General features: G+C 39.9%; 1 long non-coding RNA gene across 1 annotated transcript; it reads left to right on the top strand.

The window, feature by feature from the left end:
* The first annotated feature begins 22,335 nt into the window (after positions 1–22,335).
* On the top strand, positions 22,336–66,961 carry LOC126260947 (uncharacterized). The gene is made up of 3 exons (XR_007546672.1): positions 22,336–22,451; positions 51,689–51,882; positions 66,838–66,961. It is a non-coding gene; the product is annotated as an uncharacterized LOC126260947 (long non-coding RNA).
* The last annotated feature ends 5,128 nt before the right edge of the window (positions 66,962–72,089 follow it).

The raw sequence follows: 72,089 nt of genomic DNA, 5'->3' as shown, positions 1-72,089 counted from the left end.
TAACTGATGGAAAGTCGTAAAGTAAAACAGGACTGATATCTGGCTTTCCCCGAGGACAGGTTATAGGCCCTCTGCTATTCCTAATCTATATAAATGAGTTAGAAAACAGTCTGAGCAGATCCCTTAGATTGTTTGCAGATAATATTGTCATTTACAGTCCAGTGAAGTCATCATAAGCTCAAAACCAATTGCAAAATGATTCAGACATATCTGCATAGTGTGGAAAGTGGTAAATTGACTCTAAACAATGAAAACTGTGACGTTATCCACACAAGCACTAAAACATATCTGTTACATTTCCATTAAATGGTAAATCACACATATCTAAAGGCTATCAATACAAATAAATAACTAGGATTTACAATTAGGAATAATTTAAATTGGAACAATCACATAAATAATATTGTGGGTAAGGTAAACAAAAGAGTGCAGTTTATTGGCAAAACTCTTAGAAGATATAAGAGGTCTGATAAAGAGACTTTCTATAATACACTTGTCGATCCTATTCTCTAGTACTGGTGTGCAGTATGGGATCCGTACCAGATTAAGACTGGTGGAGGACATCGAAAAAACTCAGAGAAGAGTGGCTCATTTTGTATTCATGTGAAATAGAGGAGAGAGTTCCAGGGATATGGTACATGAGTTGGGGTGGCTGTCATTAAAACGAAGGCATTTTTTCATTGTGATGATATCTTTTCTTGAAATTTCGAATGTGAAAATATTTTGTTGACATCCACATACATAGGGAGAAATGACCAGTCTAATAAAATAATAGAAATCAGAGCTTGCACAGAAAGATTTAAGTGTTTGTTTTTCCCATGTGCTGCTCCAGAGTGAACGTTAGAGAAATACAGCATGATTATAATTAAAGTTAAACTTTCAAAATGCTGTAGAAATAACACCACTGGTCAGAATGATGTCAAACTGCAATGGAATATTATCGAAGGGGGAAAACATATGGCAGAAGTAAAAAAATTGTGTGAAAATTAATCAATAGATGGTGCTGTGTGTGTCATGCACACTGTTATATCCTAGCCAGTAATGCCAACCAAGCCCGCTGCCAAAAGGTTGGCAGCATCAAAGTCCGGACGCCGTCCGCATAAGCAGCGCCAGCGATACAGGAAATCGCCGCAAGTCTGCGCGCGCCACCGCTGGCTTCTGGCTTCTTAAGCGCTGGAGTCGCGAGCGCTAGGACACTTCTGGATTCGCCGTTCAGTTGTATACTCACCACCGAATTGTGTACCTGCTAGTCAGTTGTGTGTTCATCGCAGCAGAGTTGTTGTTTGTCGTCAGCCGACGCTGACCAAGCCGCTCCGACTCGAACTAGACAGATTTCTGTAGACCATGTTCACCACTGTGTTCTGTATCGTCGTTAATAAAGATAAGTACCGACTTTCATTTAATCCGAGTGTTTGGGTTTTCATCTTTCTGTTCACTGTTCCAGCGGACCGGTCGGCCCGCTATTAAAAGTGTGGCGGTGACTTCGTAGGCCGTTTCTACAGCGAAGTGTTGTCGCTACGAAGGCCGTCACAAAACTGGCGACGAGGACTTCCGAACTCGTGTGCAGGGCTGGTTTAACTTGTTTCTTGAGACAGAATTTTGGGGGCTGGTTTAATTTGTGTTCACTATGTCTGCCGAATTACAACAGTTGATCTTGTTACAGAGTCAGCAAATACAAAGTCTGGTGGAAGCAATCGCCAAACAAACGGCTAATCCACCACCACACAAGGAACAAGCACAGGCAGCACCGCCTTTTCGTGCTTTTGAGGCATCACGAGAAGAATGGCAAGAATATTTCGCGCAGTTGCAGGCGCACATGACAGTCTACAAAATCACAGGTAATGAGCGGCAGCTTTATTTAATTTCCACTGCAGGCGTGGAAGTCTATAGACTACTTTGTAAGTTGTTCCCGGAATCCAAGCCAGAAGCTTTAGACTATGACGTTGTTGTTACCAAGCTTGCTGAGTATTTCGAGTCGCGAGTTCATGTGGCAGCGGCCAGATTCAAGTTCTTCAGATTAAAGAAACTGCCACATCAATCTAATAAACAGTGGTTAACAGATTTACGAGGCCTCACCCGTCAGTGCCGATTTAATTGTGTGTGTGGAGCTTCCTACAGTGATGTCATGTTACGAGACGCTATTACTCAAAACATTGCAGATTCTCGTATTCGTGCTGCTATCTTAAAGTTGCCTGACCCGTCATTAGAGACTGTGATGAACATTATTGAAGCCCAAGATACTTTCGACTCTGCTGAGTGTGAGTTAGATCAGCCATGTATTTCTCAAATTGCCTGTGCTAAGCAAGTTATGTCACGCCCGCGGCCCCACCGGCAGAGTCAGACTGTAAACACTAGCCGGCCGCGTCATGTTAAACACATTCGTCAGCCGCGTGTGCAAAATGATAGACTTAAGTCTTGCCCTAAGTGTGTTCTTGCTCATCCTCGTGAACGTTGCCCGTTACGAAACGCGGTTTGTCACTTTTGTCAAAGGAAAGGACACATCCAGACTGTTTGTTTGCGTAAACGCAAGAACGATTCTAGTGCTGCCCAGCCCAGGGATATTCATGTTCTTCAAAGCCAGCCCGCCCAGAAGGTCGCGTTTAAAGACTCTTCCACGGTTCGTGTGGGTAATAAACTTGTTCGCAATCAGCCACCCACCCAGCCCTCTGCTATGCGACCCAAGCGTAATTCAAACTCTGTAAAAAGTAATGTACAGACTGCAAGTGAAGCGGGAGTTGTTGTTCCACCTGCCCAACCCAAGAGTTGTCGTAAGCAGCGAACACGCGCTAAACGCGCTGATTTTGTGTCTTCCGCCTCCACTGCACCGATCCAGAGACAGTGTAATAAACTCTTTGTGAAGCTACGCATCCAGGATAAGACCTTCAATTTTCAATTAGACACTGGTGCGTCTGTGACTCTCATAAATAGTGCTACGTATGCGGCTATCGGCCGCCCTAAACTTTCAGCGGCAAAACATTCTTTGGCTACTTATAGTGGAGAACACATTCCCGTGTTAGGTGTATGTAGCGTGACAGCCACATTCCGGGGCAACACAAAAACAGTTTCATTCACAGTGCTCCGCGCTACAGACAGTGTAAACATTTTCGGATTAGACTGTTTTGACTTGTTTGGCCTGTCTATCCAAGACAATGTGTTGCAACTTAATTCTGTTGTTGTTCCTCAAGACAGCATAACCGATTTGTGTAAACGATACAGTGACATATTTAAAGACGAACTCGGTTGTGCTGCGAACTTTGCCGCTCATATTACGTTAAAAGATAATGCTCAGCCTCGATTTTTTCGTGCTCGTCCAGTGCCTCACGACCTCCGGGCACCTGTAGAAGATGAACTTCGTCGTTGGCAAAACGACGGTGTTATTCAACCCGTTTCAGCGAGCCAGTGGGCTTCTCCCTTAGTTATTATAAAGAAACCGTCTGGCAAGTTACGTTTGTGTGCTGATTTTAAGTCGACAGTTAATCCTCAGACTGTCATTGATTCTTTTCCCTTACCTAGTCCGGACGAGCTGATGGATAAGTTAGGGGAAGCTCGTTTCTTTTCCAAAATTGATCTCCGTGAAGCATATTTGCAATTGCCCCTCGACGAGCAATCACAACAGTATTTTGTCGTAAACACGTCGTTGGGGTTGTTCCGTTTTCTGCGTTTGCCTTTTGGTTGTGCGTCAGCTCCAGCTGTTTTTCAGCGTTTTTTGTCCCAACTTTTGGCTAATGTGCCATCGTGTTGCAACTATTTAGACGACATTGTTGTGTCCGGTCGGACGCCTGCTGAACATTTCCGTAATTTGGAGTGTTTGTTTACAGTGTTGTCTCAGGCAGGCCTACGTTGCAACATCGATAAATGTTCATTTTTCCTTACGGAGTTGGAGTATCTGGGACATGTTATTAATGCTCAAGGCATTCATCCCTCCCAGTCACATTTAGCAGCTATTCGTGATTTGCCCGCCTCTCGCAATCTGCATGAATTGCAAGCAGTTCTTGGCAAATTGACATATTATATTAGGTTTATACCTAATGCATCACAGATTGCTGCACCGTTGCATCGTCACCGCCTTTGTAGCTGATGGACGTCGACCCCTCAGCCAGGCCGCCTTCCCAAGCGGTGGCTGTGCAGCCTGTACTGCAGCCGCTTTCCTTGGGCACCCCCAAGGAGTCTGACACCGCAGCGCCTTGTCCGGCGCCCACTCAGCAGCCGTCGACGCAGCGTCAGGAGACGCTGCCTCTCTTAGTGGGTCCCGACGCCCCGTCGCGTCCAGTACCAGAAGCTGCGCCCGTGGTCACAGGCGTGCACCCTGACCTCGGTTTTCAGTCGGTGTTTCCCGAGGCCCCGCGCAGCCAATGCTGGGGTGCGGACCGGGGACTGCCACCGACAAGTCTCCGCCCCGGTCTCTTCTGCTACGTCTGCGGCCAGACCCCTCCCCCGCCGTCGACGCTCGCCACGTCATTATTCAACGACGGTGCGGCGATTTGGGGGGGAGGAGTGTTATATCCTAGCCAGTAATGCCAACCGAGCCCGCTGCCAAAAGGTTGGCAGCATCAAAGTCCGGACGCCGTCCGCATAAGCAGCGCCAGCGATACAGGAAATCACCGCAAGTCTGCGCGCGCCACCGCTGGCTTCTGGCTTCTTAAGCGCTGGAGTCGCGAGCGCTAGGACAGTTCTGGATTCGCCGCTCAGTTGTATACTCACCACCGAATTGTGTACCTGCTAGTCAGTTGTGTGTTCATCGCAGCAGAGTTGTTGTTTGTCGTCAGCTGACGCTGACCAAGCCGCTCCGACTCGAACTAGACAGATTTCTGTAGACCATGTTCACCACTGTGTTCTGTATCGTCATTAATAAAGATAAGTACTGACTTTCATTTAATCCGAGTGTTTGGGTTTTCATCTTTCTGTTCACTGTTCCAGCGGACCGGTCGGCCCGCTATTAAAAGTGTGGCGGTGACTTCGTAGGCCGTTTCTACAGCGAAGTGTTGTCGCTACAAAGGCCGTCACAAAACACACAACCCACTGAAGTTGATATAAACGTGCCAGGTACAAGGCTTTTCCTCCTTTTGCATTTGCAACATTCACCATGACAGTCTCAATGCAGGATCACACTCTGCTTGTAAAGCTGTATTACAAGAATGAATACTGTGCACATGTTACTCTGCAGAAGTTCTGGACACTGATGGGTTTGAAAAAAGGTGTTGGTCCGATGGTGCCATGGGTCTGGAGAAAATGATTCAGAAATTTGAAAAGATGGTTCTTTTGGTGTGAAACCTGGTAGAGGGAGGAAATGAATTGATTCAATGTCAGTGGAAGCAGTGGCCACAGTAATGCAGGAGGAGATGAGTGGTAGTGTGCATACATGTAGTGCATGGAAAATTGCCCGAACATTGGACATACCCATGAGCACGGTCATAAAATCCTACGAAACATCCTTCTTTGCCATCCATTCTAAATTACCCATGAGCCCGAGTTGCTTCCTGTTGACCTGCCAGCAAGAGAGACATTTGCTTTAGAATTTCTTGCTCACGTGGAAATGGACAATGATTTGCCATGGAAGATTTTGTGGACAGACGAAGCCCACTTCCACCTGACAGGATATGTCAAGACATAGAGTTGTCAGATATGGGCAATGGAAAACCCACACACAAATCAACCAGTACCACTTCATTCTGAAGAGGTCACTGTGTAGTGCGGGTTTATGGCATCATTTACCTTAGGTCCATATTTTTTCAAAGAGAAAGATGCTTCCTGTCCCGTTACCTGTGCCGCCACTGGTAAGCGCTATGAGTGTTTTCTGCACAACCACATCATTCCAACTCTCCAACAGTGTGGATGTATGGATGGGATCATTTGTATGCAAGATGGCACACCTCTGCACATTGCAAATCCAGTTAAGCATTTCCCTATAGCCTGGCCATCCCGATCACCTAATCTTAATCTGCGTGACTTCTGGCTGTGGGGTTATCTGAAAGGTGTTGTGTTCAGTGTTCCAATTGCAAACATAGGTGCATTGAAGGCATGCATTGCACAACACTTTGATCAGTTGTGGAACTTACTGTTTCTCGATTTCAACTTGTTGGACAGCATATTGAACATGTTTTGTGCCAGATTTTGATTGATGCTTTTTATTCAGTTTTTGGCCTCAAGATAAATAAAAACTGATTTTTCCTATCTGATCTAATATGACCTTGCCGTGGTGGATGGGCTTACATAACTAACAGTAGCACACCTGTATACCCACGCACAATGAGTAGTACCATTTGTTTAATATCAAACGTACCCCTTAGGCAATGTTGTATGATTCATTTATCATTTGTAGTCAACCACTATTAAATTATGATGCTTACAGTGCCATCTATTGCTACATTTTGTAATTATTTATTTTTCTTCTGCCATACGTTTTCCCCTCCTCCAATAATATTCCATTGCGATTTGACGTCATTCTGACCAGTGGTGTTATTTCTATAGCAGTTTGAAAGTTTAACTTTAATTATAATCGCCCTGTAGTTTGAAAGTGGTTCAATGAAACCTCTGCCAGGCACCTGAGTGTGAATTGCAGAGTAGTTCTGTAGATGTAGATATAGATGAAGCTCCTACAAATTACTGTTCAGAGAAATACATAATTTGAAATGCATTTGTACAAACATTTGAGAATTACATCTCTCATGCAGCTGTTTTAAGAACCATAAAAGCAACAAATTCTCACTACTTCAACAATAATTTACATGACAAAAAAACTGAAGTGGACACTGGCAGTTACCAGTATTCATTTACCACCCTGACCGTGAATACAATTTGAAGACTATGCCTATGTGTGTAAATGGGAGAATTCTATTGCCTACATTTAGCAAAGTTACTGTTTCTGTTATTCATTTTTTGTGGACATGTTTTCCCCTTCTGTCTTGGCTCACTCAGCTTTCTGCCATTTGATGGTTTTGCTCTGTGGGCTCATGAAGTGTGTGGAATTTTTTGTATGCAGCCCATGTGGTAAACTTGTGGATGGGCAGCTTTATTTGGCTAGAATATTCTCTGCTGTCCTTCAGGTCACAAGAGCATCCATTTGAGCTAGTAACTGAAAAATATCATGTGTCCAACTCAGCTTGTAATTCTATAGAATCCCTGCCAATTTAGAGACCCAAAATTTATATTCTACTTTATTTTCTGAAAGTTGTCTGGAATATTTAGAAATGGACATGTGTAATATAAATTCATTGTATGTGTAGTAAGCCAAAGTGCAGCTGCTCAAATACTTTTTTTTTTAAGCTTTCCTTTTCTAGTGCTACTTTTTATTAAACTTTCCTTTTCTAGTGCTATAAGTCTATTTCAGCTCCCTGTCCATTATCAAGCTGTCTGCAAACATATGGAGTTGTTAGTGCATATATCTATGTCTATTTGTAACTAATAATAGTTCTGTCATAGTACCTACTTCCATAACACATTGTTAATGCTGTCACTGTCTAATACCTTGTATAGCTGCTTATCATAGATGTAGCACAGACAGAATTGTTCTTCAGTAGATATGTAATGTCTCGGCAGTGGAATTTGTTGCTGAGCAATATTTGGTAGGACCTATTCAATGTTAGTCGGATGTTTGACAGCTCAATTGACAGCTTAGTCAATTATGTTATATCACTGCATTGTTGGCTTATTCATATTTGGAGGTGTGTGTGAGACAAGTAAATTCTTTGCTAATATTCACAGCTGTTGTCTTTGCCTGTAAATTTGTTTTATCCATTATCATGCTTTAAAATTTCAATAAATTTTTCAATATAATTTTTATGTTTAAGGTGGTTTGTTCATTAATAATTTTGTCTGGATATTTGTGTGTGTATGTGTGTGTGTGTGTGTGTGTGTGTGTGTGTGTGTGTGTGTGTGTGTATTCATCATTTCTGGTATGTTCTTGGTATCTGATTTTGAAATGTAAGTAAACACACGCAAATGTGTATACAATATTCTTAACAAACAAACCAACTTAAAACAACTTATATAGACAACTTTATTGAAATTTCAGAATACAATAATGAATTAAACAAATTTACAGGCAAAGACAACAGCTGTGAATATTAGCAAAGAATTGACTACCACCAGACAAAACTCCATAGATGAATAATCCAACAATGTAATGATATAACATCATTGACTTAGTTGTCAAGTGAGCTGTCAAATTTATGACTAACATTAAATAAGTTCAAGCAAAAATTGCTCAGCATATAATTCCACTGCTGAGACATTACATATCTAGAGAAGAAAAGTTTCATCTGTGCTACACCTGTGACACAGAGCTATACAAGGTATAAGACAGTGACAGTGTTAATGATGTGTTATGGAAATAGGTACTATGACAGACATACACAGAACTGTTATTAGTTACATACAGATATAGATACACACAAACAACTCCATATGTTTGTAGATAGTTTGATAATGGCCATGAAGACATACAAGCTTAAGACACTAGAAAAGAAAATCTTAATAAAATGTCTTTGAACAGCAGTGTTTTGGCTTACCATATATATAATGTCCTTACAAGACATCTATAATGCTGCATGCCCAGAAGGATTAAAAAAATAATACAAATCCTTTTAGTAAAAAGTTGTTTGTGGGTGTTCATGACCCTCCATAACTCCCCCCTCCCCACTCCCACCCCCCTACTGACCTCATCCCCTGGACCTGCACCTGACAAGAGTCTCTCGATCTTTGCTTAACTACTGTAGCCAACATAATTTGAAACAGCTTGTTATATTTCAGCCTTGGTCATCTTTCACATTTTTTACACCTCCACATTCCACCATTAATAAATCAACTATTCCATGACCTTAGGATGTGTCCTGTCAAGCAATCCCCTCTTTCAGTGCCATAAGCACTTTTCTTCTCAACTTTATTCTGTACCTCATAGGTGGTTAGATCACCTAATCATTTAATCTTTGGCATTCCTATGTAATGCCACATTTCAAAAACTTCTGCTCTTTTCTTGTTTGTAATGCTTACCATCATCTCATTTCCATATTAAGCTACATTCCAGACAAATACTTTCAGAAAAGATTTCCTAACATTTAATTTTATATTTGATGTTAACATGTGTCTCTTTCAGAGAAATGTTTCTTGCTAACATGAGTGTGTATTTTATATCTTCTTTACTTCTGTCATCTTCAGTTAATTTGCTTCCCAAACAGCAAAACATAACTATTAATTTTAGCATCTCATTTCTTAATCCAATTTCTTGGAATTGCATGACTTATTCAGCTGCAGTCCATCACCCTTGATTATTTTAATGATGCACAAATTATAACATCTTTTAAAGACAACATCCAACCTGTTCAAATGATCTTCCAAGTTCTTTGCTGTCTGTGACAGAATATCACCCACAAGCCTTAAAGTTTTTATTATTTCTCTCTGAACTTTCTTCCTCTAAATTTCTTGTTAGTTTCCTTTAATGCTTGCTCTGTATATAAACTGAATAAAATAGAGGTAGGCTACAACCTTATACTCCTTTCTCAATGATTGGCTCTATTTCATGTCCTTTGACTTGTATAACTGCAGTCTTGTTTCTTCACAAGTTACAGATATTGTTTCTTTTCCTGTATTTCATCCTCTGTAACTTCAAAATTACAAAGAATATATTTTGGTTTACAGTGTCAAGATCTTTTTATATATCTATGAATGGTATAAATGTGGGCTTACCTCCTTTCACCATACATTCTAAGCTGAGTTGTAAGATTAGTATTGCTTTGAGTGTTCCTAAATTTCTCCTGAAATGAAACTGTTATTTCTACAGGATGGTTTCTACCACTCATTCTATTCTTTTGTCAATAACAAATATTGGATATTCCTGCAACAGGGAGGATAACATGCCTCAGTGTAATAGATAATTGAAACAAAAGTGCAACCACATTGGTATGGAATCTGTGCAGAAGCTAGACCAACATATGCTTCTTGAAGAGGGCCTACAACCTTTTCAATAGTTAGGCTAATAGTCTGCATATTTTACAGATCTGGCCTTGTAAAATTAGCTGGCATATTTGTGCTGTGATGACCCTGCAACATGGCTGACATAAGGGGAAACCACAGCTATTTTATTTCTTGAGAAACTACAACATAATTTGATGACAATTACATCCTCTCGAATAAAATATTCCCGATCTAAAACAGTCCCCCATTTTGATTTCAAGTCAGAGACTAGTTAAAGGAATGTTGCCAGCAGAAAAAAAGAAACAATCCAAACATTCTCAGGGGATCTATAGTTTGGAGTATGGAATGTCATTAGATTTCTATATTGTCTTTGATAGATTAGAAAGCTATAAAAGAGGAATGGATTGGTTGAAGTTAGGTATAATAAGAGCTGATGAAGTACAATAGACAGAAGAACAGGATTTTGGTCAAATGAGTATGCTGTTACCAACACAAAGTCATATAGGAGTAATGCAGGAGTTGGTCTAACAATGAACAAGAAGACATGGATCCAGATGAACTACTATTAACAACATAATTAATAGATTACCATAGGCAATATGGACACAAAGCTAAGACCCACAACAGTACAGGTATATGTGTGTACTAGCTCTGTAGAAGACATTATATAAATATGTGATGAGACAAAATAAATGATTCATTACATTAAAAGAGAAGACACTGGACTTGAATTCAACAGGCTGATGGTTCAAACCTGCGTCCTGCTATCCAGATTTATGATTTCCTTAATTCATTCCAGGTAAATGCCAGGATGGTTCCTTTGAAAGCGCACAACTGATTTCCTTCTCCATGCTTGACACAATCTGAGCTTGTGCTCTGTATCTAATGGCATCGATGTCGAGGGAACATTAAACCTAATGTTCCTTCGTTTCTTTTTAAAAGAAACAAAGATTTAACTGATAGGGGACTGGAAACTGAAACTGGGAAAAGAAGAAGGAAAAATACTGGGAGAATATGGGCTGGAAGGAAAGAAATGAATGGGGAAGCTGCTTGGTAACATTCTGCACTGTGTTCAACTTAATGTTTATGAATGCTGCGTTTAAGACTCATGAAAATATGTTGTGTGTATGGACAAGACTTTGAGACACTGGCGGCTTTCAGATAGATTATATAATGATAAGCCAGAGGTTTAGGAACAAGGTTTTTAAACTTAAATACATTTACACATTTGCAGTATCACATGTGAACCTTGATGATAATTTATTATTTATGAAATGAAGAGAAAATCTGAAGCAGTTGTGAAAATATGGGAAATTAATGAGTTTGGAGCTGGATAAGTTGGCTCAACCAAAAACTGTTGAGATTTTAAAAGGGTATTAGGTAACAACCAACTTAAACAAGGGAAAAGAATCCATTAGCACATGAGTAGGTAACTTTGACAGATGAAATAGTGAAGTCAGCAGAGGAAAAACAAGGCAAAAAGACAAGCCCACGTTGAAAATAGTGAATAATAGATGGGATATTAAATTTGATTGCTAAATAGATAATACTTTATGAAAGGTAAACTGAGAAATACTTAATAAATCGAAGTTAGAAAAAAATGTTTAATAGTAAAGTGATTTCTTGTTGCAGTTTTATTCCAGAATGGAAAGACTGAAATAGTTCAGTAATTGGAGGTGATTTCCTATCTCCATTTTTATATATGAGTGTTACCATTACACATACAATTATTCAGAAACCATTAATTGAGTCATTGACTGATTGCAAATGTAGCTTCATGGCTTTATTTAAGCTTCAGTATTCCACCTTCTGTTTCAACTATAATCATAAGGCATGTTCAGAAAGTGACACACATAAATGCATCTTTTTCATGAAACATACATTGCATATTATGCAGGGTTGTCATTTTCCATGTAACAGTCATTGTGTTCCAAACAGCACACATCCTCGCCATCAGTTTCACTGACCATTACATAGCATCCCTCATTCCTACACTGTTAAAAATAATTTTCCACCCATGCACCCCTTCCTAGAAGGCTCATGGTACTAGAATTGGACTACAGGCAGAATGTATCAACATATCCAATTGAAAACTTATAAGGAGTTCAAGCATTTTATGTGTCATGGGGGTTGGACCATTATCAGGCAACAAACACAACCCTATCAGCTATTGTCGTCTCATTTTGTTTTTAATTACCTTACAAAGCTTCGTGAGAGTCTCACAGTATCTGCTGGCATTTATGGACTGACCTGCACTCATCAATTTCGCAAACACATTCTTTTCAACTCCCATATGCAATGGAACACCTATTTTTATTTTCTGTCGTTTTAGAGCTGAGGGACTTACACCTTTCTACCAGAGACAAGTAGAAAAACCCTAAGCAGACTAAATGTGACAACTTTTGGGCTTACTAGTTAATGTTTTCAGCGTTTACTGAGTGCAGAATTTTCAGAAAATCAATTGGCTGATTATTGTCTCATAAAATACAGACCTGCCAACTTCTACACGTTTCATGTTGTTTGTATACAGCTGAATAGCAGTTTTCATGACTCAGCGGTTTACATTGGTCCACAAACGCATTCATCACAATCAATAATCTTTTGGACTTTTTTTCTCCATGGATGTTTGTTCAACCCTCTTTAAACTCTGTACACTACTTTTTCCACTTGATCATGTGATATCAGTTCAACAAAGGTGTGATGGGTGGGACATTTGGGTGTCTATATCGATGGGTGTTAGACTATGTACTTATACTAGGGTGACTAGTCAGAAACTAGTCATCTTTCTGTGCTATTACATGTTTCTATGCATCATGTAGCAATCAGCTGCATATGGAAGGTAGTCTTTCCTTATTTTGTTTACTTACTTACTTACTCCTTATTTTTTTATAATTAACTTCTTGAATTTAAGTATAATTAATTACAGTCTGCTGCTTTAATTCCTAAAATAGATTAGCTACATATATTTTAAGTTTGTTTAATACAGATATCAATAAACATTTTAACTGTCAGAGAATATGTTCATCATAAAAAGTACTTTAATTGTATCTTCAGCATTAATGAATACTTGGAATTCTGCTCTAATCTGTATGCCTGCTCTATAACTCTCTAAACAAAAATTCATAATTAGCAAACCATTTCTAGATAAAACTAAACTTCGTTTATCCATGTATGTATCTAATTATGCACCTAACTTTTGTGCCATGTGTTACTATGCCTATTTAACTAAAGTATTGGTATTTAATAGTTTTAGTAGAATCAGGCAAGGTGTTTTGTTAGGTTATTTTATCTGTATGTATATAATTTTATAATCTAATTAAGCAGAATAATGTTTGTGCTATAAAGATTTGTTGATACGAATGAAAATATTTTGTACATGATGCAGATATGTAACATTTTATACTGTTTTGTACTTTGACAAATCCATTATCATGATGCGGTAAAACAGGCACTAAATAAATAAATAAATATGTGTGTCCTTCATATGAGAACTACAATGATAAGATAATGGAAGAACATATTACTCTAACGGTACTCGTGTCTCTCCTCTGAGAACTACAGTGATAAGCTAAAAAAGACACAAACTTGATATTGCATATAACAAACATTGTAAAAAGGAGAACACAGGGCTAAACAATGCACTCAGAATGTATACCCTAATGAGCGCACATAACATCTACAAAGGAAGTGCAAATTGCAATATGTAGAGAATGGTAGGTGTAAAAATCCTACGTTATTTCTTTGTTGAGGATACTCAAAGTGACTGTTAGTGAAAAAATAAGGATAGAAAGGAAGGAAGATTAAGCTTTAATATTGCATCAACACTGAGGTATAACTGAGCTAACCATTCCTTTTTTCATTTCACCCTGTGGCTTTCTCAAGACAATGCACCACCCTGCTACTCGTGACACCTTAGTACATCTTACAGCCTATTCATTGACCACTATGTTTATATCTACTTGGGAACTGTGATCACAGGTTCTAGCACTTTACAAAGTACAGCAACATGCAGAGCTATTATTGCTTTGTTGGTAGTCTGTTCTGTTATGCACAAAAAACCACACCATCCACTTACTTAAGGGGGCTTGTATGTCATATGAATACTTTACAGAACTCACATGAGGATTATCAATGTTCACAATTTGATACCTGGTCGGTTCTAGAGTACTTTTTTCTAGAAATTATTTTGGCTTACAACTGACCCAATGCTTTGTTTATATGGCTAAAATAATCTGTGCCATTATTTGTATTTCATAGTGAACAGTGTGTCCTACTACAGGTGTTCACATGAAACAATATATGTGAGATTGGAGGAAAAAGCTGTACACCATATCTGACATAACCACACTTTGTAAGGCACATTTATGTTCAAGTCAGCTCCTTAAAAATGCATATTATTACACCTTCTACTGGAGTAATTGTCCGCAGTCAGTGGACAGGTATCTTGTTCCCACTCTTAATCAACTTTCCCAATAGCCTAAAAACAGCTAAAGTAACTCCACTGTTCAAAAAAGGGGACTCTGAATATGTAAATAATTATCGTCTAGTATCTCAACTCAGTGTTTTCTCCAAAATATTTGAGAAAATTTTCTACAATAGACTACTAAGCTACATTACAAAAAATTCATTACTCTCAGCAAATCAACATGGATTCAGTAAATCAAAGTCTACAACAACAGCAATGTATGAGTACATAGAAGCTGTGCTTAAAGCACTGGATGACAGAAAAGATTCTACTGGTATCTTTCTGGACATTTCAAAAGCTTTCGACGTAATTGACCACGACTTCCTCATTCACAAATTAGATCAAAAAGGTGTCCGAGGAATCCCAAATCAGTGGATAAGATCTTACCTAGAAAACAGGCAGCAAGTGGTGGTTTTAAGGCATGATGACATTTGAGTACAAGGAAATATTATCACAACAACACATGTCTCCAGTAAATCAACAATAAAGTACAGAGTGCCACAAGGTTCTGTTTATTAAATTGGGAAAACTAATCTTATTGGCTGATGACACCAGCATATTAATAACAGCTGCTGACAAAATCTCATTGGAAGTAGCAATAGATACTGTAATGTCCCAAATTACTAGCTGGTTTCAAAAAAATAAAATAATAATAAATAAAGAAAAAACTGTGTTTATGAATTTCCACTCTACTCCACATGTGCAAAACTTTGTTACAGTACCATACCTTGAAAATACGTTACTGAACTCGGTTACTGACACTAAGGTCCTAGGCCTATGGGTACAAGATAATTTAAAATGGGACTGTCATATAAAAGAACTTGAGAAAAAACTTTCAAAAGCTTGTTATGCTCTGCGTGTGTTAAATAAAAGTGCAAGCAAGTCAACAGTTATTCAGGCATATTATGCATACTTCCATGCACTACTTTGATATGGGCTAATCTTCTGGGGAAATTCAGCCACCAGCATAAAGGTCTTTAGGATGCAGAAAAGAGCAATCAGGGCTATCTGCAACCTAAGAAAACTGGAAACATGTAAACCACATTTCATCCAGATGAAAATAATGAGCCTACCGAGCCTTTACGTATATGAGCATATCCTGTTCGCAAATGAGTATCTTTTAAACCAAACTGGACATCTTCAACAAAATAAGCATATACACAGTGACAACACAAGAAACACAAATTATATCCACATGCCACAGTGTAGAACAGCACTGTACCAAAAAAAGTGTATCACAGATAACAGTTCAGCTATATAACAGCCTACCCAGTGATTTAAATTTGCAGCAACATAAAATTTTTTTAAACATAATCTTAAGTCATTTCTAGTGGAAAAATGTTTTTACTCTGTAAAATAATTTTTAAATTACAAAAAATAGCCTTGTAAACAATGATTATGTAGTAATGGTTAAACTCAAATCGCTATATTTGTCACTTGTAATTTATGATTGTTATCTGTAACTAATTTTGTCATGCTCTCTCTCTCTCTCTCTCTCTCTCTCTCTCTCTCTCTCTCTCTGTGTGTGTGTGTGTGTGTGTGTGTGTGTGTGTGTGTGTGTTTTTCTGCTCCTTTCGCAATTTTGACTTGTCCTATATTCAATGTATTGTTTAAGTATGTAATGAATCAAATGGACCAATAAATGAATGAATGAATGAACATGCTAGATTAGCTGATAACTCCAGTCAATAACACACCATCAGATACAAAGTGAAAGAATATCAGTGAGAGATCTGATGACATCGTAATCCTTGGTGAAAATGAGGATGAATTACAGGATATAAATGGTATCAACAGTCTACTGAGCACATCATATGGATTGAGAGTAAATCAAAGATAAATGAACATAATGAGATTACTGATAATATCAACATAAAGATTGGAGACCACAAATTAGACGAAGTGGAGGAATTCTGCTACTTAGAAGCAAAATAATATATGATGGATGAAGCAAGGAGTACAGGCAAAGAAGATACTCCTGGCCAAAAGAAGTCTGCTGCAACAGTGGCATTAATTTGATGAGAAAATTTCTGAGAATGTACGTCTGGAGCACAGCACTGTATGGGAGCGAATCATGGAGTGACAAGGTCGAGGGGGAGTAGTGTATTGAAGAAGAAGAGAATCAAAGTGACTGAGATATGATGCTATAGCAGAATGCTGAAATTTGTGTGGACTCCAGCATCAGAAGGTGACACTCTAGGAGGGTGCACACTTTCCATGAGATCAAACACTGCAGTTATCTGGGAAGTTGAGTGAAAGGGATAGTAGCCTTGGACTCACCTCCAGGATCACCCATGAAATGTTAGATCACCTAGAGATTTTGTCAATTTCCCTGTGCATATTGGTAGCCCAAATATGAGAAAGAAACACCAAGAACAACAAAGTAGAGAAAGAAATTACAAGAATTTTGCAAGAGTCCTGATGAGTGATGGAGACATTATTGTGAAGTAACATTATTCATCGTTCCAGAAAAGAGAGTTAAAGGACCTTGAGCTATTGTAAGCTTCCGCATTTCAGTAGGAAGATCTGGTTTCTATCTCTGAATCATCTTATTGCTGTGCTCTTGATGAACTATTTGTGACCACTGTGCTCCCTAGATCTGAATCAACAGAAGTTGGAAGACATGAAGCTGCTTGTATTTTATGTTTGACTGTTGCTACCCTTATAGACCAACTGTAACAAAATTGTCAGTCACAATGATGTCACTAACATGCAGTGAATGTATTGTTTACTATCCATTCATTTGTTTTGAAATGAGTGATAAAGCAATTCTACGAATATCACAGGTGCTACCTTCTTCACAGAACCTTTAAAAAGTCATTACATCCTTGTGTTACTTTAATGCTGGACACACACATAAGACAATTGTGAAACACCACCATTGTGTGAGAAAAACTGAGTTATTTCCCCCCACACACAAATCCTTTACAAGCTGTTTTCGGGGTAGCATCTGGTTTCAACCACACTCCATACTCTCATCTGCTAGTGATCAAGAAATATTCGACAAATAGCATGGAGACCTTAACTGTGAGTCAAATATCTGGATTCCGATAACCACAATGCCCTTCGGAGAATTAACATTACAGAACAGTCTGAGACTAGTGTTGTTAGTGAATTTCAGCATAGTGAAATTGCTCTCTGGATCTGAGTGGTCAGATCAGTGAGATAAGCTATCATGCATTATTTCAAATAGTGACTGTATTTCTGAAGTCTTACGTAAATGATAAGTGCAAAAATGAATTACTATGGCACGCTTGGAAAGTTTTTGTTACGAGTAGCGAGTCTGGCACTAAACCACTGAAATATTATTTTTGTACTCACTATACCAACATTTGTTACGACATAGATGTTAAGCTGATGATGTGTACACTACTATAATGGTTACACTATGAAAAGTCTGCCATAAGAGGGGCGAGGAGTACCATGAGAGAGAAGTGAGTGTCCTGTGCACACATGCAAACATCAGCTGTCTCATTCATGGTAGGTGTGCCAATGTTAGCGGATGTGGTCCCAAGAGATGGCACTGTAGTGGGGAGAAAAGGGGGGGGGCAGTCAATAACACTCACCCCCTTCTGCATAATGTATTACTAAAAGAGTTTACATTTTTCCAAATTTCTCAATTAAAACCCAGAAAAAACTGAGAGTCTGGGCAACTTCAAGGAATTCTAGAACATTGTAAGATAGGTTTAACGCAGAATTCTTTTCAGTTCCTAGTCTGAGGGATACCCCACATGGATGTGCTTACATCCTGCAAAAGGCGGCCAGTCACAGATTAACTAACCTGCTGCCAACAACGAATCCGGCACACTTCATACACCCGCAGGTACTGTGTACACAAACCAAGTTGACATTCAGTGTGGTGGCTGATGGTAGCAACCATAAATGGGATATGCCTTTATGGTTTCTTTCACTGTGCTTAATATTGACCTGATTTGCACAGGCAGTGGAACCAGGAAAATACAGGAAGCAGAGTAAAACAAAACAGAATGGGAAAGAACGCCCAAAATAAATAGAAAAACAGAAAGAGTTTCTTCAACAAACTGTAGTGGAATGCCTGAAAAAAGAGCATATCCCCACACCATTTTCTCATTAACAATCAGCAGTGTGTGCAGACCCATGATCACAATCGCATTGCTAAGTGAAATGATGGTACTGATAATGACGAGTTGATGCTTCAAGTTTATGTCGTATGAAATAATGATATTGCTGAAGTTGTCAGAGTTCATTTCTAATATAGATCTTAAAACAGTTGTATGACAAATGAACTTCTCAAATTTTCACAGGCGATTTTAAAATGATATATTTTTCTGATTAGTAATATTACACCACAGCATTAATATTGTCATTATCATTATTATTATTACTATTGTCATTATTATTATTATTATTAGTGATAGCAGTGTTAGTATTATCATCATCATTATCTTACAACATCCCTTCTCTTTCCAATTGTCAACAAATTTAATCATGTTAACTGAAAGCTGTTGCGTCTGCCTGTGAAGAAATTTTTCTTGATCACCTACTATGCTTGTACTGCAAAGTAACAACATGCACTACTATATGCGCAAACTGGCTGATGGGAGCAACTGCAAAGGCATTTCCCATTTGCAGCCCTCCTATCAGCCACCAAGCTGAGTGTCAACTTAGTTTGCACGAATATTACATACTTTATGGATTGTATCCAGTCCCATGACCAAGTTTGTTCCTGCTATGGGTAGACTTACGTTTCTAGCATTTGTAGACTTAGAGAAAGCTTTCGACAGTGTTGACTGGAATACTCTCTTTCAAATTCTAAAGATGGCAGGGGTAAAATACAGGGAGCGAGAGGCTATTTACAATTTGTACAGACACCAGATGGCAGTTATAAGAGTCAAGGGTCATGAAAGGGAAGCAGTGATTGGGAAGGGAGTGAGACAGGGTTGTAGCCTCTCCCCGATGTTATTCAATCTGTATATTGAGCAAGCAGTAAAGGAAACAAAAGAAAAATTTGGAGTAGTTATTAAAATCCATGGAGAAGAAATAAAAATGTTGAGGTTTGCCGATGATATTGTAATTCTGTCAGAGACAGCAAAGGACTTGGAAGAGCAGTTGAACGGAATGGACAGTGTCTTGAAAGGAGGATGTAAGATGAACATCAACAAAAGCAAAACAAGGATAATGGAATGTAGTCGAATTAAGTCGGGTGATGCTGAGGGAATTAGATTAGGAAATGAGACACTTAAAGTAGTAAAGGAGTTTTGCTATTTGGGGAGCAAAATAACTGATGATGGTCAAAGTAGAGAGGATATAAAATGTAGACTGGCAATGGCAAGGAAAGCGTTTCTGAAGAAGAGAAATTTGTTAACATCGAGTATAGATTTACGTGTCAGGAAGTCGTTTCTGAAAGTATTTGTATGGAGTGTAGCCATGTATGGAAGTGAAACATGGACGATAAATAGTTTGGACAAGAAGAGAATAGAAGCTTTCGAAATGTGGTGCTACAGAAGAATGCTGAAGATTAGATGGGTAGATCACGTAACTAATGAGGAGGTATTGAATAGAATTGGCGAGAAGAGGAGTTTGTGGCACAACTTGACAAGAAGAAGGAATCAGTGGGTAGGACATGTTCTGAGGCATCAAAGGATCACAAATTTAGCATTGGAGGGCAGCGTGGAGGGTAAAAATCGTAGAGGGAAACCAAGAGATGAATACACTAAGCAGATTCAGAGGGATGTAAGATGCAGTAAGTACTGGGAGATGAAGAAGCTTGCACAGGATAGAGTAGCATGGAGAGCTGCATCAAACCAGTCTCAGGACTGAAGACAACAACAACAACAACAACAACAACAACAACATGGGTAGACTGCCAAATAATACAAACAATTCCTGATAAAAAAAAGGTGAAGCACACAGAAGATATGGTTGGATATCAACACAGCTTCATATCCGTATACTTTACCAGTGGGTTCACAAATGAACAGAGCACAATTATCTGTAACAGATGGAACAGCCACCTGAGTGCATTATTGTTGTTCATGTTTAGGTTTGTTACCAGGCCTGGTATGGTATATAAAAGGCTTGAACAGAGCCAGACATTGCGTAATGATTGTGAAGGACTTGGAAACACCACTTACTCATATGAGAAAGTGTTATCAGCAGCTGACAATGGTTTGGACAGGGGCCTCATTGTGGGTCTCCACTTGGCCAGCTGACTGAATCATGCAACATTTGTGGGGCATTCAGATTATATGACAGTGGCCCGATGATTGACTGCAAGGGAAAGTGAGAACTGGCATATTTGTCATCAAAGTTATGACTGATCACATCTGAACACCACAACAGAGAATCGTATTATTTTGGACAAAACCCTTCACGTTAGCATCTGTGCCTGAGAGCAAGTAACAGACAACCACAAGAGAGAGTCACAGTATTTTGCACAAAACACATTATAACCCCTTCACATTAGCACCTGTCATCCTAGAACAAGTAAAAGAGTCCTTGCTACAGTCTAGGTCATCCCATATCATTGCTCAGAGACTAAAAACAGCCAGATTAGGCAATTACTGTCCCACATGTAGGCTGCCTTTGACACCACAATGCAAACGGCTGCTTTTGGAGTAGGAAGAAGCATTGACTCCAGGCGTCATGAAGTTGAAACTGTCAGCTATGACTTCATGACACTGCTGGTAGTGTTTGAGGGAATTCTGATGACACAATGGAAAGTCACAGATATCCCACATCCTCAGGTGTTACTTCTCGTGTGGCAGCACCACACTGCCATTTTTCAACGGGATAGTCGTCATCCACACATGCCACCTGTTTCTACGAATTGTCTGTGTGATGATGAACTACTAGCGTGGCCAGCAAGATCCACAGATCTGTTCTGGATAGAACATGTGCGGAACTAACTCAGACGTCAACTCTGTACCAGTGCCAATATCGAAGGTATCATGGACCATTTACAATAGTTGTGGGCCACCTTGCCTCAGGAAATGGCGCAGGAACTTTATCAGTACATGAATCCAGGCTAGAGTGGGTGCGATGTCATACTGATAAATGGGTTCATACTGCCAAGTCCTTTGTAAATTTGACTCGATTTTTAATGAGAGGTAATGTCGCATATCACCTCAACCAGTTAAGTTTCATTTTGTTTCCTCTTACACTCTGGCTGCTTCGTTTCTTTTTGTTTTCGGGAAGTGCAGTTCACTGTTATTATTACTAAAATCCATGACATAAATACGTTAAAAGTAATGAGCACAGCAAAGTTCATTTCGGAGGGAGAGGGGTAGTAAGAAGTAAAGATGTTGTGAGTCCCCCAGTAGCCAATTATGGATCTGCATCTGAATGTTCGTGTTTCAAGCTGTAGCTTCGGCGCCAACTGAGATGCCTACAAGCTACTGTCCACCATTGAACTGGGAGGCACTCTCACAGTCAACCAAAACTACAGGATTTGCATTGGCTGCATTCTGGGATATTACCATTCACAATCCGATCGTGTTTTTAAGATTTTATTCTGTGAGAGGTTTTGAATACTTCGGCTATAATAAATGAAGCAATATTGGATTAGCTTCAAGAAATGAAGAGATGAACACTCCCTCAGACAGCTCGAAGAATTTCACAAAAATGCGTATAAAGCGAGAGCAGGCGAAGTTAGCCGTCCCCCACGGCCAACCCTAGAACATAATTGCAAACAGACTCGCACACTGCCTCGTCAAAACGAGGCAGACATTTTAATTCAGTATGCTTTTTTCGTGAAACCTCATAACTAGCCTATTTCGCCATTCACCCCCCCCCCCCCCCCCCACGCTTTCGTAACAGGCATAACGTAACTCAGATCCTGCATACCCTCTTGTCCCACAATCAGTTAAATGCGTCTGTCTCTAAATCTAGTGTATTAGGCCATCACTGCTGAGTTTACCAACGGCTAAGTGCTTTGTTGCGTAAGCACGATACGTTTTGTCTTTGATATCTAAATTCTGTATAGCACATGGAATCAGTAGTCTGCATCAAGCGACGCTGCATTACACTCTTTTCGGATAAGCTAATCTAAATTTTTTGTTGGATCTTCTCAGAACTAACAGCCGTTAAACATGCCCGGGTAAGAAAACATTTTACCAAACTGTTCCGTAGCTTATTTTTGTTGTTTAGCTAATTTAAGCTCCATTAATTTCTCTGTATTCGAATCATGCTTTTCAGTAACTAGGTTCATTTATGTGTGACTAATATGAAGTGCAGTGACATTATACCACCTCTCTTCTCATGTTTTCGGTCAAAAGATCGGAAGACGTCCGCAACCGATTACAAGACGTGAATATGTATGGTACTGAAATGTAGACAAGTTATTATCTACAATTATAATTCATAGAACTTGCTGTATTGTGGGCTAAAAATGATTTTTTGGGAAAAATATGCGAAATACGGGATAGCAGTTGGCAACGGTAATATTATACAACACGGCAGAACCAATTTTGCGTTATAGAGGTCACCATGGCGCTACCTCGGCGGCAAATTCGAAAATAACATCGTATACATCGGATTGTGTAAGTAAATTAAAAAAACTAACCTACCCACCGCCTCGGAAGTTTCAACATATTCCGACAGAAGCAGCAAAAGTGTGTGATAATGATGATAGGAAATCATTGCTGCTCGTTTTCATTCGCGGCAAAAGTGTTTGAGGATCTTGATTTGCGAAAGTCATTGATACTGGTTTTACTCAACAGCAGTTTTAGCTATGCTGCTAGGTGCCGACCTATCACCGCTCAAATCGCGACATAAGCGGTACGCCATGCGTCAATTAAAGTCACACTGCAAATCACAGATTTTGCATTTTTTTTCCACAAAATAGCATCAACAAATGCTATCTAATATGTATATTTTGCGAAACAGGTGGCGTATCTGTGACGATTCGAAACTAGTTCGCGCATTATCTCGAAGAGGCGCTTGTTTAAAGTTGCCACTTTTCGTAACGTTTGGACGATACGGACTAAAAGCTTCCACACGAGGACGACTGTTCACTTAGGATATCGCCAGCGATAACGCCTGCAAACGTTCGCTCTCTTCGAGCCCGCCACGCACGAAGGATATACAAAGCAATTCCAACCAGCACTGCGAAAGCCACTGTGTCGAGAAGTTCTGGTATAGAAATTGAACTCCTGTGTTTAGCAGCAGTGGTAGTTTATCTCCGTACGTCCATTAATACTTCAAAAAATCAATAAAGAAATAGGAACAGCAGTTTATTAAACTTTAGTTCATACGCTTTTCTTGGGAAGTCTACCTAATTTACAGAATACACTACTTTTTCATTGAAGCAAAGATAGTTGTGTGACTCTTTCTAGAATGCTAATACAACTAGGTTTTCATTCATTAGTATTCAGTTCCTTGTCATTCATTGGTCTTATAGTTTCTCGTTTTGATTCATCAGTCTTATAGTTTCCCGATGTGTATACAAAATTGTTATCATTGACAGCGCCACTGATTTCCGTCACTTATTGTACTGATTGCTTGAGGGAGAGTAAGACTATATGAAATAACAAGGGACTTCCATATAGCTGTATTAAGACTATATGAAATAACAGGGGACTTCAATATAGCTGTATAATAGGTTTGCACTAAACTCTTCAATTAAACTGAACACTTAATGTTAACGCTAGGTCATTCTGTTTAGAAGTTGAAAACTTTAATAATGTGTGTAGCTGTTTCATAAGTAACTCAAAATCATCAGATGGATCCAGTCGTAGGGATGGCGGTTATCGCTAAACGATCTGTATCGGATTTTTCCCACGCCATTTTAACCTGATTCTTAAAACCCTTCCAAATAAACGGTTTCTTAAATAATCGATTTTCGGTTTCTTATTCGTATTGTTTCCTGTGATAAACGTAGAAATCGAATAAAGATTGAAAAATTTAGGCAGTTTCAAGATACACAGTCAAAACATTAAATTAAGTAAGCAAATAAAAGAAAACTTAGTCCGTCAACCGTTCGCTACTTTTGTCGAAAAGTGTTAAGTAGCTAAATGTTACAAAAAATCACCAGTGTTTTTCTACTGACTCTAATTTTTCGAACCTCCGCTCAAAAATCATGTTGTAATCGAGGATAACACTACTATTTGAGCATTACGACTAGTCAGTGCTAAAGGGTGAGAACAGAGGCTGAAGAATCCTATTTTTCGTGTTAATTTGTCCGTTTTCAAAGGCTACAAGCAGATAAAGGCACATTATGTAGTCACAGGTGGCAGATCAGCTATTTTCTATTTTTATTGTATACATGAATAACTTATAAAGTTTTTTATTTGTTACTGTTGTCACAAATTCCTTTCTCTTCTCAACAGAAGGGCACAAACTGCAAACAAATCTTTAATATTTTAAAGCAAATGAAGCGTTGTATTTCATTGCTTAGTTGCTTCGTAAAAATATTTTCAGACTACAGTTGCCGTTCTGCAATACGACGATGTCCAACGACAGCCAGAAACTGCCGTATAGACCACGTGTCGGCTAGTCTTGCACCCTGCACGCATAGGCGTACGTTAAGCCACGACACGTGGCAACAGGAACATTACGTATTGTCTCAGCAATGCTGTACCAAGTCAGTGCCATGTGTTTATGGCTCGTTTCTGTCAGCATTATTATTAAAACAGCGCTGATAGCTTTTCCCATTTTCTATAATAACACAGTATTTCAAACCAATGCAGCTTTTATCGAATAAAAATTATTTAAAAACGAAAAATTTTAGTACTGCCCCATGGCTAATTGATACTTAGGTTTTTTACTCTGTTATTAGTAAATAATTAAAAAACACCTTTTATCACAGAGCCCAAACAAATACCGAAAAATACCGGTTATTCAGAATTAAAATACCGGAATCGCAATCGCTTTTAACCTGTCGGTTTTTCCCATCCCTACTGAGTACCCGTGATTATTAGTGTGAACTTCCCATGAATTCTGCTTTACATCAGAAGCTTTAGCTTGCTGCTCATTGCAACTTTGACAGTGTCAATGATTTTTAATCCTTATATAAATGCCAAATCGGGTCTCAACTTCACTTCTCAGAGTGGTTCGTGGTCCCTCAACAATTATAAATTCTATTATGAAGTTCTTCATTGGTAATGCGAAACGAAACAAAACTTCACACGCACTTTTACTAACTAGACTAACGAATCCCAGCCAGGTATCGATAGTGTCACACGTCGCATACGATTCTCAAGATTGCGCCGTGGAAAAAAAAAAAAAAAAAGTCTTATGGCATTGATGGCCAGAAATCCCCATCCAGGTAAGTTCGCACGCCGAGGTACATGTGTTTTCAACTTACGCCACATTGTTTTTGCAAGTCGATGACAATGAAATGATGACGACAACACAACTCCCAGTCACCGAGTGGATAAAATCTCCGACCAGCCCGGGGATCGAACCCGGGTCCGTTGCATGGCAGTCAGACGCACTAACTTTTTTTATGATCTCATTTTTTTTTGTTCGTCTTTGTTCGACGCATTTGTTCGGGGCGGACGTTCCATAAAGCCCGCCCAAGTTCATTGTTGATCCACTCACTCAGTTTTTTTTACACAGGGCAGCTAACCCTCTGACCGAACACGATGCCAGCGACCATTCAGATAGAGGGCCGGATACACTATCTGCTAATTCCGAGCGACCAGCGACCGATCGCTGCAATGAATATAACTGTGATCTGTGAACAGATTGCTCGACCAGGCGACAGATCGTATGACGGGCCCTTTATTATAGTTTAAGTCTGACAGTGAGTTGCAGTTTTATGAGTGGAATTACCTTATGCTTTACGGTCTGAAGTAAAATAGCAGAGCACTGCACTGCTTACTGAGAATCATTATAACTTAACAGTTTGGTTTTATGAATAGCTACGTATCTATCTAGTCTCGGAAGTTTCTAAGTAACTGAATAAAAATGTAACCTCCGACGCTCCTTTGTGGCTTAACTTAGATCTTTAATAGAATCGTCAACATCAAGGATTGACTATGAACTGTATTTTCGTCAATATTCGTTTTGGATACTGAAAAGTTAGTTGGTAGTACAATTCTGCCTATACGAACAGCTGCAACGGTATTTTGAATATGTGCTTAACAATACGATTCCAATGATTCTACTGCTGCTAATATCGTTTACTCTGTGGGGAAAAAATTGAATAACGAGCAAAACAGCCAACGACAGCGAGCGCGATCGTTGCTCTTAACATTTTGGCAAAATGATCTAAATTATTTGTGAACTGACCTCAGTTTTCAAACAAAATGCCGTCAAAATTCCACGACGAGGCTCTACGCCAGACGGCAGCCTACAGGAGAGCTGACATCCGGGCGGAGTTTGGAGGTATGGTGCCCTGGTAAGCTGACCATCTCATATACAATGAAACTGTAATTCAAAGTTTTCTATATAGTTGTTGGCCGGTCACAAGTTATTCGCCGCAGAATGTACAAAAAAGCAATAAATACCTATAGCATTTGTTGGTCTGGTCACGTTAGAAATGTATTCCATGAGTGAATGAAGAGAACTGTTGGGGATTTATTGACGTCTATTGTAAAATTTCTGTTTGGTTTATCACTAAAGCGAACGAAGGATCACAAGTGAGTCGTGATATGTGGCTAGCCATTGTGCGCCAATTCTGTAGAGGACTCAGAAGTAAGGCCTGATGTGTCATAATCACCCTAGCTGTACGAGCGCATTTTTCATAGCGCGCCTTACCAACCCGGGGGGGGGGGGGGGGGGGGGGGGGGAAACCAGGTTCGTTAATTGTTATTGGCTTATATTAACAATATATTTGTAAAAGAGTTAGTGAAGTGTAAGCAGGCTCCAGAACCTGAAAATATCTTGTAGCACACTCTTGGCAATATCAACGTGTTTTCAATAGTGTGTACTACCAAGCAGCGTGTAATTTATTACAAACACAAATTTTTTTTAAAAAAGGTGGTTTTAGTCAACTGTTATTGAAAATTGTTTACAGCGTAATTTCTAAAGAGACAGTGATTTGTAAGTAAGGTCTTGAACCTGAAAATATGCGGAAAGTGTTACCTACTACTGAGACATATTTTTGGCTTGAAAAAAGCGTATTTGTGCCATCAGCTGTACAACTGTATATTTATTCTCTATAGGTTTCGATTATTACAGTCACCTTCAAAGGAGAAAAACCGTGTACATCGATGGATCAAATATACATTTTCGTCGTAGATGAGCCTCCAAATGTAGAACATATATAATTGTCGTAACAGACTCTTCAGACTGGGTGATAACTCCAGCTGCACTACTGTAATGATACCAAGGCACAGCACGTTTATATGGACTGTATGAAGACAGACTATTATGACAGTGATAAGTGTTCTATATTCGGTTGGTTCATAAAGGACGAAATTTTATGTTTTGCTCCTGTGAAGATGACTGTTAATAATCGAAACCGGCAGAGACTAAACATACAGTTGTACAGCTGAAGGCACAAATATGCTTTTCTCAAACTACCTAACAACTGTAGACAGTCACCTTCGATAAACTCTATTACATTTCTGGGTTAAGTTTCACTGAAAAATTGCAACATTTATAGAACCTGGTAGAAAAACTGATTAAAAACAATAAATATTTTTTTCAAACTTTTAAAAACAAAGTAATTGTGCATAAAGTACTTCCCTCTCCCCTCTGGCATTGCAAGGGTAAGTGGCAAACACTGACACTGGTGAAAGTATATACCATTAGAGAAACAAAAACGTTCTAAAATGCAGGTCCGCAAATAGGATTGCCCGGACAAATATATGGAAGTCCGCCCCGTCAGGCATTTGTTGGTCTTTGTAGCGATGAAGTAATGCTCCGCAAAATGATTACTAAGAAAAATAGCTTTGTTGATAAAGTGGGTTCAGATCAGAAATATTTAATACTAGAGATTGTCGTTGCTTTCTAAGTCTAATTGAAATCACGAAAGTTTTTGAATATCTCTACGTTTTCCGATCCAGAGGAATAGATAACCGTTTATTTTGTTTAACGAAGAATTTTTGGTTTGTTACGACGTAAGATCATTTTAGGAAGAAGACAGCAATTAAAAAGACTGAACATTTAGTTGCTGTGATACACAGGGTCATTTTTTCCACTGTGCACAAAGTCTAGGGCCTGATCGAAGAGAGGATACGGAACAAAAAAGGTCTAATGAACTTATGTCCGGAAATGCATGGATTCCGTGCTAGATACCATTTATTCAATCAGAGGCTGCGGTCTAATACGTGCCGTTCGGTGCAGCCACAGTTAACAGTATGCATGGTTTCCTCCAAGAAGGTGGTACTGTTCCTCATTCGACATGCCCTAGCGTCCTTTCCTGCCATAGTAATTGGTAATGTTGTCCGATTCACTTCTCTTGCTGACTCATCTTGTAGTGGATGCGATACAGCGTTGTACACAATGGTTCCGTATTCGAATCGAGAGCTTACCGACATGGTGTTTATTTACGGAAAGGCAAATGACAACGGGCAGCGCGCAGGAGACATATCCCCGCCGCTAACAACCACAGGGAAATATGTCTGCAACAGTGTTTCGCCATTTCTATGAGACAGTCGTTTCAGGAAGTAGGAAATCATGAAGGACGTACCCGAAATGTTCGAACACCAGACTTGGAGAAAAATGTGATTAACACTGTGGAAGGTAACTACAGTGTCAGTACCAGGCAGTTGGCCTGCCAGTACAGGGTACGCCAAACGACCGTGTAGAAAATTCTCCATGACAATTGTTACTACCCTTATCACTTACAGCTGTGCAGGGCTTACTAGCTACAGACTTTCACCATCGGGAGCAGTTTTGTGACTACTTTCTTCACCAGTCAACCACGATTCCGGGATTTGTGTCATCCATCCTATCAGAGATGAGGTCACCATTACGCGGAGTGGTATCTTCAACTTTCATAACAGTTACCTGTGGGACAGAACCCCTATCATCAGCGTCGAAGCAGTCGGAATGTTTGGGCCGGTATAATTGGCGACCGTATTTTGTGTCCAGTCTTTCTTCCACGTCGTCTAACAGGCAGGAACTATCGTCGTTTCATGTCAGTGACTTTGCCTCCCCTGCTGGAAGAAGTGCCATTGATGATTCGAAGGGTTATGTGGCTGCTACATGATGGTGCTCCATCCCACTTCAGCGTTAACGTCCAGACGCATCTCAGTCGGGTCGTCCCTGGTCGGTGGATCGGACGAGGGGGTCCAGTTAACTCGTGCGATTTCTGGTTATGGGGCCATCTCAGAAGTATTGTGTATGCAGAGCCCATTCCAGATGTGGAGACACTGGAGCAGCGTATTCATGCTGCCTTTGACACTGTCCGGATACAGGCTGGAGGATGTGAACGTGTGAGGCAAATATGCTACGGCGCGTATCCGCATGCGTTGAGGCACATGGACACCGCTGCCTTTGACACTGTCCGGATACAGGCTGGAGGATGTGAACGTGTGAGGCAAATATGCTACGGCGCGTATGCGCATGCGTTGAGGCACATGGACACCATTTTCAACACATACTATAACTGTGGCTGTATGGTATAGCACGCATTAGATCGCAGTCTCTGTAACAGTGTATGACTGAATAAATGGCCTAATGTTATCAAAAGGAAAGTTGCTATTCACCATATAACGGAGATGCTGAGTCGCAGATAGGCACAACAAAAAGACTTCCACAAATAAGCTTTCGGCCAGCGAGGCCACAGAGTGGCTTTGTTGCCAGAGACTGCAGTGATGTGTGTGTGTGTGTGTGTGTGTGTGTGTGTGTGTGTGTGTGTGTGTATCTGTCATCTATTGTTGAAGGCCTCGCTGGCCGAAAGCTTATTTGTGACAGTCTTTTTATTGTGCCTATCTGAGACAGCTGTATGGTGAGTAGCAAGTTTACTTTTCATAATATTGTTACATTCCATCCTGGATTTTCCACTGTTTGAATAAATGGTCTCTAGCATGGAAACCATGCATTTCCGGACATAAGTTCATTAAGCTTTTTTGTTCCATACTCTCTCATAGCTAATCCCTCGACTTTAGACACGGTGGAAAAAATCACCCTGTACATCTCAGTATAAGGTTGTTTACTGATTTCTTTTAGCTTAAGCCGGTTTAAGGTAGATCTCGAAAAAAGTGACTAGGCCCTATAGATCATTAATAAACGATTGGAAATACCCAACCGACTACCGACTATTTCTATTTAAAATGGGTAGTCCGGAAATTTTGGAAATTTGTGGTAAGTTCTATGGGACCAAACTGCTGAGGTCATTGGTCCCTAGGCTTACACACTAATTAAACTAACTTATGCTAAGGACAACACACACCCATGCCCGAGGGAGGACTTGAACCTACATCAACATCTAGAACTACATGGATACTCTGCAAATCACATTCAAGTGCCTGGCAGAGGGTTCATCGAACCACCTTCACAATTCGCTATTATTCCAATTTCGTATAGAGCGTGGAAAGAATGAACACCTATATCTTTCTGTAAGAGCTCTTATTTCCCTTATTTTATCGTGGTGATCGTTTCTCCCTATGTACGTCGGTGTCAACAAAATATTTTCGCATTCGGAGGAGAAGGTTGGTGATTGGAATTTCGTGAAAAGATTCTGTCGCAACGAAAAACGCCTTTCTTTTAATGATTTCCAGCCCAAATCCTGTATCATTTCTGTGACACTCTCTCCCATATTTCGCGATAATACAAAATGTGCTGCCTTTCTTTGAACTTTTTCGATGTACTTCATCAGTCCTACCTGGTAAGGATCCCACACTGCGCAGCAGTATTCTAAAAGAGGACGAACAGGCTTAGTGTAGGCAGTCTCCTTAGTAGGTGTGTTACATTTTCTAAGTGTCCTGCCAATAAAACGCAGTCTTTGGTTAGTCTTTCCCACAACATTTTCTATGTGTTCCTTCCAATTTAAGTTGTTCGTAATTGTAATACCTAGGTACTTAGTTGAATATACGGCTTTCAGATTAGACTGATCTATCGTGTAACCGAAATCTAACAAATTCCTTTTAGCACTCACGTGAATGACCTCACACTTTTCGTTATTTCGGGTCAATTGCCACGTTTAGCACCATTCAGATATATTTTCTGCCTCAGATTGTCTCCAAAATCGTTTATATAGATAAGGAACAGCAAAGGGCCTATAACACTACCTTGGGGAACGCGAGAAATCACTTCTGTTTCACTCGATGACTTTCCGTCAATTACTGTGACCTCTCTGACAGGTAGTCACAAATCCAGTCACATAACTGAGACGATATTCCATAAGCACGCAATTTCACTACGAGCCGATTGTGTGGTACAGTGTCAAAAGCCTTCCGGAAATCCAGAAATACGGAATCGATCTGAAATCCCTTGTCAATAGCACTCAACACTTCATGTGAATAAAGAGCTATTTGTGTTTCACAGGCACGATGCTTTCTAAACCCATGTTGCCTGTGTGTCAATAGACCGTTTTCTTCGAGGTAATTCATAACGTTCGAACACAATATATGTTCTAGGATCCTGCTGCATATCGACGTTAACGATATGGGCCTGCAATTTAGTGGATTTCTCCTACTACCTTTCTTGAATATTGGTGTGACCTGTGTAGCTTTCCTGTCTTTGGGTACGGATCTTTCGGCGAGCGAACGGTTGTATATGATTGTTAAGTATGGGGCTACTCCATCAGCATACTCCGAAAGGAACCTAATTGGTATACAGTCTGGACCAGAAGACTTCTTTTTTTAAGTGATTTAAGATGCTTCACTACTCTGAGGATATTTACTTCTACGTTACTCATGTTGGCAGCTGTTCTCGATTCGAGTTCTGGAATATTTACCTCGTCTTCTTTTGTGAAGGCATTTCGGAAGGCTGTGTTTAGTAACTCTGCTTTGGCAGCACTGTCTTCGATAGTATCTCCATTGCTATCGCGCAGAGAAGGCATTGATTGTTTCTTGCCGCTAACATACCGGATGATTCCCCATTAATCGGGACCCACGGCAGTCCCCTTTGCAACAATACTGAGTCAATCTTTTCTTCAATGTACAGAAAATACACCTTTACCTCTCGACCGCAATTCCAATTTTTTTACATTTCAGCCTATGTTGAAGATTCATATGAATTAGTGATGCATCCAAACTGCTGCGTCATATAATTGTTTCAGGAACCATTTTCTTCGGATACAGTTTTTATTTTTGTCGAAATACATTGCAAAAAAGATAATATGGGTCAACGTCGCACATTTCTTGGAACATAGTATGAAGCAGTCAACTACTCCGTAGTGTAGATTACACCTTTGATTCCATTATAAAACATAAATAGCTTCTATTTGTCTCTTGTGTCAGCAAGTACTGGAATATTTTCATGCACGATTGATGCCCGGATCACAAATTTCCCTTTTTTTTAGTAACATAGAAAACTAGAGTACGACCTTACTCGAAGACAAAAAGTTAATTGTGGGCCGATGCTTATTTTTCCTTCATCACGAAAGAAAGATTTTTCTTCTTCACTCTTCCATTAAGCCGGTACTGGTAAACCGGTAGTCTGCTGTAACACATCGACCTGACTGATAAACAGTTTTACACAGTCACGGAACAATATACGAAGATTTGTTGCTTACGTGGTATAATCCTTATTGGTTTTAATCCAGCCTATATTTCCAAGCTACACAGATAAATCACCTGGGAATCTACAGGAGCTACTACATTTGTTTGGTATGCAGAGCAGACACTGGCGATAACTACACCTTCCACGGAATCCTGCCAGTTGCTAATCTAATACAAATTTTCTCCGACAGCATATAACTTCTGGCAGTTCCGTGCAAATAGACATATATTACCCGTATCGCTGTTGTCTAATTGTCTCTTTTTATCACTGATCACACGATCGAATCTAAGGCACGGTTCTCTCACGCTGGTACTTATTTGTAACTGAACTATAAGGGCAAAATTCACCTATGAGGCAATTCCAAAGGCGTTTTCGCTGCACTTACAGGTCCAGTTAACTTTCGAATCATATTGTTGGCCCAGAAACGTACTTTGTGACTGTGGAACTTTATTCATCTTGTCTCGCTGTTCCTTCTGGTAAAGTAACAAACGTTCTAAATAAGTATTTCCTCGTCATCTTCATTGTCGCCCTCCTCTGTTTCTGAATCTTCCTGCCGAACTTTAACTTCGGCACACAATCTGTGTACACTTCGTCTTCAGAAACCTGTGGAACTTCATTATTATCCGCTTCAAGCAACTTGTGGACTACTTCAACTCTTTCTCGTCTTACTGTAGCCCGTCACAATCAAGTATGTCCCACCTAAAATTATACAATTTCTGCAAAAGAATGCAATCAGATGCGGTCTCCCCTACTAGTCTGTTACGGCCGTTTGAATGTCGAGCGTAAACTGTAATTCTTGGATACGTTGTTCAGTGATCTGCCCGACTTCAATAAAATTAATGCCTTTTTTTACAGTTTCTTCAGACCATTTATCCCTCTCTGATTTTCTTTTATCTTGTTTCCGCCATCTAGAATTAAATACAAGATCTTACTTAAATGTAAACAACTTTTTTATGAAGTTAAGAGCATGGAGAAAATCGACACCCTATCGGCATTGCCGCATTTTCACCTGTCGACGCCCCACTCAACCATTTTGGCGAATACCACACTACATTGACTTTGCTATGCTCGATAAGTTAAAAGACCCATGCTAAAAGACGCCCTACAAGACATTCTACCTACCTACATTGTAGTTATTACAGTTAAAAAAAGTACTGGAACTTTTGCCTTGGATAATCTTTGAGTTTCTCTCACGCTACGGTTTTATCGATTGCCTAACATTTGTTTATAAACTTCCCAAGTTTGAACATTTGGGGTATATATTATATTACATTTTCTCATATTTTATCTGCGTCCTTACTCCCGTTAACTCTTTGAAATTTGCCTGTGAATATCGAGCATTAATACTATACTCAGTAACAAAGGCGACCTGGGGATATGGAGTATTTTTAATATTTTGGAAGACAAATGACGACTTGTAAGTAGCCATAAAAAAGTTCGTTCCGATCCTGTTAAGACTGCATAATGTTGACTTTTAGCCGGTCGAGGTGGCCGAGCGGTTCTAGGCGCTACAGTCTGGAACCGCGCGACCGCTACGGTCGCAGGTTCGAATCCTGCCTCGGGCATTGATGTGAGCGATGTCCTTAGGTTAGTTAGGTTTAAGTAGTTCAAAGTTCTAGGGGACTGATGACCTTAGAAATTAAGCCCCATAGTGCTCAGAGCCATTTGAACCATTTGTTGACTTTTAAATAGTTTTCTTGAAAGGAAAACACCTGACTACACTATTTTTTCTTTCCCGCTCCGTAATCTTCCGTCTTGTGATAACTGATTTCTCAAGCAATTGTGATATGACTTACTCTGTGAAGGTCAGAATCAAATTCAACGTCGTCTCTTGTTTCACCTCTTTCTACATAATGGCTGCTGATGTCATTTTTCTAACTACGCCACAGTATAGACATAATAGTTACCATGTCGATAGCGACGATTGTCAACTACAAGAACTGTAGCATGAAAATGATTTTACGTGCAGGCTTTACCTGAGGGCAGATTATATACGAGGGCGGTTCAGAAAGTAACCTCCGATTGGTCACAGTGCGGGTTGTGGGGGGAGTAGCGACGCCATCTGTGCGTTCACGCACTCAACAGGTCAGTCGGCATCAAGCCGTGGTCGAGTGGACGTCGTACTTGCGCTAGTTTAGTTTTTGTGGCAGTTTGAAATGTGTGCTGCAATAGAAAACCCCGCCAAATGTGAAGTGCGTGCTGTCATAAGGTTTTTTACAGCCAAAGGATATTCTGCAGCAGCTATTCATCGTGAGCTTTGTGCCGTGTACGGACCAAGAGTTATGAGTGAAGGAGTTGTCCGTGAATGGGTACGTTTATTTAAAAGTGGACGAGAAAACGTTCATGATGAAGAGAGGAGTGGTAGACCATCATTGGTGACTGACGAACTCGTTCAGACAGTTGATGCAAAAGTTCGTGAAAATCGACGTTTCTCAATGTCGGAGTTGTCTACTGGTTTTCCACAGATTTCTAAGACTCTCTTGTACGAGATAGTGACAGCAAGATTGGGTTACCGTAAGTTCTGTGCACGATGGGTGCCCAAAATTCTTACCGACCACCACAAAACTCAAAGAATGGCCTCTGCATTAGACTTTCTGTCACGTTATGAGGACGAAGGAGAACCATTGTTAAAAAGAATCGTGACCGGTGACGAAACCCGGATTAAGTACGTGAACCCTGAGACAAAAGAACAATCAAAGATGTGGGCACATTCAAATTCGCCTACCAAACCAAGAAAAGCCTCGCAAGATTTTTCTGCCAGAAAACTGATGGCAACGGTGTTTTGGTATGCCAAAGGGGTGTTGTTGGTTGAATTCATGGAACATGGTACGACCATTAATCAAGACGTGTACTGTGAAACAATAAAAAAGTTACGACGAGCTATACAGAACAAACGCCGTGGTATGCTGACTTCCGGTATCGTTGTTTTGCACGATAACGCCCGTCCTCACTCTGCTCGCAGAACAACGGCCCTTCTTGAGTCCTTCAAGTGGGACGTTATCAACCATCCACCTTACAGCCCAGACCTGGCGCCAAGTGATTATCACCTCTTCATGCATTTGAAGAAATGGCTCGGGTCACAGCGGTTTGATGACGACGATGAGCTCAAAGATGCGGTCACAGGCTGGCTCCAGGCACAAGCGGGTGATTTTTATGCAGAAGGAATTTCAAAGCTTGTGAAGAGATACGATAAGTGCCTCAATCGCTATGGAGACTATGTAGAAAAATAGTGCAAAGATGTAGTTGTAAGATGTATATATTAAAATATTTTTATTTAACTTGGTGTATTTTTTTAAATCAACCGGAGGTTACTTTCTGAACGGCCCTTGTAGTTAATAACAGTTCATCTACTTTGGCTCGCAAGAGCTACTTAACGTTGACATTAAAAGAATACAGGGTGTTACAAAAAGGTACGGGCAAGCTTTCAGGAAACATTCCTCACGCACAAATAAAGAAAAGATGTTATGTGGACATGTGTCCGGAAACGCTTAATTTCCATGTTAGAGCTAATTTTAGTTTCATCAGTATGTTCTTCCACCTACGCTCAATAGAGCACGTTATCATGATTTCATACGGGATACTCTACCTGTGCTGCTAGAACATGTGCTTTTACAAGTACGACACAACATGTGGTTCATGCACGATGGAGCTCCTGCACATTTCAGTCGAAGTGTTCGTACGCTTCTCAACAACAGATTTGGTGACCAATGGATTGGTAGAGGCGGACCAATTCCATGGCCTCCACGCTCTCCTGATCTCAACCCTCTTGACTTTCATTTATGGGGGCATTTGAAAGCTCTTGTCTACGCAACCCCGGTACCAAATGTAGAGACTCTTCGTGCTCGTATTGTGGACGGCTGTGATACAATACGCCATTCTCCAGGGCTGCATCAGCGCATCAGGGATTCCATGCGACAGAGGGTGGATGCATGTATCCTCGCTAACGGAGGACATTTTGAACATTTCCTGTAACAAAGTGTTTGAAGTCACGCTGGTACGTTCTGTTGTTGTGTGTTTCCATTCCATGATAAATGTGATTTGAAGAGAAGTAATAAAATGAGCTTTAACATGGAAAGTAAGCATTTCCGGACACATGTCCACATAACATATTTTCTTTCTTTGGATGTGAGGAGTGTTTCCTGAAAGTTTGGCCGTACCTTTTTGTAACACCCTGTATAAAAGCAAGATTGCTCTCAATTGTTTTATAATTATGATTTCTTTTATATAACCTTACTTGTTGTTTTGTTTTAAATACGGACATAATGTACAGAAGGGTCGTGATCCTTAGGGTCTGGTAGATAATGCCTTAAGGATTTAAGAGTTAAGTGGAAATTTTGTGGTAAGGTCTTATGGAACCAAACTGCTGAGGTCATCGGTCCCTAAGCTTACACACTACTTCATCTAACTTAAACTAACTTACGCTAAGAACAACACACACACCCATGCCCGAGGGACGATTCGAACCTCCGACGGGGGGAGGCGCGCGGACAGTGACAATGCGCCTCAACCGTGCGGCTAAGAGTTAAGTGAATTCGTGGCTTACTGACTTAATTTTCTTGTACGATGTCATTAAAAACAAGTATAATTTTTATCCATTTAATGTAAAAAATCAAATACCACTTACATCACTTAAACGACTGTTTAATTTATGGATTTCAAAAAAAAATACGAGGTTCATTTAATAAGTCGTGGCAACTATGGTATATCAAATGGCTCTGAGCACTATGGGACTCAACTGCTGTGGTCATTAGTCCCCTAGAACTTAGAACTACTTAAACCTAACTAACCTAAGAACATCACAAACATCCATGCCCGAGGCAGGATTCGAACCTGCGACCGTAGCAGTCGCACGGTTCCGGACTGCGCGCCTAGAACCGCGAGACCACCGCGGCCGGCTATGGTATATCGCGCGAAGTTGTGGCATCACCGTAATCGCCGTAAATATGATGTTCATTCAAATGAAATCTGGTCAGTGCGTCTGCCTTTGCCTTACACGTAAGGTGGCACAACGTAATTGCGGGTATGGTGGCGCTATCTATTGGTAGAGAGACTGACACGTGCGCACCATTTGATGTTGCATAGCGCCAGTGTGGTTTCACGCCGAAGAGAAGGTGGGCACCCGAGTTATCGTCCACTACCGAACATGCAGGCGAGTAAGCAAGAACGAGGAGTGATTCGATTTTTGGAGGCGGAGGGAATTGGAGGCCGTGAAATGTATCGACGAATGAAGGCTGTGCACAATGAGTACAGTCTGAGTCGCTCAAGTGTTGTAGAACGGCGCAAACGATTCCTTGAGGGGCGCGAGTCACTGGACCCACTGGTTGCCGAGTTCCTGGAGCGGGGAACCACCATCAATGCCCAGCGTTATCAAGCCACTTTGCAGAACCTTAGACGAGCCATCAAGTCGAAACGCTGAGGCATATTGTCCAATGACGTTATCCTCTTGCACGATAATGCCCGCCCACACACGGAAAATGCGGTGAAGACGGCATTGCAGCAGTTTCGGTGGGAAACGGTGGAGCATCCACCGTACCGTACCGACATTTCATCTTGTGACTTTCATGTGTTTGGACCTTTAAAACAAGCTATTCGCTGACATCGATTCGCAATGGACGACTAAACGTGTTACTGGGCCCAGGCCTGGATCCAACAGATCCTACAAGCTTAATCAAGGATGGAATCGACCGGCTAGTGATCGCAATAGGATAAATGTGCCAACAGTTTTGGCGACTATTTTTGAATGTGTGTACTGTGTATAACTACATTTTTGAATTAACAAAATCATTACCGTTACTTTACACTAGTGACCGGGATTCTTTTGAATGCCCCTTATACATTCGAAAGGCCGCGGAAAACATTACCGAAATCAGCTGACAGATAGAGAACGCATAGGAGGATAGTTTGGTACCAGGGCCTGGAACATTCAGTGTGAGGCTGGCCTTGCTACCAAATGAATCGCCCCCCCCCCCCTCCTCCCTACTGACCAGACTTCAATCTTTGCGGCTTCGACCTCATTCCACCACTGAGAAAACAATTGCCTGGGAGGTGCTTTTCAAAGAGGGCGAATGTCGTCACAGCATTTCAGCGACAGGTGGCCCCTTCGTTGACAATGCTGTGTGTATGCACTAGGGACTATTTTGAAGCACAGTAGTTGATTTTGACTCATTTTTGTTCCGTTTGCACGTGTACACAATAAATTTACGCAGAGTTGCAATGTGTGTGGCTCATTTCAACCTTTACAGTGACCTCATGTGCTAGAACCATAGTTTATGTAGGCATTGAGTTACACACTGCCGTACCGGTTCAGTGCATATCGTGGAAATCACGTTGCACGTTATCGCAATATATACCATAGTTGCCGTGACTTACGGAATGACTCTCCTATTTATTTTCGATTTAAAATGTCAAAAAGAAGTGCCAAACTCCATACAAAGAGTTAATTAATCATTATTTCCTGGGAACAGCGTTCACCTGGTGTGAAAAGAAAACATTTCGTTATAAAATGACGTAGCATAACATTCATCAGTTATTTCTAATTTACTTAAAATCTGATTCATACCATCTGACAATTCCTGCTTAGAGCTTCTGCCGAATGGCTCCTCATCATCTGCCAGAGATGATCATTTTTTGCTTTGTCAAATAGTTCAGAATAATATTTGCTTACACTTGTCAAGTAGTTCAGAGGAGGATCACACCATACCTAGTATGAAAGTCACGCTGAACAGTTATTACTGACGTGCTCTGCGCAAAACATAGAACACAAAATGCCTGTGTTGTCCCAGCACCAGTTATACTAGAACTGAAGTGGGCACACTCTCAAATAACATAGTACTTATGATTTTTTTTAATTGGATGATTCGTTTTGATACACCCTGTATTTTTTTGGATTCTCGAAAGTTTTCGTATGGGGGTTTTCGGGTAAATAATTCATAAAAACTCAAAAAAATGCAATTTTTTTACATTTTTAGTAATAAATATTTACATAATACAGATGGCTGGATCAGAGGAGATACTGTTTATAATTACATCAGTAGTATCTGATAATAGGACAGAAAAGATAGCATTCTGTGACTTTCCAAAATACAAAAAAAAAATTTAAGTGGAAAAATTAACTTAAATTTGGTATTTTCGTCTTAAATTTGTTAAGTTAATGGAAGGCCAAAGTGTGCATGTGTCAACTAAATTTCAACACACCTAAGACGGAGCTTTAATGCAAAACATCTGCCAGGTCTCCAGTACTTTTGTTTATTCGTTGTATATTTTTTGTTCTCTACTGTTTTAAAAGTTATTTACAAAATATACATTTTTCAAAAAGGTATGCAATTTACAAAAATTAAGATAAAATGAAAATACTTTATTTCTTAACACCTACTATACAGATGTTTAATATACACTCATCAAAGAAAGTTTTTCATCACCTCAGTTCCGAGAGTTCTGGAACCTGTACAGAAAAATGGAATAGAGAGCATTATAAATATCATTTCCGCCCTTTTTATTGCTCATGAAAACCAGTCATTGCATGTTACACTATCATACAGTGAGACCTTCAGAGTTGGTGGTCCAGATTTCTGTACACACTGGTACCTCTAATACTGAGTAGCACATCCTCTTGCATTGATACATGCCTGTATTCATCGTGGCATACTATCCACAAGGTCATCAAGACAGTGTTGGTCCAGATTGACCCACTCCTCAATGATGATAAGGTGTAGATCCCTCAGAGTGGTTGGTGGGTCACATTATCCATAAACAGCCCTTTTCAATATATCCCAGGCATGTTTGACAGGGTTCATGTCTGAAGAACATGCTGGCGACTCTAGTCAAGCAATGTTGTTATCCTGAAGGAAGTCGTTCACAAGATGTGTACAATGGGGGCACAAATTGTCATCCATGAAGACGAATGCCTCGCCAATATGCTGTAGATATAGTTGCTCAATCAGTCGGAGGATGGCATTCAGGTATCGTACAGGTGTTACAGCATCTTCCATGACCACCAGCAGCATACGTCGGCCCCACTTAATGCCACTCCAAAACAGCAGGGAACCTCCACCTTGCTGCACTCGCAGGACAGTGTGTAGAGGTCGTTCAGCCTGACCGGGTTGCCTCCAAACACATCTCTGATGATTGTCTGGTTGAAGGCATATGCGACACTCAATGGTGAAGAGAAAGTGATGCCAGTCCTGAGCAGTCCATTTGGCATGTTGTTGGGCCCATCTGTACCATGCTGCATGGTGTCATGGTTGCAAAGGTGGACCTCACCAGTGAAGTTTCACATCATGCAGCCTATTGCTCACAGTTTGAGTCACAACATGACGTCCTGTGGCTGCATGAAAAGCATTATTCAACATGGTGGCTTTCCTGTCAGGGTTCCTCCGAGCCACGATCCATAGGTAATGGTCATCCACTGCAATAGTAGCCCTTGGGTGGCCTGAGCGAGGCATGTCATCAACAGTTGCTGTCTCTCTGTATCTCTTCCATGTCCGAACAACATCCCTTTGGTTCACTCCAAGATGCCTGGACACTTCCCTTGTTGAGAGCCCTGCCTGGCACATGCGATCAAACCATGGTATTGACCGTCTAGGCATGGTTGAACTACAGACAACATGAGCCATGTATCTCCTTCCTGGTGGAATGACTGGAACTGATCAGCCATCGGACCTCCTCTATCTAACAGACACTGCTCATGGATGGTTGTTTACATCTTTGGGCCAGTTTAGTGACATCTCTGAACAGTCAAAGGGACTGTGTCTGTGATGCAATATCTAGAGTCAACGTCTATCTTCAGGAGTTCTGGGAACTGGGGTTATACAAAACTTTTTTTGATGTGTGTATATTTTTCAGAGAAATTCATGACCACAAGTTGACATGACCTATATGATTTGAGACACCCAAGACTGATCGTTGGAGACTAGACACCATAATCTGCACATTATGTACTAAAAAGGAAACCTCATCAACTTGACTTCATCCACAGTCCACTCACATTAATGTGCCCACTGTCTTGTGTTCGACGGCAGTGTGCAGTAATCTGCCTCAGAGTAGGTGGCGGCAGTAGCAGTGTAAGCTATGTAAAGTGTGTTGGGGGGGGGGGGGGGGGGAATTTCAGTGTAGATTTTATAAAAGATTCTGACAGGAAAAATGATCTAGAAACCTTATTTAGATCCTACAATTTGCTCTCAGTAGCTAACTTTCCAACATGGTATATAAAGACAGCAGGTCCCTAATTGATATTTTTTTCTTTGATGAGGCACAAAGCAAGAAAATAACTCTTTACCCAGTAACAAATGCTCTCTCTGATCATGATGCACAGTTAGGATAAATGACTTAGTGCGTTACAGTGTGGATACACCACAGTGGAAGTCAGTCAGAATCATTAATGACCACAGAGCAAATATTTTTAAGAGTAGTTAACAAGAAAGAACGTGGGATGAAATTTATAAAGAATCAATTGCCAATATAAAAGTTAATCTACTCCATGATAAATTCATATCAGTATTTGAAAATAGCTTTCCTCATAAGCTATTAAGAATGGACATTAAACAGCCATCTAAAAAACCATGGATCACTAGGGAGATTAAAGCATCTTTTGAAAGGAAAAGGGAAATGTATCCTTTGGAAAGAACAAGTAGAGATCCTGCAGTAGTTGTGCACTACAAAAATTACTAAGTAAGGTTATTAAAAAATCAAGAAACATGCACATAATATCAGAAATCAGTACATCAAGTATATATACTTGAATATTTCTGGTAACTAAACTGCAGATTTTTCAGTGCTCATTTAACTTTAGGACTTGTACTACTATTGAAATAAGCCCTTCAATTGATCCCAAGTGAAAATTTGAGCCATAATTCTGGTAGTACTCAATTATGAAAGTAGTCTACATCTTTTAAAACTTCACATGTACCAGATGTTTGTCATTTGTTCTGCTCCATTGTCCAAGCACAAAACATTATACAATGGAATGAATAAAGAGTTTGTGAAATAACTGCTTTGAATTGGAAACATGATTCGTTCACTGCGTCAAAGTGCACTGTTTCTAACCCTGTAGCAAGTGCTATAGATCTCCTTGCTTTGAAAAATGTTATGTTGTGATTCACAAATGCAGTCTAAATGAATGAAATAAATTAGTGTTATTTAAGAAGAAGTGTAGAACCATTTAATTATTAACATCACTGTTATGTATCATTTTATTTGAATTTTAAAGCTAGCACTGTTAAAGTGAAGTACATTTGTAAGAGATGCTCTATTCTTCAACATGGTTGGCATGATTAAATTGCAGATCAAAACTCATTAACTGCATTTAATATCAATTCTTCACTTGCTTAAGGTTTAATTGATTTTCATTTTGAGACATCTATACAGCTGCAGAATATCATTACAAGAATGTTGTTAAAATAATAATGGGTGAGGCTGACGAAGTACACACTCATATTACTTGCTATTGTTCACATAAAATAACTTGTTCTTGAATAAGATTTCAAAACACGTTGGGCAGATGTGTCCACCACCTGCCTCATCTTCCCTCACCAACATTCATCGAATAGGAGAACTCTGCTTGTCGCTCCTCTGTTCAGTGCTTTGCCCTCCAGCATAGGCAGCAACATTGAGGCAGAGTCACTGACAAATAACTGGTGCACATGAAAGTTTAAAAGCTGTACTCTCAGGAGGGCATAACTGCATACTATCAAAACTGTATTCCAAACATTCCCACAATATTGATTGCTGGGGCTAATATCTTGCAAGTGTGCTTTCTTCTCCTTAAAATATGGGGTCAAGTTGTTTCCTTCTAAGTTGAGAGGTCTATAAAAAAATTAATATTTGTTATCACATGCCACAAGGGCCATGCCAAGCTATTGAATGTCATCAAAATGCTCTTTCCTTCAATTCTGCTCTAAAAAGTAAGTTTGAAGGTCCATAATTAAATAAGTATCTATTGCCACCACATGCCACTAGGAGCATCTATATTTAAAGATTCTCAACTGTTGTGGCCCTGTTGTTACAGTAGATGTTATTTGTTCTGCAAGAAAGCACCAAATAAGAATATCAATGTAATAATGCTGTTAAAGTAATAATAGGTGAGGCTGGCATGTTATGTACTCATATTACTTATTATTGATTTATGTAGAATAACATGTTCTCGAACAAGAGTTCAAAACATGTTGGGCAGTATAATAAGTAGGATTCAACTGCCTATATTAACTAATCAGCTCAATAACATGTGTTCATTATTTCACATGCAGCTGAATGGTATGTGAATGATTTTATTAGAACCTTTATTTGACCAAGATTGCAATGCAGAAAACTGTAATCACTAGTTTCAAGTGCTTAAATGGTCATCTTCATATCCGGATTTTTTTTTAAAAGAACACAAGTCAGAAATATTTCAGAATACAATAGCATTAACAGAATAATTATATAAAACCTGTTAGGAGTACATACCAGGATACAGACATGCAATGTCTAAATCACTCTGTCATTGCAGTGTTAACAGCCTTAAGGAAATGTCAACTGTAGAGCAACACAGAACAAAATAACACATGATCTAAAGCCAACGGCATGAAGCAAAGTACAATAAAATTCCTGTGAAAATGCACCTTACAGTTGTATTTAGATAAGTAAAACATATTGTATAAACATTGTTGCAGTAGTTTGGATATGACATAAGTCATCCTGTCGAGTCACAGTGTCAGTTAAAGTTATTACACAAATTTTAATAATTTTATAGTTCTAACTATTGGTTATACTATATTTTTTAAATTACTGTTTCGGTATCCCCCCATCGTATTACTGTATTACATTATATTCCACTCCATTACACTGTACTGCCACCTGATGGCATCTTCACTGACCTGTGAGAGGCCATCTGTTCGCTATCTTGATCTAGTTAACTTTGACTGACACTATGACCGGACAGGATGACTTGTCATACTCAGATTACAACAGTATCTGTATAAAATATTTTATGTACTTATATTGTAAATATGGCTGTAAGGTATATTTTCACTGGAATTTTATTGCACATTGCTGAGACCTATCCCCCCATCTTAGCTGACAAAGGCAACTGTGTAACAAGCATTTCAAAATTAAAGTGTTAAGTCTCCTACCAAAAGTATTAAGGAGAGGGTAGCAATGACTTCTGAAAGCATGGCTGAAAGGATGACTTGTCATACTCAAATTACAACAATATCTGTATAAAATATTTTATGTACTTATATTGTAAATATGGCTGTAAGGTATATTTACACTGGAATTTATTGCACGTAGCTGAGACCTATCCCCCCATCTTAGCTGACAAAGGGAACTGTGTAACAAGCATTTCAAAATTAAAGTGTTAAGTCTCCTACCAAAAGTATTAAGGAGAGGGTAGCAATGACTTCTGAAAGCAGGGCTTTGCTTTCGTGTATAGTTTTAGCCAGCTGTCCACAGAACAGGCAGTGTGGAATTAAGGTGTTTTACCAAATGACTGGAAGATTTTAATACATACAAACCATATATTTATGTGTCAGTATAGTCAGACATTTGAGGAATCGTCACAGCAGTTTCACTTGCAGCAATAGACATTGTTCAGTTTGTGAGAGATGTATGTTGTCACAGTAGTTTCACTTGCAGGAATAGACATTGTTCAGTTTGTGAGAGATGTTTGTTGATAATCAGTAAGGGTGCTAATGGCCTTGCTGTTCAGCACCCTACAACCATCTTCATTTCAGATCCCTTTGAGACTGGAAATTTTGCCCCAGGAACATTTATTCAAGTATGAAAGGTACAGCTGTGGCAGGGGAAGCATTTTTTCTGGAAAACTGCTAGAATACTGAAAAAGGTTTTATCAGCTGAATTAGTATTCTGCATGATTTACTACTCTTTCCATGTATCTCTATATCATGAGATGCAAGGTAGTCATGTCAAACCTGTGAAGTGAAGTGCTGCCAACATGTTTTTAGCAAAGAAGTTATTTTGCTGTGGAGATCATAGTGTAAGTGAATTTCTGGATGTCTGATGACAGATTGGATTTATGCAGATGCACTCCATACCATCCAAGGGCCATTCACATCTGACCAAGTAATGTTATTTCAGTAATGCATATTTTGTTTGATGCTAGTGTAAACAAACCTTCCAGGTGAAGTATCATTCAATTTGACAAAAAACCTGAGAAAACTAGCAGTTTGTAATACATTTTTACTTGTAATTTTATGTAATACCTACAAAACAGTCCTATTGCTAAATTTTTCTCAACAAAAATTTCTAATATTGGAGCCAAAGAGTTGTCAGGTGGGACATCTCTGGTGTTTCTAAACATACAATCAATTTTGTTTTTGCCTTCTGACGATGGGGAAGATTGTGTTCTGTGATGTGAAGTTGGGGGCAGTCCCAACTAGGGTGTTTCACCATTATGTGTCAACTACACACATCAAAAAAAGATTTGCGTCACCCTGGTTCCCAGAACTACTGAAGATAGACGATGACTGTGGATATTGTATCACAGACACAGTCCCTCTGACTGTTCAGAGATGTCACTAAACCCACCCAAAGATGTAAATTACCACGCATAAGTAGCGCCTATTAGATGGAGAGGGGTCTGACAGCCGATCAGTTCATCATTCCACCAGGAAGACGGTACGTGGCTCGTGTTGTCTGTAGTTCAAGCATGCCAAGACAGTCAATAATGCACTTCGATCACATCTGTATTGTTACTTTGTATGAGGAAAGGCTCTCAACAAGGGAAGTGTCCAAGTATCTCGGAGTGAACCAAAGGGATGTTGTTCGAGCATGGAGGGGATACAGAGAGACAGGAATTGTCAATGACATGCCTCGCTCAGGCTGCCCAAGGGCTACTATTGCAGTGGATGACTGCTAACTACAGATTATGGCTCAGAGGAACCCTGACAGCTATGCAACCATGTTGAATGATGCTTTTTGTGCAGCCACAGGACGTCATGTTATGACTCAAACTGTGCGCAATAGGCTGCATGATGCGCAACTTCAATCCTGACGTCCATGGCAAGGTCCATCTTTGTAACCACAACACCATGCAGCGCAGTACAGATGGGCCCATCAACATGCCAAATGGACTGCTCAGGATTCACATCACATTCTCTTCACCAATGAGTGTTGCATATGCCTTCAACCAGACAATCGTGAGGGATGTGTTTGGAGGCAACGCAGTCAGACTGAACGCCTTAGACACACTGTCCAGTGAGTGCAGGAAGGTGGAGGTTCCCTGCCTGTTTTGGGCTGGCATTATGTGGGGTTGACATATGCAGCTGGTGATCATGGAAGATGCCGTAACGGCTGTATGATATGCGAATGCCACCCTCCAACCAATAGTGCAACCTGTAATGGTACTTGAATTATGTAACCATTACGGCAGCTCACCTGAACCTCTCGATACCAGTAATATTCTACTGTGTTTCTGCAAAGTAGTTGACATATTTCTGAGACAACATTCAGATTTGATTTCATTTTTGATACATCGATATGTTTATATTGCAATGATATTATTCTTATTTGTATTCTTTCTTTTGTCACTATAATCTTTGACGCACTTGTAACTCTGATTTTTGGGTGTGTAAGTGATAGTTAGTTAGTTGTTAAGTTGTTAGAGAGTCGGACCTTGAGAAAGTCAAGTGTTGGACGTCATGTTGGAAAGACGCATAACATAGTCAGCTTATAAAATGTGAACTTTAACAGTGACTGTGAGGAAGATGTTTTCAAGTATGTTTTGTATTGTGAAGTGATATTTTGTGTTTATGTGTTATTGCAATTAAAAGGAAGTGTAACTTAAATTCGGAGTGCTGATTGCTTTTTTTACTTCACCATTGTCCAGTAAAAGTGTAAGCTTCAAGAATGGTTTGTGATGCGCATCTACAAAACTTTTGAATATAGCAGAATAAAACCTAGGCCTCTTTGCATCCGAGCTTGGAATCATAACCACCTAGATTTTCAACGATTGAGCTATGATTTTACGACGAGACCGGTGTGGGAAACACAAAAAGATGAGTGCCTAGTTTTTTTCATTATTACATGCAATGACTATTAACTGTGATCTAATGACACCTGCCACATAATATGACCGTTTTTGCTCGAAAATGCAGTATTTAGCAGCGTGAGCAACACCACAATCGTTATTAAACTTTGACCTTTGTTGTGGTAGGGTTGTTATAAACCGTATTGGCAGCATATTGGTGAGGTATTCATCTTCATGGATGACAATTCGTGCCCCTATCGTGCACATCTTGTGAATGACTTCCTTCAGGATAATGACATCACTCAATTTGAGTGACCAGCATGTTCTCCAAACGTGAACCATATCAAACATGCCTGGGACAGATTGAAAAGGGCTGTTTATGGACGACGTGACCCACCAACTACTCTGAGGGTTCTATGCCCAATTGCCGGCAGAATGATTGATGTTTATGTTGATCTCTATTCCAATTTTCTGTACAGGTTCCAGAACTCTTGGAACTGAGGTGATGCAAAACTTTTTTTGATGTGTGTAGATAAATAATTTTCATTCTCTCTGTAAACAAATTGCTATTGACTTAGTAATTTCATGTACCCATTCATCAGAGTGGGCTACAAGCTTTTGTGTTATTTACTGATTTGACGATCATACATATTAGTGTTTCAAGCAAAGTATTGCTGTCAAGTAAATTCTGCACTGTATTTCTAGCCTCCTGCACACTAGTCTGATGGGGCTGTGTATACAACACATCATGGCTCAAGTCTAACTTTGAGTCAGCAGCTGCTGGGAACACTAATTATTTTTCATATCTTGTTACAAGTTAGTAAATATACAGGGTGTCCCACTCAGACCTCCCTGATTTCAGAGACCCAGGAAAAAAAAAAAAAAAGAAAAGAAAGAAAGAAAACACAGTAGATATGACAATGAAAAATGCACCACATTGTAGAGCATCTCAAAGAATTTATTTATCATCAATACAGCTCTACATGTCAATCATTTGTAGCATGAAGAATATCAAGTCGATATTCAATTTCCTGCCAAGTTCTTTGTAACATTTTCTCTCTTATTGTTGCAATCACATTAGTGATACAATGTCGCAACGTTGGAATATCGTCCAATTTGGCTGCATATACGCGGTCCTTCACAAATCCCCACAAGAGGAAATCAAGCGGCATAATGTTGGGTTCACGTGGTGCCAAGCAATGGGTCCTCCACATCTGATCCAACGACTGGAAAATTTCCTACCCAGATACTTGTGAACAGCCGTTGACCAATGAGGTGGAGCTCCATCTTGTTGAAAAATGATGTTGGGTTGCAAGACTTGTATCTGAGGGTACACAAACTGCTCCAACATGTCCAGAAACACTGACCCATTCAATGTTTCTTCTGCAAAAGAAGAACAGTCCAACAATCCTGTCATGCATTAGCCCGCACCAGTTGTTTAGTTTAGGGGTATCACGAACATGTTCAATGATAACCTGCGGATTTTGTGAACCCCAAATCCAAAAATTATACCTATTAAGGCCTTCCTGATAGATGAAAGGTTGCCTCATCTGAGAATAAACATCTTTCCAGGAAGCTGGCATCCATATCATTACGCTGCAGCATATCCACAGCAAATTATCAGCGTGGTTTGTGTTCGGCGTCAGATGTTGCAGAATTTGCTCTTTGTAAGCACACATACGAAGACACTGGTGAACTACATGATGCAATGTTGATTGAGTTACACCATGTTGCCTATGTGCTTGACAAATTGACTTACATGGGCTTCTGAGAAACGTTTGTCTGATGTCCTCCACTGTCTCTTCTGAAACTTCGTAATGTGCATCGCCAGAATGTTTCAGAACACTTCCTGTTGCCAGAAACTTCCTATACCACTCCTTAACTGTTTTCACATCAAGTGGATCATACTCATACACATGATGACAATTTCTTTGCTCAGTAATTAGCGATTTTGTTTCTGCAAACCACTCTACTGCTTGCACGCACTGCTGTCGAGTCGTCATTTTCACTTCATGCGACCAGGCTGCAGTCTGGCAACGATACTTGGCACTTCTGATGTGGGAATATAAATTCTTTGATATGCTCTACAGTGTGGTGCATTTTTCTTTTTCATATGTACTGTGGTTTTTCTCTCCTGGGTCCTTGAAACCAGGGAGTTTTGAGTGGGACACCACCCTGTACATCAGCTGAATATCACACAAGACTAATTGTAGATTGCTATATTAGTTTGACAAATAGCATTATAGTTTGAACAATGCTTTATTTTTAATCCTTCCCCTCTTTTCCCTGTTCCTTCTTTTATCATTTTCAATTCCTCATTACTCCCAGCTTTCATGTGAGGGCATGTCTTTCGGGTGTTTGAATGGGGACTTGCTCCAGGTTCAAGCACAGCCTTACCTGTACTTCCCTTCTCTATTTCCTGCTCCTGCTTCTTCCCTTCCTTTTCCATTTGCAGCACATATGAAATAGCATGTATAGTGTTCTGTCTACCTCCCTACATGTTCTGTCTATGCTAACAAGGAGAGGTCCACAGCAGTAGGATTACTTTTTGAAACTGTCTATATGGTGATGTAGGTTAAGGTCCTAAAAAAATGGAATTTCAAATGATGTTCCACAGTTATAAAAAAGGAGAATTATTCAAATTGGATTTGAATCATAATGGTTAAGTACATACCTTATACATAGGAGGTTGTGGGTTCAAATCTTATCAGGTGCTTTAAATTTTTAAAATTATTTTTCAGTCTTTATCAAAATGGTTTTGATCAATATTTTTATTCAGTTAATTGGCTTAAATGTATATTTTTATTTCTGTTCCTTTGTCACATCATTTTATTGATCATATTAACTTTGCTATTACTCTGCTTTTTTCTTCCTGTAATTCTTTTTCCAATTTGAATCTTTGTGGGTGTGATTTTAATTATTTTCATGTATTGATATTGGTTTAATTTCTTCCATTTCATCATCCTATATTTTCATCCATGTTACTGCATTCATTATTTCTATTCGTCATTTTGCTTAAATTTTGTTTTACTTGTAATCCCTCCTTTCTTTTAAAACTTCACAAGTGTTATTTTATCCACAGTGCAATAAAATTTGTTTTAAATGTTTAGATGGAGGTTGCCATCCAATAAAATGTACATCTTGTAATGAAAACTACATTTTTGATACAATTGCACAGTCAATATAAACAGATTATTTCATCTTTTGTTTTTAATTGATAAATCAGCATTTTCAAAAGTTTAAGTATTATAACAGATAAATAAAAATAATTGAATTCACATGCACTAAGATTCCATGTGGACAAAGAGCTCTGGAAGGAAAAAATGAGAGCAATTGAAGTCAATGCAGTGTTTAAGATAATGTGATAAAGGAATATAAATAAACAATTACATTTTAACCAATTAACTGAATAAAAATCATAAATTATTTGATAAGGATTTTAAAAACTAAGAAAGAATTTGAAGCATTCAATGATTCCAACCCACAGTCTCTTGCATAGGAGGCTTGTATATAAGTATGCTACAAACCCAATTTACAATGTGCTTGCTGGGCAAAGCTACAAAATTCTGAATTTTTTTATTGATTATTCACAAATGAGGGCTCACCAAGATGGGCTCACCAAGATGGTCTACAGGATGTGATACCTGTGGTGTCATATCTGTGCTGCTACCTGTGCCTCCCACCCCTGGCATGTGTGTGGCCCCTTTCCCACTCCACCACCCATGGATGACAACAACAACAACAACAACGACAACAACAAAACATTGGCGCCCATCCTCAGCCACTAACTTCTATATTATCTACTGTTACAGGTGCTGCCCCCCTTCCTGCGGACCTTGCTGCTCCCCATCCTGTGGACCGTGTTGTGGACCATCCTGTGGGCCCTGCTGCAAACCAAGATGTGGGCCCTGCTGTGGTCCATGCAACCCATGCTGTATGTCATACTGCCGCCCCGCGTGCTCCCCCTGCTGTCATCCGTGCTGCCCACCAAAACCCTGCTAGCTAGGTTTGTTTCTACATTGTCTGTTTTAAAGGATATTATTTATTAGATTACTATTTTACAAATGTCTTATGTCTTCTGCTTGGGAGTTGAGCTTTAGGGTGGGGTGATGAGTTCCTCTTGTTGCAAAGGAGGCTCAAAGGATTCTCTCAGACTTGGACCCATGTGCTGGCCCAATTTTGTCTCTCTCCTGTAATTGACTTTAACTCTCAACATTGTCAGTGTTCCTAATATCTCTTCCTCATTTTCCCCTTTGTGCATTTAGATGGGTATTGTAGGACCATTGTTTTATGCACATCTCTCGCCAGCTGAGATCAGTAATGGGAAAGGGCAGGAGTTGAGCCTCCAATCATAGTGTTCCCTGAGGAGCTCCTGACCTCTACCTGATTTTGAACCTCTTTATACATTTTGTGGAATTTCTTTTAATTCTTAAGATTATCATTATTATGAACATCTGTGCCGTTCTATTTTCCAACATTGGAAAATCATGGATGGTATAATGACTATATTGTGGAAAGGGTAGATTGCTACTCACCATACAGTGGAGATGTTGAGTCTCAGACAGGCACAACAAAGTGACAACTGAACACAGAAAGCCTTCTTCTGAACTAGACAATGTACACATACACTTTCACGTAAATGACTGTTGTCTCTAGCTGCCCAGGCCAGACTGCAAGCAGCTGCGCATGTTGGGAGAAGCAGTCTGAATGGTGTGGGTAAGGTGGAGCCAATGATAGGGATGGGGGCAGAGAGCAGAATATGGGTGGGGACAGTAATGTGCTGTTTGTGGAAGCATGCAGTGCTGAGGTGGAGAGAGGGTAGAGTAGCTAGGTGCAGTTGGGTTGGGAAGTTAGATGGAGGGCGGGAGAGTGAAGAAAGAGCGAAGTAAATAGACTGTGGATGCGCTTGTGGAAAAGAAGGATGTGGAGTGGCAACAGGGAGGGGGACAGGTGGGTGAAGGACTATGCTAATGAAGGTTGAGGCCAGGAGGTTTACGGAAATGTTAGGATATATTGCAGGGAGAGTTTCCACTTGCGCAGTTCATGAAAGCTGGTATTGGTAGGAAGGATCCAGATGGCACAGGCCGTGAAGCAGTCATTTGCTGAGCACAATACCCAACACAACATTCTTCATTTCACAGCCTATGCCATCTGGCTCCTTCCTACTGGAACCAGCTTTTCTGAATTGCACAGGAGTGAACTCTCCCAGAGTAATATATCCTACAATAAAAGTTAAAATAAAACAATTTATCTCTATCTCTTCTCCCACGACACATAAGAGAACCCTGCATTTTGTTGTAAAAGAACATTTTTTACTTAAGTTTTTCACACAGAAACACAAACCACTAGTATAAATGCACCAAAGATTGTAGAAATGTAAAGATATGGTACTTTGCCTCGGATATCATTTATAGCTGGTTTACATTGTGGGCCAGATATACATATAGCAATTATAAAATGATTTCTTCCTTTACACCTTGTTAAAAGCATTGCATTGCAAAATATATGCCAGTAACATAAAATAATATAAATGAATATGTACATTTGCAGACTTACATGAACATTCCGTTTCTCCACAGTGCTCTTGGATTTTTAAAAAAAAAAATTTAAGTTGATTTATAACTAAGGAAGCATAAGGTAGAAAGAGTCATACTGTGTCATCTTGTATACCTGCAAATCTCTTAAAGAAGTTCATTGGCAGTGTCTCAGCTTTTTCATTTAATGTGTTCTGTCCATGTTTTCTGTTGAGAACGAAAATTTCCAACTCTCCCACAAACATTGAGTTTGTGGTCTTTGTTCATCTCATGGAGTATTAGTGTCCTCTGTGGTATTAAAGAAATGTCCTGTGTCCTGAATGTGTGTAGCTGTGGTGGAGTTATTGGTTGTGTTGTATCTAAACATTAATATGTCTTTTGAATCTAGTTCAAAAGCTTTGTTGGGTCCAACCTATATATTGTACAGAGCATTGATTGCATTTTATCTTGTGTACATCTGAGTTGGAGATTTTACCTCTATTGGATTTTGTATTGTGCGGCAGTCTATTAACCAATTTTTTGTTTGTGGAAAAAGCAACTCGTATATTGTACGGTCTTAATACATTAGCAATTCTTTTGTGAAACAGTACCAAAGTAGGGAAGGCATACTGTCATCATGTCTGTCTGTTTGTTGTTCTTATTTATGTTTCTGTCTATTCTTTCTTAACTTTCTTAGATATTTTCTCTATGAGCGTAGATCAAAAACCATTTGCGGCAATTTCATTTTGGAGCACTTTCTTGTTTAATGGCATTTTGTGTGCTCTTGTGCAACATGGATCCATAGGCTGCTACTAGTGTTTGTGTGTGTGTGTGTGTGTGTGTGTGTGTGTGTTTGTGTGTGTATTTCAGAAGAAGGCCTTCTGGCCAAGAGCTTATGTGTTTAGTACTCTTTTTGTTGTGCCTGTCTGTGGCTCAACATCTCTGCTATATGGTGAGTAGCAATATGTCCTTTCATAATTTTTTCTACTATTTTCCATTTGAGATGTGAAAGCAGACAGGTTCCAGTGTTATTTAGTAATGCTATTCCCCATGTACTAATTTTACAAATGAAGTACTGATGATTTTTTTGATTTTTCTAAGTTCCTCTTGTTGGCTTTTATTTTTTAATGGTTGAGACCCTATTCCCAGGCACATAGACATGAAACCAAATAATAAGGATTATTCAAAAGTTAATGCTAGAAGTGGAAAATTCCTTCTTTGTGATGTTCATTTAGGTCCTCACCCATACTGATCTATTCTTGTTAATCAAATGCAACCAAGTCTCAGTTTTTGAGCTGTGTGATATTTCGGTAAGGTGACTTCTTGCCATCTTCAGGTGTTCCTGGAGTCTGATTGATCTCTTATGGATGTCGACTCTATATAGTCTTCACCCCCTTCCTGCAGCCTCTGTCTTGGCGCCTCCATGCGGTCTAATCTTGTTCTTGCAATTCCTACAGGAGTGATAGGAAGGGGGCTGCAGTACATTTCAAGGTTTGTCATTTAAAGCTGTTTCTTGAAACTTTGTAAGTAGGTTTTCTTGGATAGTTTACATCTGTCTTGAAACATCTGCCAGTTTAGTTTCTTCTGCATCACTGTGATCTCAGGTATTGAGACAAATTAGAATGAGCAGGATAGCAGCATACTAAAGGTACCACCTATTAACCAACATTAATCTGTGCTATGTCCATAGTCCACAAACCATTGTGAAGTGCTTTGCAGAGGGTACTTCCAAATGTACTTGTTATTATAGCTTGTACTGTACAACAGACATATGGAGCATGTGATTGTTAAAACAACTCTGTTCCTGCTGTAATTGGTCTGATCTTCTTGGCTATTCAGCCAGATGGCATTGTACAAAAGGTGTGATATTTCGGTAAGGTGACTTCTTGCCATCTTCAGGTGTTCCTGGAGTCTGATTGATCTCTTATGGATGTCGACTCTATATAGTCTTCACCCCCTTCCTGCAGCCTCTGTCTTGGCGCCTCCATGCGGTCTAATCTTGTTCTTGCAATTCCTACAGGAGTGATAGGAAGGGGGCTGCAGTACATTTCAAGGTTTGTCATTTAAAGCTGTTTCTTGAAACTTTGTAAGTAGGTTTTCTTGGATAGTTTACATCTGTCTTGAAACATCTGCCAGTTTAGTTTCTTCTGCATCACTGTGACTCTCCCATGGATCAAACAAACTTGTGACCACTCTTGCTGCCCTTCTAATATACATTCAATATTCCCACTTAGTACTATATGGTATAGGACCCACATACTTGAGCAATATTCTAGGATAAGTTGCACAAGTGTTTTACAAGCAGTCACATTTGTTGACTGATTGCAGTTCCCTATTATTAGACCAATGAACCAAGGTTTGGCACTTAACTTTACCTATTGCTGAGCCTTTGTGATCATTCCATTTCATATGCCTTCAAACATTCAAGTATTTGTGTGAATTGACTGGCTCCATTTGTGACTCATTGATACTGTAGCCATAAGATGATACGTTTTTCATTTTGTGAAGTGCACGATTTTACATTTCTGAATATTTAAAGCAGGTTGCCAATTTTGCTCAACTTTGATAGCTCTGTCAAATCCAACAATATTTGTGCCCTTTTTCTATCAGTACTTCATTATAAATCATAATGTAATATAAATCATTTATGAAACAGCAAAAAGTCTAAGATTACTATTAGTAGTGTCTGCAAGATCATTAATATACTACATGAGGCGCTAAAGTCCCCACACGTTTCCCCTGGGGCACACGGAAGTTACTTCTGTATTTGTCTATGACTCCATCCAAGGTAACATACTGTGCCCTGCCAAGAAATTCTGTCCCGTCACCAAATTTTTCTTGATACTGCAACAGACAATACTTTCAATAATACACGTTGGTCTGGTACTGAGCCAGAAGTGCTTCAGAAATCAAGAAATACTGCAGCTTTATGACTGCCTTTGTCCATGGCTTCTAGAATGTCATGTGATAATGAGTTGCATTTCACATGATAGATATTTTCAGAATCAGTGCTGGTTGGTGTGCAGGAGATCATTCTGTTTGAAATACACTTGGCCCAGAATATGTTACAAGACTCTACGACAAAGTGATATCAAGCATATTGGACAGTAATGTTGTGGAGCACTTCTGCTACCATTCTTGTAGATGGATATGACCTTTCTTCCCACTACTGGGCACAGTTTTTGTTTAATGTTCAGTATAGAATCTGATATGGATTCCATCAGGGCCTGGAGCTTTGTTCAATTTTAGCAATTTCAGCTGTTCTCAATGCTACTGATGCTAATATCCATATCATTCATCTTTGCAGTGGTGCAAGAATTAAACTGGGGCAGTGCTTCTGAATTTTCCTTTGTACGGATTATTTGAAAACTTAGTTCAGCATTTCTGCTTATGTTTTGCTAACCTCTGTATCACTTTCTGTCTTGTCCATGAAAGTCTGTACACCAAGGTTGACACCACTAACGGCCTTTACACACGTCCAGAATTTCTTTGGGTTTTGTGGGAGCTCTTTTGATATCATTGCAGACGAGCAGTCATTGAGTCTTCATGAATTGCCCTCTTGACAGCCAAAATATCCCTTTGACAGCCAAACTCACTTTATGACCCCATGCTTTGTTTTACAATGGCTATGCAGTAGTCTCTGTTTCTTTAGAAGTTTCTTAACCATGACTGTATATGATATAGGATACTTCCTATCATCAGCTGTTTTACTATGCATGTATCTGTGAAGTGCATGGTCAGCTACTCCTTTGAACTTTGAGCCACAGTTCTTCGACATGCTCCTCTCCAGAGCTAAATGTTTCAAGTTCCTTATTGAGATATGATGCTATCTAGTTTGCTTAGCATATCAATCCTTTTATTTGTTTTAGTTGTCCTTTGCACTCTGGTAATCATTGTTGCTACAACTGCCCTACAGTCATTGATACCTGTATCAGTATGGACGTCCTCAAAGAGGTCATATCTATATGTTGCCATTATATCCATTAAATTTCCATCATGAGTTCACTTCTGAATTATACATTCTAGTTAGTTTTTAGAGAACATACCTTCACCGAGGAGTCAAGCAGTATATTGCTCCCTCCTACATATATCTCGCGAAGAGACCATGATGATAAAATCAGAGAGATTAGAGCCCACACAGAGGCATACCGACAATCTTTCTTTCCACAAACAATACGAGACTGGAATAGAAGGGAGAACTGATAGAGGTACTCAAAGTACCCTCCGCCACACACCGTCAGATGTCTTGCGGAGTATGGATGTAGATGTAGATGTAGAGATGTTATTTTGCAATGTTTGGCGGGACATCCTGTGATGCCCATCACAAAGAAAGTTACCACTGTGCCCCATCATGGGCAATATGGGTGCAGCCACCTACCTGAAAGCTACTTTCCTTAAGAAGAAGTTAGCACCATATGTGGAAAGGTGTGTCCACCACATCTGCAATTCATCAAACTTCGTGAAACATATCAGAAACTTACATATCTCAGATGCAGACACCATGGTCAGTTTTGGCTTGATGTCCCTGTTTACAAGGGTACTACTCCAGGTCACACTCGATTTGATTGGTGAGAGGTTTGGCGGAGCTTTGCTGGATCTCTTCAAGCATATTTTAATATTGAATTCCTTTTCAGAGACCAGTTCTGTGAGCAGAATGAAGGAGTGGTGATTCGTAGTCCCTTGTCTCCAATAATGGCCAGTCTGTTAATGGAGAAGTTTGAGGATGAGGCCCTTACAACCAATGTGTACATCTTTCGATGTGTGTTTGACATGTTCATCACCTGGTCCCACAGCCAGGAAAAACTGGACTCATGACATCCCAACATAAAGTCCATCATGAAGAAAGATGTTTATGTTCCTGGATGTCTTGGTGAAGAGGAAGGCAGATGGCACCTTCGGCCACAATCTGTATTGAAAACAAACACACACTGACTTATATCTACAGGCCAACAGCTACTATCATGCAGCACAGAAGACCAGGGCATGACAACAGAATCAGTGTGTTCACTGACCAGAGACATTGACAAAGTGTTATATCTTCCAGACAACCTGAACACCAGAAGAGAAACAAGAAGAGACTAGTATGGTAGCTTTTCTAGTGTATGCAGGGACTATCTCTGCCAAGATCAGCAGAACCCTGAAGAACAGTGAAATAAAAAAATGTGCTCTACCTGCCCAGTGAAATCAGGGTTCATCTTGGAACGGTCAGGATATGAGGTTAAGAAAACTCAGTATTTACCACATATCTTGTGAATACGGTCTGTCTTAAATCAGTCAAACTACCAGAACAGTCAAGACATAAGCTGTAAGGAATATCAAAGACATACATCGTGATTGTAATTAAAATCAACCTTTCAAAACGCTGTAGAAATAACACCACTGGTCAAAATGACATCAAATTGCAACGAAATATTAAAGGAGCAGGGGGCAAATGTATCCCAAAAGAAAAAAAAATAGTGTGAAAATTGATCAATAGATGGCACTGTATGTGTAAGAATACATAAATGAAAACACCTGTCATGTGCACGACCCATTGAAGTTCGTATAAACATGCTGGGTACATGACTTTTCCTCCTTTCGCATCTGCGACATTCGCCAAGACTATCTCAATGCAGCATCACGCTCTGCTTGTAAAGCTGTATTACAAGAATGAATACTGTGCACATGTTACTCTGCAGAAGTTCTGCACAGTGAAGGGTTTGAAAAAGGCATTGGTCCAATGACTGCCGTGGGTCTGGAGAAAATTATTCGGAAATTTGAAAAGACGGTTCTTCTGCTGTGCAGCCTGGTAAAGGGAGGAAACAAATTGATTCGACATCAGTGGAGGCAGTGGCCACAGCAGTGCAGGAGGGGATGAGTGGTGGTGTGCAAATGTGTAATGCACAGAGAATTGCCCGAACATTGGACATACCCATGAGCACAGTGCGTAAAATCCTACAAAACATCCTTCTTTGCTATTCATTCAAAATTACCCATGTGCACAAGTTGCTTCCTGTTGACCTGCCAGCAAGAGAGACCTTTGCTTTAGAATTTCTTGCTCACATGGGACTGGACAACGATTGGCCGTAGAAGATTTTGTGGGCAGATGACACCCACTTCCATCTGACAGGATATGTCAATACACATAATTGTCAAATATGGGCAACGGAAAATCTACACGCAAATCCTAGAAAGGTCACTATGTGGTGCGGGTTTATCGCATCATTTATCATAGGGCCATATTTTTTCGAAGAGACAGGTGCTTCTGGTCCTGTTACCTTGCATTGTCACTGGAAGCGCGGTGTGTCTTTTGCTCAACCATATTATTCCAGCTCTCCAACAGTGTGGATGTGTAAATGGGATCATTTTTTGCAAGATGGCACACCTCTGCACATAGAAAATCCAGTTAAGCAGCTGCTGAAGCGCCATTTCGGAAACGCTAGAATTATCAGCCACTATTTCCCTACAGCCTGGCCGTCCCGATCACCTGATCCTAATCCATGATGCCTGGCTGTGGGGCTATATGAAAGATGTTTTGTTGAGTGTTCCAACTGCGAAACTTAGCTGCATTGAAGGCACGCATTGGACAACACATTCTGAATGTGGTCCTGGAAACACTTCAATCAGTTGTGGAACATGCTGTTTCTCGATTTCAACTTGTTGCAGAAAACAATGGACAGCATATTGAACATGTTTTGTGCCAGTCACATGGAAATTAATAATCCATTTCGATTTTGATTGATACTTTTTATGAGGTTTTTTGCCTCAGGATAGTTAAAACCCAATGTGATTGATGCTTTTTTGCAGTTTTTGGCCTCAGGACAATTAAAAACCAATTTTTCCCATCCGATATGATATGACCTTGCTGTGGTGAGTGGGCTTGCGTGACCAACATTATCACACCTGTACACCCATGCACACTGAGTAGTACAGTTTGTTTATCGTCAAACATACACCTTAGGCATTGCTGTATGATTCAATTGTTATTTGTAGTTGACCACTATGATGCTTACAGTGCCATCTATTGCTACTATTTGTAACTATTTATTTTTCTTCTGCCATACGTTTTCCCCCCTTCTCCAATAATATTCCATTGCAATTTGACGTAATTCTGACACAGCAAATGTGGACAAGATATGAACAAACATCAACAACCTGAGACCTCAGAGATCGCACTTGATAGATGGCCACAGCGAGGGCAGACAAGATATGGACCAACATCAGCAACCCGAGACCTCAGAGATCACTCCTCATGGGAGCAGATCTAATATGGAACAGCAAGAGGTTGCCGCAGTGGACATGTATGTAATAGGGAATTCGAGCAGCAGTGCGAGATTGCAGGGATCACATCTCACAGGTGTGGACTGAATATGGAACACCATGATGAGGTGACTGCCATAGGAGACTGCCACACTGGGCTTGGACACAATGGGAAACGCCTCCAGCAATGCGGAAGCATACCATGCAGGGTAGACTGAAGATGGAACACCCAGTCCGGAATGGATGGCAGACAGAACTCAAGTTACCACTCAGGCACAAATGTGGGACCTGGTCAGCTAGGCAGCCAGTCTTGGGGGACACCTGATGAAGACATCAAGTTATGCTGTCGAAACATGATGTTGGGAAGACGCTGACCACTGGTATAACACAGGACTTCAATGAAATGATACTGAATCGTTGGGAAAGCCTATAAGACTACAAAAAAGATTACTCGGTGCCCCTATTCCTCCATTCTTGAAATCAATAGTGTTACCTATTGTTGTCCAATTCTCACTTGTTATGATCCACTTTATCAAATAGTAAGTCTCCATACTGGTACTAGTAACAGGGAATGTCCAGCTGTTGCCATCTTCACTGGCACAAAGTACTAATTTTATCACTGTTTTTAAGTATCTAATTTTCCTTTTTTTTTTTTAAAATCGTATGTTATGGAGATGACAATTACTATAAATCGTAATCAACATCATTTATCAAACAGTGAATCAATGGTTCCCTCTTGAAGTATATGAAATTTTATACTGAAAAGGGAAAGGTTTTTTTAAAATATAATTTATTAGAAGATTCTAACAATGCTGCTGTAATGGTCAAAGTTTGTTAAGCATATATACACTGATGGGGAATAAATCACAATACCACAAAATACTTAATGAAGAGTAATGAAATTTTGGGAATACATTTGTCAAGGTAGCATAATTGCTCAATTTGAGACAAATTGATGGTCGAGCAAGCCTGTTGCCTAACACCCCCTGGAACACTGTTCATGAATGATAACAGGTTGAATCACCAGACTGACATACAAGTTTGCAGTCAGGATGCTTGTGGTAACCACGAGAGGGCTCCTGCTGTCATAGGAACTCACACCCTAGACCACAACTCCAGGTGTATGTCTGGTGTGTCTAACACACAGAGAGGTTGGTTGCAGGCCCCCATATGGCCTCCCCCAACCAACACACAATCATCACTTGCACCAAGGCAGATCTAATATGGAACAGCAAGAGGTTGCCGCAGTGGACATGTATGTAATAGGGAATTCGAGCAGCAGTGCGAGATTGCAGGGATCACATCTCACAGGTGTGGACTGAATATGGAACACCATGATGAGGTGACTGCCATAGGAGACTGCCACACTGGGCTTGGACACAATGGGAAACGCCTCCAGCAATGCGGAAGCATACCATGCAGGGTAGACTGAAGATGGAACACCCAGTCCGGAATGGATGGCAGACAGAACTCAAGTTACCACTCAGGCACAAATGTGGGACCTGGTCAGCTAGGCAGCCAGTCTTGGGGGACACCTGATGAAGACATCAAGTTATGCTGTCGAAACATGATGTTGGGAAGACGCTGACCACTGGTATAACACAGGACTTCAATGAAATGATACTGAATCGTTGGGAAAGCCTATAAGACTACATCAAAAGATTACTCGGTGCCCCTATTCCTCCATTCTTGAAATCAATAGTGTTACCTATTGTTGTCCAATTCTCACTTGTTATGATCCACTTTATCAAATAGTAAGTCTCCATACTGGTACTAGTAACAGGGAATGTCCAGCTGTTGCCATCTTCACTGGCACAAAGTACTAATTTTATCACTGTTTTTAAGTATCTAATTTTCCTTTTTTTTTTTAAATCATATGTTATGGAGATGACAATTACTATAAATCGTAATCAACATCATTTATCAAACAGTGAATCAATGGTTCCCTCTTGAAGTATATGAAATTTTATACTGAAAAGGGAAAGGTTTTTTTAAAATATAATTTATTAGAAGATTCTAACAATGCTGCTGTAATGGTCAAAGTTTGATAAGCATATATACACTGATGGGGAATAAATCACAATACCACAAAATACTTAATGAAGAGTAATGAAATTTTGGGAATACATTTGTCAAGGTAGCATAATTGCTCAATTTGAGACAAATTGATGGTCGAGCAGGCCTGTTGCCTAACACCCCCTGGAACACTGTTCATGAATGATAACAGGTTGAATCACCAGACTGACATACAAGTTTGCAGTCAGGATGCTTGTGGTAACCACGAGAGGGCTCCTGCTGTCATAGGAACTCACACCCTAGACCACAACTCCAGGTGTATGTCTGGTGTGTCTAACACACAGAGAGGTTGGTTGCAGGCCCCCATATGGCCTCCCCCAACCAACACACAATCATCACTTGCACCAAGGCAGATCTAATATGGAACAGCAAGAGGTTGCCGCAGTGGACATGTATGTAATAGGGAATTCGAGCAGCAGTGCGAGATTGCAGGGATCACATCTCACAGGTGTGGACTGAATATGGAACACCATGATGAGGTGACTGCCATAGGAGACTGCCACACTGGGCTTGGACACAATGGGAAACGCCTCCAGCAATGCGGAAGCATACCATGCAGGGTAGACTGAAGATGGAACACCCAGTCTGGAATGGATGGCAGACAGAACTCAAGGTACCACTCAGGCACAAATGTGGGACCTGGTCAGCTAGGCAGCCAGTCTTGGGGGACACCTGATGAAGACATCAAGTTATGCTGTCGAAACATGATGTTGGGAAGACGCTGACCACTGGTATAACACAGGACTTCAATGAAATGATACTGAATCGTTGGGAAAGCCTATAAGACTACATCAAAAGATTACTCATTGCCCCTATTCCTCCATTCTTGAAATCAATAGTGTTACCTATTGTTGTCCAATTCTCACTTGTTATGATCCACTTTATCAAATAGTAAGTCTCCATACTGGTACTAGTAACAGGGAATGTCCAGCTGTTGCCATCTTCACTGGCACAAAGTACTAATTTTATCACTGTTTTTAAGTATCTAATTTTCCTTTTTTTTTTAAATCGTATGTTATGGAGATGACAATTACTATAAATCGTAATCAACATCATTTATCAAACAGTGAATCAATGGTTCCCTCTTGAAGTATATGAAATTTTATACTGAAAAGGGAAAGGTTTTTTTAAAATATAATTTATTAGAAGATTCTAACAATGCTGCTGTAATGGTCAAAGTTTGATAAGCATATATACACTGATGGGGAATAAATCACAATACCACAAAATACTTAATGAAGAGTAATGAAATTTTGGGAATACATTTGTCAAGGTAGCATAATTGCTCAATTTGAGACAAATTGATGGTCGAGCAGGCCTGTTGCCTAACACCCCCTGGAACACTGTTCATGAATGATAACAGGTTGAATCACCAGACTGACATACAAGTTTGCAGTCAGGATGCTTGTGGTAACCATGAGAGGGCTCCTGCTGTCATAGGAACTCACACCCTAGACCACAACTCCAGGTGTATGTCTGGTGTGTCTAACACACAGAGAGGTTGGTTGCAGGCCCCCATATGGCCTCCCCCAACCAACACACAATCATCACTTGCACCAAGGCAGAACCAGCTTTCATCAGAAATCACAACAGACATCCACCTTGCCCTCCAATGGGCTCTCTTGACACCAATGAAGTCACAAATGCCAGTGGTTTGGGGCCAGCGGGACACACGCTACAGAGCATCTGGCTCAAAGCTATCCTCGAAGTAACCGTTTTGTAACAGTTTGTTGGGGCACTGTAGTGCCAACGTAACAGTTTGTTGGGGCACTGTAGTGCCAACTGCTCCTCAGGTTGTTGCTGCAGATGCAGTACAATGCACCACTGAACCTGATAGTCTTCCCTCCTGAACAGCCTCATGGCCATCCAGAGCCCAGTCTCTTGCGATTGTATATTTTCATGATCAGTACTGCCAGCAATCATGTACAGTGGCTACAGTCTTTCTGCAATATTGCAGAAGGAAAAGCCACCTTCTTGTAGCCCTATAATGGGACCTCATTCATACTCATTGAGGTGCTGATACTGGCATGTCTGTTGCCTTAAAGGCATTCTTGGCTAACTTCAATTCACCACAACCAGTCTCAGAGATAACTGCCGTTCATGACCATTACAGCACATATTTAAAGCAAACCTGATTTGCATCCTAGTAGTGGCATGACTCTTATGTGATTGGTGCAAAATCTGAATAGACATAATGTTTGAGATGTAGAAACATGCCTACCAATCTTTGTTCATGTAACACAAGTCCTTCTTGGTGTTGCAATTTTTTTTCTGTCAGTGTATATTACCAAAACTAACTAACTCCATCAGAACAGGCCTCAGAAGGTCCAATGGTACTGATCAACTGCCGTATCATCTTTCACCTATAGTCACGGGATGCAGATATGAAGGGGCATGTGGTCAGCACACTGCTCTCCTGGTTGTAGTCACTTTCATGACCACAGCTGCTACTTGTCAATCGAGTAGCTACTCAATTGGCCTCAGGAAGGCTGTGTGCACCCTGCTTGCCAACTGCACTAGGCAGACCCAGACGGTCACTCATTCAAGTGCTAGCCAGCTCAACAATGCACAACATCAATGATTTGATGGGAACTGGTATTACCACTGCAACAAGGCCATTGACTATATTACTAAAAATCAGTCTTAGTGAAGGAGATAAATGTACGACAAATTTCTCTATATTTGGTATCATATATCTCATAATACTAAACCATCACATTCAACTAATACAATGTTTGTTTTCTTTGTTGATAGATTGCAGATTTCTGCTAAACATGATGGGAATGAAACGAAAAACTTTTTGCTGTAGCACCAAGAGATGGAAATAATACTAGAACTTACAGTTAAAGCTAAAATTCATGATGCTAGCTATTTGTTACAGTCTATCATGTGTGAATGAAATTTATCAGTGGTTCCTTCTCCCATAGTTTTTAATGCATTTATTATTAACAAGCTCTTCTGTGATACAAGTACCCAGAGGAACATGTCAAATGAGTGAACTAGCTTTGCAACAGGCATTAGCCCCGTTTTGAGAACTACGACTTAAGAGCCTATGCCACTGAGATTATTAGCATCTGTATAATTATTAACTACCTACTGAAAATTAGATGTCATAGCTTATGTAGTTTAAATATTGAATCCTGGAAAAGAACTTCTATTCTAATTAACTTACCTTTTCTAAAATAGTTAAGCATTCTCAAAGACACTACAGTGGAATAGTTATTCCTTTTTAATAGTTTGTCATATCAAAAACTAGTTTACTATACATTTAAATAGTGTGTCTCTCCGAAATGTCTTCATGCGCATTTTCTCTGGTGTTTCGACAGATGTTTGCAACTTTGTTTTTTCAATCCTTAGCTGGAGTCAGCCCAAACAAATACTGATCATCATGCCTTTCATGTGTCGTCCAATGTGGACAGAAATCATCAGTTTGTTCCCCATTAGGAACAATCTTATTTTCGAAGCAGAATTCGATAGAGCAGTTCCAAATTAGTCTACTGCGATATACTTGTTATCAATCTCTATTAACAGGGACACTAAAACATGGAAGAATAACCATTACTCCAGCAGCAACTGAGTATGCAGCATGGCAGCAGCACTGCAACTGCATGGTGGTAGCAGTCAACAAGGGTCAGAGTGGTTTTGTTGCTCTGGAGTACTGGTTATGCTTAATGGTTTACTGTCCCTCTTAACACATACTGATAAACGAGTATCACACTAGGCTAATTTGGGACCACTCTATCAAATGGACACATAAAACTTCATTTTAAAAATAATTTTGTTTGTAACAGGAAACAAACTTGACACTTCTGACAACACTGGGAGTTGCATGAAAGATGTGATTAGCAGTAGTTATTTTGGATGCCCCTAGCTACAAATAACAAAAACAAAATTGCATATAACTGCTGAAACACCACAGAAAAAGTGCCTGACGACTCATCAGAGAGATACCCTGTATAGTATTGTTTCACATGTTCTCTCGGTATCCTGAAAAATGTATGATATCATTAATTACATCTTGCAAGAAATCTCTGGCCATAATCTGAAAACTGGCATATGTGTGAATACACAGTATACTGGCACACTACTGACTGTTGGAAATTCCTCAGAATAGCATTTTTCATCTTTTTCAGGTAAATTTGGTGGCACCACAATGAATGTTGTCTACGGAGCAGGTAGTGGCTGTAGTATCTCGCAGAAGCACATACCAAAAAGCAAGATGCACCTGTAAATCAAAATAAACTGCTTACCCATTAATATCTGTTTCATTTTCCAATTTTAAAACCACCTGCAAATACCTTGTCTTAGTTGAAGAAATATCATTGTCAATAATAATTTAGTATTTTTCATATTCACTGTATGGGTGATCTGAGAAAACAATCTGAAAATGTAGTAGGAAAAGGCAACAAAAATTTTACTAATTCTCACAGAGTTACATTGTTAACATGAAAATCTGCAATTGTTTGCATATGTTATCACTGTACTGGGGTTGTCAGTAAGACACACACATGGGCAAAGTCTCTGCAGGTACCTTTAATAAAATAAGAAGAAAGGAAGGATTACACGCTTACATCTTATCTATAGTGGTGTCATTAGAGGAAGACTGAATTTTAATGCACTAGGTTAAAGTAATTAGACCTGTCAATTTTGCTTTATTGCTGATTATAGCATACAGCATGCCCATCCTAGGTAGGCTATCCTTTTTCTATATACTGTATGGCTGGTACAGGACCTCGGGAGGAGATTTAAATCCACATCTGGTATCCAAATAATTAATTATCTTTATCATGTAAACTTAGCGAAAGGAGTAATTCCACACCAACAAACACAAATGATTCTTGTGCCCTAACTGTTAGCATCAATTGCTATGGCAGACATATCCTGCTGTTGAAGAAACTATAAAATGAAATCATAGAAGTGATCAAACTTCCTCTCGGTATCAGGAATGAAATTGTGTGAGTCTCTTACAGCGGACAGTAGGATCTCTGCGAATTAGCTACAATATATTAAGAACACACACCCTCATGTATGCCACCTACAATCAAGTTGTTCTGGGTACAACAATGTGCCACACTGCCTCACTGTCCTAAAGTAGAGCATTGCAAAACTGTAGAAATGTTGGCTGAATAATTCATTTTACAATATGATATGGCACTGTAGACGGAAGCAATTTACTCTGCCTCAAGTAATGTCCTTGGAGTAATATCTCAAGAAATTGATGGGAAGTACACAGCATCACAATTTCCCTACATTTTTCATTAAGAGGATGCTCTTGAACAATATAGCCTATTACAGAATTACCACTCACAAAATTTGATTTGTTGTAAACATAACATTCCACCAGTCACTTTACACTGATACATCACAATACGCCAGCTGTTTAATACACATGTAATTTCATATTTGAAAGGTTTGATAAGTCCATAAACCGGCACAATACAAAAATAAACAAGAATAAATGGAATTAATTCAAGAATAGAGTTGTCAAGAGACCAAGCATGGTATGGAGGTAGCATTAGGAACAAACCAATAAAGACAAGATGGTTTATGGAAACATAGCATGTACTTCATGAATTGCTTTAAAGCCTTCAGCAGAGTTTCATAGCACAGACTAAAATACATTTACGGGACTGTCAGGAAATTTTTGAAAGATGCACAAAAAGGTGTTCATTTTTCTTTAAATTATATGGGAACATGGCAATAATTGGGCTCCCAGGACTTGCGAGGGCCCATCCGCACTTTAACCTTGACGAGAGTCAGTAATGCCTGTCAAGTGCTCATAAAAGTTGATAATGTAACAGCAGATTTGTATAGCCAGTGAGATGTATTCATTTTGATTGTAGAACAAATATTTAATTATTTAACACGTGCAGTGTCTGGCCTGCTCCTTGTAAAGTATAGCCTGTTATACCTTGGAAACTGAATTAGAATCAGGATATAACTCAGTATACATGTTAACAAAATTCATTGAGAAAATAAGTGAGAGAATGCAGCTGAGAAAAATTGTTGAAGGATATGCAAATAATATATTGTAATATAAATAAATAATAATGTAAATAAATAATGTAATACAAAAAGAAGCATTCACTCATCACTCTTGGTACCATTAAATTTGAGTCATGAAACCAAATAATAGCTATGGTACAAAAAAATTCCTTAATGTTTGGAAAAGAACTCTATGCAAAATGACAATGTAAAAGGCAGCACACACAATAAGGGCACACAAACTGAAGAATTAGCAGCAAAGGCCACAAAGTAAGAAAATTTTAAAGTCAACAGCAAAGAGCAGGCTGCGAATAGATGACAGTAAATATGCTATTAGTTAACTGTTGAACCAACAAATATCTGTCTAGTCACTTTGAGTTGATCAAAAGAAGAAACTGAGTATGGAGCTATTGGGGTATGGTGGCTACAGCCGAGATGGCAGAAGAAGATCCCCTGATAGCTTGCAGTGCTGTTGTCAGCTTTCAACTGTGAAGCACTATCAGCTGCAGGCGAATTAAGTTGCTGTCTACTGAACTGTGACAACACTGATGCTTTGCTGTAGAGATGTTAGAAAATAGCATTACAATACTGGTTGAGGTAGGCCCATGAAGCTGCCACACCCACTTCAACAGTCAGGAATGAACTTAATGCTGATTCAACTGTAGCATGGATCATTAGCTAAAAATGGTATACTGATTTTGTTGTGAAATAAGATACAACTGCATAAAATCTTAAAATCTGTTTATATGAAAAGTACAAGATAATAAAAAACTGTTGGTTGAAAACTTTTCAATTTGTGGTCGAATGAACCTGACAAAACACATTAAACTTTTGAACTGAGGCTTTCTGTGAGAGCTCTGGGTGCTTATTCATTTGATAGAAATATTAACCTGACAATTTTCTTTTTTCTACTAAATCTGTTAGGTATATGGCAGTTATGAGGTTTGTGTCCTCAGCTGAGGGCCTCCCTCAGTATTTTTCAGGACTATTGTGGGCAATGGGCCCAATGAGGTGCAGAAATACACAAACTACAAGTCATTAACGGTCATCACTTTATTTCTATAAGGACATTTTTAATAATGTGCCTGCTACACCGACCCATCATAACTGTCTGAAGTCCAAGCATGAACAAATAAGGATTTCTCAAGGCTTCAATGTGAGCTGAAAAAGACATAAATTCCATGTTGAAACCACATGTAGGAAACAGTTCTGCCCGTGCAAGTGGCCTGCAGCATGACGTGACTACTGTATGCGTGGAGGTGCTCTGCGGCATATACTAACACAGCAGTTCACCAGCATTCCATTATAATGCCAGCTCGCACTCGCACTCACATGTGGTGGCTGCGTCCAAGCCTGTGACCCTTACATCACACACAAGCCCTGAAGAAGATGAGCTACCAAATGTGGCTGAAGACGACCATCTGAGCATCATGAATCTGTTTTGCCAGCTGTGGCATCAGAAGGCATTGCAACATTTGCAGATGACAAACGGGTATTCATTGGACAAATATATTATACTAGAACTGACATGTGATTACATTTTCACACAGTTTGGGTGCACAGATCTTGAGAAATCAGTACCCAGAACAACAACCTCTGGCCGTAATAACGGCCTTGATACGCCTGGGCATTGACTCAAACAGAGCTTGGATGGCGTGTACATTTGCAGCTGCCCATGCAGCTTCAACACGATACCACAGTTCATCAAGAGTAGTGACTGACGTATTGTGACGAGCCAGTTGCTCGGCCACCATTGATCAGACGTTTTCAATTGGTGAGAGATCTGGAGAATGTGCTGGCCAGGGCAGCACTCGAATATTTTCTGTATCCAGAAAGACCCGTACAGGACCTACAACATGCAGTCGTGCAATATCCTGCTGAAATGTAGGGTTTCGCAGGGATCAAATGAAGGGTAGAGCCACGGGTCGTAACACATCTGAAATGTAACGTCCACTGTTCAAAGTGCCGTCAGTGCGAAAAAGAGGTGAACGAGACGTGTAACCAATTGCACCCCATACCATCACGCGAAGTGATACGCCAGTATGGCGATGACGAATACACGTTTCCAATGTGCGTTCACCGCGATGTCGCCAAACACGGATGCGACCATCATGATTCTGTAAACACAACCTGGATTCATCCGAAAAAATGACGTTTTGCCATTCGTGCACCCAGGTTCGTCGTTGAGTTCACCATCGCAGGCACTCCTGTCTGTGATGCAGCGTCAAGGGTAGCCGCAGCCATGGTCTCCGAGCTGATAGTCCATGCCGCTGCAAACGTCGTCGAACTGCTCGTGCAGATGGTTGTTGTCTTGCAAACGTCCACATCTGTTGTTCCGCTAAGAAAAATTAACCAAACCCGTAAATCGGGAGCAGATAAAATTAGCAGTGAATTACGAAAATATTTTTCTTTTACAGCAATCCTGAGACTGACGGAATTTATTACTGGTTTCACATTTGTGCATTCACAGGCGGATAGTAAACGTTGAAGTTTAACAATCTGTTGGCTCTTTCAATTTCTAAAGCAAATAACTTAAACGTATAGTGAAAAAACTTAAACGTATAGTGAAGTGTGTTTTATCAATGATAATTAAACGTTCAGGTCGGCTTGGCAATATTTAACCATTTTCTGCTAACAGAGACAGCCTTGTGTTCCATAGCTAACGCCGGGAAAGAATTCAGTAAATATTTAAAAAAAAAACACTGCATTTAGAAAATGTGTGCCAAGACCGAAGTACGTAAAAAAATTTAATTTATACAATTTTCAACTAAATGTTCTTAATCAGTTAATATGAATTTATCAGCATGAGAGGGTTGACTAAGTTCACGTAATTTTAAATGTGCTTAATTCTGTCTAAATGAATTTTTATTACCACACGTAAATAAGGGGTTCTACAACAAAGTTCGTACTGAAAGAGCGAATAACAAAAACAATTCAAAGTAATATTTCCATCCCCCAACATAATCAAATCAATTCACATTTCATTTTATTTTTATATTTATTTTTTTATTAGTTTCAATTAAATAGTCCATGCCGCTGCAAACGTCGTCGAACTGCTCGTGCAGATGGTTGTTGTCTTGCAAACGTCCACATCTGTTGACACAGGGATCGAGACGTGGCTGTACGATCCGTTACAGCCATGCGGATAAGATGCCTGTCATCTCGACTGCTAGTGATACGAGGCCGTTGGGGTCCAGCACAGCGTTCCGTATTACCCTTCTGAACCCACCGATTCCATATTCTGCTAACAGTCATTGGATCTCGACCAACGCGAGCAGCAGTCTCGCTATACGATAAACCGCAATCGCGATAGGCTACAATCCGACCTTTAAACAGTCGGAAACGTGATGGTGCGCATTTCTCCTTCTTACACGAGGCATCACAACAACGTTTCACCGGG

This window comes from Schistocerca nitens, chromosome 5, assembly GCF_023898315.1.
Source record: "Schistocerca nitens isolate TAMUIC-IGC-003100 chromosome 5, iqSchNite1.1, whole genome shotgun sequence".
Lineage (NCBI taxonomy): Eukaryota > Metazoa > Arthropoda > Insecta > Orthoptera > Acrididae > Schistocerca > Schistocerca nitens.
This window is presented reverse-complemented; position numbering and strand designations above follow the sequence as displayed.